Genomic DNA, 72,089 nt, shown 5'->3' with positions numbered 1-72,089 from the left:
GAGAAAAACCCATCTTCACATCCACTATGACCTAACTAAGCCAATAAAATCAGGGAGGGCAGGGCCAGTAACGACGTCTTTCCAAGTCTCCATTTGGTCTCACACTCACGGAACTTCCACCCTGATGTTCTTCCCGAGGACAGTACTTCCTCAAAGTGTGCCTCTAGAACCATCTGCCTCAGAATTACCCGGTCCCAGAGCTCATAGATGACCATCTCTGGAGGAGAAGCTTCAATCTGCATCTCTAACAAGCTCCCCAGGTGATGATGCCAAACATCAAAGTTTAGGGACCACTGCCCCAAGGCATCTGTCCCAGAGGGAGTAAGAAGGAAACTGAGCAATTAATACCTGTTTAGTGCACGTCTCTAACCAAGAGCTTGGTGCCCTGTTCCCTTGGCTCCTTTCTCGGGTGGATAGAGTAGCGTCTTCATGTCACCATTTCTGAAGCTGGTGAACTGAGAAGAGTAAACTCCAGGTTTGTGGCTGTTCTCTCTGATGTCAGTGAGAGGGTCAGGACCCAGAAACCTCCAGGTGTCCTAAAGAAAAGCTGAGAAACCAGTCCATACTCCTGGAGGCCAGATGACTTCAGCACAAGTTCAGAGCAGACTGGGTATCTGTTGTCAGCAGCAGGTGTGCGTGTGCGTGTGCATGTGCGTGTGCGTACAGGTGCTCATCACTTCTCTGTGCTCTTGCTGAACTCACTTCTTATTACTAATTCCTTAAGACAGGGACCACACAATCACCTCTGGGCAGTGGCTCTCATAACGTTAACCATGAGCCTGGGGGAGATGAGGAATAGAGCCAACTGCCTGCTCGAGGATGCCCTGCCTTTATCCCTAGTAGAGCTGCATACCTTTATCAAGGGCATCAAACCTTGGACGCAGGAAATACCTACTCCCTCAGTTACATTTGCCTGAGATCCACTAAAGACAAGGCGCTGAGTTTCTTCACCGGAGGACTTTGCATTTTATATTTAAGGGCATCAATGTCACCTACTGTAGGACATCTCCCAGGATCAACATTTGTTGATTATGCTTCTGGTCACTGTCCTTTCATCTCCAGCAGACGGGGAGCAGCATGGGGCCCGAGAACCAGAGCAGCGTGTCCGAGTTCCTCCTTCTGGGGCTCCCCATGCAGCCAGGGCAGCAGCGCGGGTTCTTCACCCTGTTCCTGGGCATGTACCTGACCACGGTGCTGGGCAACCTGCTCATCATCCTGCTCATCAGCCTGGACTCCCGCCTGCACACGCCCATGTACTTCTTCCTCAGCCACCTGGCCCTCACTGACATCTCTTTCTCATCTGTCACTGTCCCAAAGATGTTAATGAGCATGCAGACTCAGGATCAATCCATCCTTTATGCAGAGTGCATAGCACAAATGTATTTTTTCATATTTTTTACTGATCTGGACAATTTCCTTCTTACTTCAATGGCATATGATCGGTATGTAGCTATCTGTCATCCCCTCCAATACATGACCATCATGAGAGAGAGTCTGTGTTCCTTACTCATAGCCATATCCTGGATCCTCTCCTGTGCCAGTGCCCTGTCCCACACCCTTCTCCTGGCTCAGCTGTCCTTTTGTGCTGGCAACACCGTCCACCATTTCTTTTGTGACCTTGGTGCCCTTCTCAAGCTCTCCTGCTCAGACACATTTCTCAATGAGCTGGTCATTTTCACAGTAGGAGTGGCTGTCATTACTCTCCCACTAATATGCATCTTGATCTCTTACTGCCGCATTGGGGCCACCATCCTGAAGGTGCCATCCTCAAAGGGCATCTGCAAAGCCCTGTCCACATGTGGCTCTCACCTCTTGGTGGTGTCTCTGTATTATGGAACAATTATTGGGATCTATTTTTTTCCCTCATCTAGCACCTCCAGTAACAAGAACATAATTGCCTCAGTGATGTACACAGTGGTCACTCCATTGCTTAACCCTTTCATTTACAGCCTAAGGAACAGGGATATGAAAGGGGCCTTAGAGAAACTCCTCAATAGGGTCACCATCTTGTTCCAATGACATCTGCTCATCTTTATAACAGACACGTTTCCCTGGCTGACAGCCCCTAATCTGGAGCCCAGCATGGAGTAAGTGCTCAGTGTATTACTGATAACTTGAATAAAACTCTGCTACAGTCATTCTCTCTTTCCCTTACAATTCTTTAGTATAAATTGTGAAATCTGACTTGATATTATTAATTATTGCTTTTGTCTATTAGATCAAGAAACTCCTGAACTAGTCAAATTTGTGTCTCTTATTTCCTGGAAATGTATTAGTTATTTTTAAAACAGGTTTATTGAGGTAAAATTGACATATATACATTGCATATCTCTGAAGTATACAACTGGATGCGTTGATATGTATACACTGTGAAATACCTCCACAATCAGGCTAATTAATGTATCCATCAGCTCCACATAGTCTCCTTTTATTTTACTTTTGTATGTGATGAGAACGCCTAATTTAAGATCCACCCTCTTAGTAAATATCAAGCGTACAATACAGTCTTGTTAACTATAGTCATCATGCTGTAATTAGACCTCAAAAATTATTCCTGTAACTGAAACTTTGTACATTATGCTAAGCAAAACAATCAGACTCAACAAGACAAGTGCACCATCTCACCTATATGAAATAAAAAATAGTCAAATTCATAGAAGCGGAGAAGAGAATGGTGGTTTCCAGGAAATTGGGGGGGGGGGTAAATGATGCTGGGAATTTATTAGTGTTTATGAATTGTTAGAAGACATTAGCTACAGGATTCCCTTGGCATACAAACTTTGCAAACTTGGGGATTTGTAAAGTATCTCCTTTCCTTTCCTCACTTCCCATTCAATGCTCTTTCCATATTTTTTGCTATTGTTCATGATGATGGTGGAACAGGAAAAGAAACTGTATAGAACCCTTTATAGCTCCAGGAAATTGCCCACTGTTATGAGTGTAGCTGCTCCACTTCAGAACTCACGGCTCCCTCTGGATTTCAGGGGCATTGATCACTCTAATGGACTATAAAATAACCTTTATTCAGCAGTTCCCCCTCAAACCCATTGTCTATGCAGCTTCCCGACTGCATGTTGAGTTTCCATCAAGACACAGGCTCATCCAGTTCAGGGAGGACAAAGACAAAGAAAGCATCTATAGTCTGGAGCCTTTTGTTACCCCCACTGAATTTGATGACTTTCTTATTCAACCTCTTCATTATCTGTCTCACTAAAAAGTCATTTCTACTCAACTTGATGACCCTAGGTTTGTATTATGAGCCCAAGCAATCTAACCTCTTTGACACCCAGTGAAGGACCACACAGTTCTCCCTCCTCAGACTGTATTTAGTTAAGAATAAACACGATCACGAATACCTGTGAGACTCAGCACCAGGTAGGTGTCAGAGAGGAGTATTTGGGAAAGACAGATCCCAGTTTGTAAGCTGTTACCTATCAGAGTGTGTGGCCTCAGGCAATTTACTTAACTCCCCAGAACCTCAATTTTTTCTTCTGTATAAATTGAAAAACTATAAGACATCTACTATATTTTTTATTTGAAAAAAAATAAAATGCTAAATTTGGATTAACAATACAGCTGACCAAAAATAATGAGTATTAGCTCTCCCTATCTATGCATCAGAGGTGAATTTCAGAGCAGAACTTGCAAAAATAGATAACTCCTGAGTTATGGCAACCGTGGGAGCATGGCATGTAAATGATATCCCAATTCAAGGGCAATCAGCTGTCCTAGGATATAGCAACACCTCTTCCCTGGTTTGAACTACCTAGATCCAGATGACTAAGGAGCAGTGGAAGAGTGAGTTGGCAAGTATGTAGAGGAAGAAAGACACATCAGAAGAACATCTTACTCTCTACTCTTAACATTCGCTCAGAGAGCTGCCCTTGACCTGGAGCTCATGAAGCTTCCTTTTAGCATCCCAGCTTATTTTGTGGAAAAGCAAAGAGTCTAATTTCCACTCTCTCCTGTTAAGCTACTGGCATGGAGTCCCTTTGTCTTCAGCCTCAGTCTCAACCAGTTCCAGAGCCAATACAAAATGAATATGCATGTTTTTTGGTTGGCCTGATGCCAACCAAATACTCTGGGATTGGGGTTGAGTGCAATTAAATGTACTAAGGGAGGAATACATTTGAGACTTGAAATACAGAGTAACTATTCTGGCTGGGTGGGGCCTAAGAATGTCACACTACTGAATAATGTAGGCAACAGTGTCCCCTGGTGGATCTGTGTATGCTCTGTGCTGACCTAATTGCTAACTACCACAGAATAATACTGGGGTGACCAAAATGGACACCCAGTCACATCCATTTTGCTTGGGGCCTGTGAGAAAGAACTTAAATCCAGCCCCAAAGGGGGTTAAAACATGTACTTTACTGTCAATGACTTGAGATTCCCTGCGGGCAGAATGGAGAAACTAGTGAGCCACCTGGAGAAAGTGGTGGGCAGGGCTGACTGAGCCTGTGTGAGCAGCAGGTTCAGGACATCAGGGGGTCTGGGCTGCAGGGATAGTGGGAGGCTGTGTCCAGTGATCCATCTCACACCTCAGCCTCCCGCATGTTCGCAAACTGCCATCAGGAGGCTTAGGACTCTGCCAGGGACCTCTCCTGAAAGAGCTGATCAAGGAAGTGGAGGTTTTCTTGCCAATTTAAAGGACGGACACAAGCTGGAGGTCATAGGCTTGGAGGAGACTATTGGTGGCCCACAGCCTGTAGAACAATGGATACCAATAGAATGAAGGGAGAGGACACCAGAGAAATGGCGCCGTAAGGAGCTATACTGATAAATCTCCCCAAAAATTCAACAAGATCTTCATCCAGAGACAGAAAAATCTATCCTTGGAGCCTCCAGAAGTTCCACACTAAACGCGAAAGTATGATTGAGCGAAAAATTGACTAAATATATAATCAACCCTAAAGGAAATAAGGAGGAAGAAACACTCCACCTTCCTCACTAACCTGAATAAGGGCTGCTTTCATTGAGAACTGAGAGTATAGGAACTAAGGCGGGCATAGGGTGTGAATAGAACCAGACTGTGGCACAAACATCCAAACCAGGCTGTGGCACGGACATCCAAGCTGAGGAAAAACTGTGCTTGTGGCAACCCAGTCAACACAAGCTAATGCTCACACCAAACCCAGACAAAGAAAGGCACTTGGGACAGCCATCCGCCCCATCTCCTGGTCAGCACGCGCAGATAGTGGATGAGAGATTCCTCCTAGAGCCCCAGGAGTGGGCGCCCATGTTCCCGGACAGAGGGGCAGGATCAGAGGCCTTTGTGTGAGCCAAAAGCAGAATCTCAGGGTTGCCCCTGTGCCCCAAAAAGCAGTGCATGGGGAGTGAGCGGGAGTGAAATTCCCTACACTCAAACTTTTCCATGCAGGCGGGGCGCCTCACTCTGAGTGAGAGGCAGCTAGCCTGATATCCTGGTCAGCAAGCACAGATAGTGGGCGAGAGATTCATCTGAGCACCCCGGGAGTGGGCGCCCATGTTCCTGGACAGAGGGGCAGAGTCAGAGGTCTTTGTGTGGGCCGAAGCCCCAGCTGATTATACTAGCGGCTCTGACTGATTGAGCCTTACCCAGAGACCTGCACTGAGTGGGAATAGAGTGGGGATTTGTCAGCTCTTTGAGCCTCTTACTTTCCAGGCAGAGGCAGCAGCAACCCCATAGCTGGATCATCAGGCTACTAATTCAGTAAGGAAAGACTAGGAGAGAGGCTCCGAAAATATGGACTCTCTCATTGGTGGAGCCTGCAAATGCTAATGAGCCTCGACTGCCAACGAGACTGAAGCCCAATATATGACATCTCCATAGAGACTTATCAACTGCAAACCTCTACCTAAGCGTGCTACAGGGGGAGAACCTCGGGTACAGAGTCACCGACCAGGAAGAGGAAGAAAAAAGAAAAAGCAAGAAGATAACCTCTAAAAATCAAAAATAATCCACAGACTTTATAACCTATCCCATTTTATTATATTTATTCGTTTGCTTCTCTTATCTTCTTGTCTTGATTATTTTCTTCCTCTTTCAATTTGGTCATTTAATTCTTTGCTGGTCTTACTCTCTCCTCTCCTTGAACTACACTACCCATAAGAGTTACATCTCCAGTTATCTTTTCTTTCTTCTTCCTTTCTCTCTATGAGGGTTGCACTCCAAAACCCTTAACATCTCTCTCTCTCTCTTTCCTTTTATTCTTTTTTTTCTTTTTGTGTTTTCCTCTTTCTTTTTTTTTTCTCCCTCTATATTAGTTTCTTCTTTTCTCCTTTACATTTCCTCTCATTCAATCCTCAATCACAAACAAATTACTTTATCAGGGACTCAAATTTTTCTTTGTGGTGCTTTGGGGGTTTTTTGCTTCGATTTTTTAACTCACTAGCAGTGTCCCCAACCCTGGCTCTCCATTTTATCTAGTTCTTGTTCCACTAAATACAACAGTAATTTTTAAATTTTTTCCCCTTTTTCCTGTTTCCCTCTTATTCCTCTCATCATATCTCTTAGTCAACCATCATCTAAAAGCAAATCATTTGATTCTTGAAGCAAATGTTTTCCTTTTTTGCATTTTGTGGGTGCATACCCCATTTTTTGCCCCTTTATCACTTTTCCCCAACTCAGGCCCTCCATTATAGGTAGATTTTGTTCTATTTAGCACAATATAATTCACAGTTCACCACAAGATTTCCTCAAGAAGGAGGGGAGAGGAGAGAGTAGGGGAAAAAAGGGAGGGAACAATATTTTTTTTTATTTATTATTTTTTATTTTTATTTTTTTAACTTATCATTCTTTATTAATTCTCATCAATACTATCAACAAAACCACCCTCAGATACTATTAAGGAAAAAACAATTGAATATCATGGATACAAAAGACAGAGAGGTAACACAGCTAGATGAGGAAAAATCTATGGAGAAAAAATTTAATATATTGGAAACCTTGAAGCTAAATGACAAAGAATTTAAAATAGAAATCCTAAAAATACTCAGAGATATACAAGAAAACAAAAAGGCAATTTAGGGAGCTCAGAAAACAACTCAATGAACACAAAGAATATATTACCAAGGAAATTGAAACTATAAAAACAAATCAAACAGAGATGAAAAACTCAATACACAAGCTGAAAAACAAGGTAACAAGCTTAGCTAATAGAACAGGCCAGATAGAAGGTAGGATTAGTGACATAGTAGACAAGCAACTTGAGGCACAACAGAAAGAAGAAGAAAGAGACTCAAAAATTTAAAAAAATGAGAAAGCCCTACAGGAATTGTCTGAATCCATCAAAAAGAATAAAATAAGAATAATAGATATATGAGAAGGAGAAGAGAGAGAGAATGGAATGGAGAACATACACAAACAAATAATAGATGAGAACTTCCCAAACCTGTGGAAAGAACTAAAGCCTCAAATTCAAGAAGCAAAAAGAACTCCGAGTTTTCTTCACCCCAACAAACCTACTCCGAGGTACATCATAATGAAATTGGCACAAACCAACGACAAAGAAAAAATCTCAAGGCAGCCAGGGAAAAGAAGAATACAACATATAAAGGAAGGCCCATTAGATTATCATCACATTTCTCAACAGAAACTCTACAAGCTAGAAGAGAGTGGACCCCAATATTTAAAGTCCTAAAAGAGAGGAACTTTCAGCCACAAATACTATACCTATCAAAACTATCCTTCAAATATGAAGGAGAAATAAAATCATTCACAGATACAGAAAAGATGAGGGAATTTATCATCAGAAAATCCCCACTCCAAGAATTACTAAAGGGGGTTTTCCAACCAGATACAAAGAACAAAAGAAAATAAAAACCACAAGTAAAAGCTCCACCAAGAACACAATAAAACCAAATTTAAACTGTGACAACAAAAAAAAAAGGGGGGGGGAGAGGATGGAGATTAACAGTAGCAAAGGACGATGGAGTGCAAAAGTACTCACGAGATAGTGCACTACAATGCACAGTGTAGGAACCCTTTTCATTACTTAATACTAACCACCATTGAAAAAACCACCACAGAAGCACATGATTTAAAAAAGATAGCAACAGATGAAAAATGTATGGAATACAACCGAACAAAAACAAAAGATAGAAAAAGGAAAGAGAAGAATCAAACAAGACACAAAACTAACAGAAAGCAAAGTATAAAATGGCAATAGGAAACTCACAAGTGTCAATAATTACACTAAATGTAAATGGATTAAACTCACCAATAAAAAGGCACAGAGTAGCAGAATGGCTTAAAAAAGAAAATCCAACTGTATACTGCCTACAAGAAACTCATCTAAGCAACAAGGATAAAAACAAATTCAAAGTGAAAGGCTGGAAAACAATACTCAAGCAAATAACATCCAAAAAAAAGCAGGCGTAGCAATACTCATATCTGATAATGCTGACTACAAGACAGCAAAAGTACTCAAGAGACAAAAATGGACATTTCATAATGATTAAGGGGATGCTGAATCAAGAAGACCATAACAATATTTAATACATATGCACCAAACCAAGGAGCACCAAAATATATAAGACAGCTACTTATTGACCTTAAAACAAAAACTGACAAAAATACAATCATACTTGGAGACCTCAATACACCACTGATGGCTCTAGATCAGTCATCCAAACAGAGAATCAATATAGATATATTGGCCTTAAATAAAACACTAGAGCACCTGGATATGATAGACATCTATAGGACATTTCATCCCAAAGTGACAGAGTATATATTTTTCTCCAGTGTACATAGATCATTCTCAAGAGTTGATCATAAGTTGGGCCACAAAAACAACATCAGCAAATTCAAAAAAATCGAAGTTGTACCAAGTATATTTTCTGATCATAAAGCCTTGAAACTAGAATTCAACTGCAAAAAAGAGGGAAAAAATCCCACAAAAATGTGGAAACTAAACAACATACTTTTAAAAAATGAATGGGTCAAAGAAGAAATAAGCGCAGAGATCAAAAGATATATACAGACAAATGAAAATGACAATATGACATATCAGAATCTCTGGGATGCAGCAAAAGCAGTGATAAGAGGGAAGTTCATATCACTTCAGGCCTATATGAACAAAAAAGAGAGAGCCCAAGTGCACCACTTAACTTCACACCTTAAGGAACTGGAAAAAGAAGAACAAAGAAAACTCAAAACCAGCCAAAAAAAGGAGATAATAAAAATCAGAGCAGAAATAAATGAAATAGAGAACAGAAAAACTATAGAAAAATTAATAGAACAAGGAGCTGGTTCTTTGAAAAGATCAACAAAATTGACAAACCCTTGGCAAGACTCACCAAGGAAAAAAGAGAAAGGACTCATATAAACAAAATTCAAAATGAAAGAGGAGAAATCACCACGGAAATCATAGATATACAAAGAATTATTGTAGAATACTATGAAAAACTTTATGCCACTAAATTCAACAATCTAGAAGAAATGGATAAATTCCTAGAACAATACAACCTTCCTAGACTGAGTCAAAAAGAAGCAGAAAGCCTAAATAGACAAATTAGTAGGGAAGAAATAGAGAAAACTATTAAAAACCTCCCCAAAAATAAAAGTCCAGGCCCAGACGGTTATACTAGCGAATTCTATCAAACATTCAAAGATGACTAAGTTCCTATTCTACTCAAAGTCTTCCAAAAAATTGAAGAAGCAATACTTCCAAACACATTCTATGAGGTCAACATAACCCTCATACCAAAACCAGGCAAGGACAGCACAAAAAAAGAAAACTACAGCCCAATATCACTAATAAATACAGATGCTAATATACTAAACAAAATACTACCAAACCAAACACAACAACATATTAAAAAAATAATACATCATGATCAAGTGGGATTCATCCCAGAATCTCAAGGATGGTTCAACATACGTAAAACGGTTAATGTAATACACCATATCAACAAAACAAAGAACAAAAACCACATGATCTTATCAATAGATGCAGAAAAGACATTTGATAAAATACAACACAATTTTATGTTTAAGACTCTCAAGAAAATGAATATAGAAGAAAATATCTCAACATGATAAAGGCCACATGTAATAAATCATCAGCTAACATCATATTAAATGGCACAAAACAGAAGACTTTCTCCCTTAAATCAGGAACAAGACAGGGTTGTCCACTCTCTCCACTTCTATTTAATGTGGTACTAGAGGTTCTAGCCAGAGCAATCAGACAAGACAAAGAAATAAAAGGCATCCATATCGGAAAAGAAGAAGTAAAGGTGTCACTTTTTGCAGATGATATGATCCTATACATCGAAAAACCCAAAGAATCTACAAAAAGACTACTAGAAACAATAAGCCAATATAGTAAGGTCGCAGGATACAAAATTAACATACAAAAGTTCATAGCCTTTCCATATACCAACAATGAAACATTTGAGAACTCAAAAAAATAATCCCCTTCACGATTGCAACAACAACAACAAAAAAAACCTAGGAATAAACATAACAAAGAATGTAAAAGACTTATATAATGAAAACTACAAACCATTGTTAAGGGAAATCGAAAAAGATACAGAGATGGAAGAATATTCCTTGTTCTTAGAGAGGAAGAATAAATATAATCAAGATTGCCATATTACCCAAAGCAATATACAAATTTAATGCAATTCCCATCAAAATTCCAATGACATTTCTTTAAAAATGGAACAAAACCTCATCAGATTTATATGTAACTACAAAAAACCCCAAATAGACAAAGCAATCCTAAAGAAAAAGAACAAAGCTGGGGGCATTACAATACCTGGCTTCAAACTATATTATAGAGCCACGACAATCAAAACAGCATGGTATTGGCAGAAAAATAGACACACAGACCATGATTCAGAATAGAAAGTCCAGAAATAAAACCACATATATATGATCAAATAATTTTTGAAAAAGGGGCCAACAATACACAATGGAGAAAAGAAAGCCTCTTCAACAAATGGTGCTGGGAAAACTGGAAAGCCACATGCAAAAGAATGAAACTCGACTACAGCTTGTCTCTTTGTACTAAAATTAATTCACTCATGGACCTTGGTTTTAAAGAGCATTTTATGAATTTGACTCCAAAGGCAAGAGAAGTGAAGACAAAGATAAATGAATGGGACTACATCAGACTAAGGAGTTCTTGCTCAGCAAGAAAAATTGACAACAAAATAAACAACAGCCAACTAAATGGGAAATGATATTTTCAAACAACAGCTCAGATAAGGGCCTAATATCCAAAATATATGAAGAACTCATAAAACTCAACAACAAACAAACAATCCAATAAAAAAAAAGTGGGACGAGGACATGAACAGACACTTCTCCTAAGAAGAAATACAAAGGCCAACAGATATGTGAAAATATGTTCATTTTCATTAGTTATTAGAGAAATGCAAATCAAAACTACAATGAGATACCACCTCACACCTCTTAGATTAGCTATTATTAACAACACAGGTAATAGCAAATGTTGGAGAGGCTGTGGAGAAAAAGGAACCCTCCTTCACTGTTGGTGGGAATTTAAAGTAGTACAACCATTATGGAAGAAAGTATGGTGGTTCCTCAAAAAACTGAAAATAGAACTACCTTATGACCCAGCAATCCCTCTACTGGGTATATACCCCCAAAACTCAGAAACATTGATGCGTAAAGACACATGCAGCCCCATGTTCATTGCAGCAATGTTCACAGTGGCCAAGACATGGAAACAACGAAAAAGTCCTTCAATAGAAGACTGGATAAAGAAGATGTGGCACATACACACTATGGAATACACTCAGCCATAAGAAATGATGACATCGGATCATTTACAACAAAATGGTGGGATCTTGATAACATGATATGAAGTGAAATAAGTAAATTAGAAAAAAAGCAAGAACTGTATTATTCCATACGTAGGTGGGACATAAAAACGAGACTAAGAGACATTGATAAGAGTGTGGTGGTTACGGGGGGGGGGGGGCACAGAGAAAACTAGATAGAAGGTAATGGAGGACAATCTGATTTTGGGTAATGAGTATGCAACATAATTGAATGACAAGGTAACCTGGACATATTTTCCTTGAACATATGTACCCTGATTTATTGATGTCACCCTAGTAAAATTAAAAAGAAAGAAAAAAAAGAATGAAGAGAGAGTTGTAGACTGAGATGAGAGGGGAAGGACCCCAGGGTTGTGACCACTCCAGCACTGGTTACATGAAGCCCCCCTCACCCCATTTGAGGACTCCAAGAAAGATTATCTGGAAAGGAGATCCAGAGAGAACAGAAGTACTGTTTCAGGTCATCCAACTAATGAAATCCCCCAGTACTAAGATGTGCCATGCTGCTCTAAACAATTCACATTCATGCTTGCCATCTCCTGACTCCATGGAAGAATACAGGAGCCTGACCAGGCAATGGTGCATTGGATAGAGCATCAAACTGGGATGCAGAGAACCCAGGTTCAAAACTCTGAGGTCGCCGGCTTGAGCACAGGCTTATCCGGCTTGAGCGCAAGGTCGCTGGTTTGAGCATGGGATCACAGACATGACACCATGGTTGCTGGCTTGAGCCTAAGGTCATTGGCTTGAGCAAGGTGTCACTCGCTTTGCTGTAGCCTCTGGTCAAGGCACATATGATAAAGCAATCAATGAACAACTAAGGGGACACAACAAAGAATTTATGCTTTTCATCTCTCTCCCTTTCTGTCTATCTGTTCCTATCATACAGAAATGGAGAGAGATGAGAAGCATCAATCATCAGTTTTTCGTTGCGACACCTCAGATGTTCATTGATTGCTTTCTCATATGTACCTTGACCGTAGGCCTCCAGCAGACCGAGTAACCCCTTGCCCAAGCCAGCAACCTTGGGTCCAAGCTGGTGAGCTTTGCTCAAACCAGATAAGCCCGCACTCAAGCTGGCGACCTCGGGGTCTCGAACCTGTGTCCTCTGCATCCCAGTATGACGCTCTATCCACTACGCCACCGCCTGGTCAGGCAAGAATGTATTTTAAATAGTCCTAAGATTCTTGGAGGTAGCAGAACACTTATCTGCCTAGAAACATACTTTTGTCTATCTCTGCAATGACTTTAAGTTGCTGGAGCCCCTTTAGATCTGCAGGCAAACCTGAAGGCAAAGAAGAAAAGAGGGTTGCAGGGTTCATACCTAGTCGCAAAAGGATGTCAGCTTCATCGAACATTTCTGACCAGCAGGGGGAAGAGGCAGTGCGGGAGTCGTAGATGCTTCACAGTGAAATCTTGGCCAACAAGGGAAGGGGGGCCACTAACATGGAAATCTAAACAAGTAGGTGGTGACAGAGAGTGATGGACTTTGGGTGATGGGTACACAACACAATCAACAGTTTGAATGCTACAGAGATGTTTACCTGAAACCTATATACCCTTAATGATCAATGTCACGCCATTATATTTAATTTTCTAAACTGAAAGAAAAGAATTTTAACCTTCTGGTGTGAATTCTTGACTTCTTCTTCATCTCCTAGCCTCTGTTCTTTATTTCTTTTGTCTGAGCTTCCATTTCATTGCTATAAATAAGACATATGCTTGCCCCAATATTTTATAATTGACAAATTAATAATCCAGAATAAGAGTGTCACAGAAGCAAGGACTTTGTGGTGTATAGTGCTACATCCTTAACATTTATAACAGCTCCCAGCACTAAGTTGGTGTCTGGTATATATTTAATGAATGAATGAATTTCAGAGGAAAGGTTTTTATTACTTTTTCAGTGGGGGAGGGATGAAGAGTGACAACAGTAATAATAACAGCTATCATTTATTGAAAACCTACTATTACTAGCCACTATACTAGGGCATTTCCTAGTTTATCTCAAGTCACCTTATTAGATAGAGATTATAACCTCCATTCACATGAGAAGGCTAAGGCTCAGAGAGATTAGGTAATGATACTACAATCTTCTGGCAAGTGTGTGGCAGACCCAAAGCTGAAGCCTAGTTTGTCAGACTCCAAGCCCACAGCTTTACTTTAAAGGTTACCTCCACTACATCTAAGAGGAAAAAACTCTCCTGCTACTGAGCAGCCGCTTAAGGGCCCCCTTCATGTCCTTGTTCCTTAGGCTGTAGATGAAGGGGTTCAGCATGGGGATCACCACGGTGTACACTGCAGCTATTGCAATGTTCTTCTCTTCAGAGGCGAGAGAGGTGGGGCCCAGGTGGGCACTAAAGAGGGTCCCATAGAACACACAGACAGCACAGAGATGAGAACTGCAGGTGGAGAAGGCCTTTCCCGCCCCACCGGGAGTCCGGATCCTGAGGATGGCCAACACAATGTGGATGTAGGAGATAACAATGAAAATAAACGGGATGATGAGTGCTGGGCTTGATAAGGCCAAAACCATCAACTTGTTGACGTGGGTGTCAGAACACGACAGACGCAGGACAGGAATTATGTCACAGTAAAAGTGCGCTATTTCCCCAACAGCACAGAAGGACAGCCGAACCATGAGGAGCGTGTGAGTCAGGGCAATGGCGTGGGTGAGGACCCAGCACAACACGAGCAGCAGGGCACAGACACGGGGGTTCATGATGGCAGAATAGTGGAGAGGGCGGCAAATGGCCACATAGCGGTCATAGGCCATTACTGCTAGGAAGAAGTTGTCCAGATCACCAAACATCAGTAAGAAATACATTTGTGTGAGGCAACCAGCATAGGAGATGGTGTGATGCTGAGTCTGAGTATTCACCAGCATTTTGGTAACTGAGGAAGATGTTAAACCCATGTCAACAAAAGACAGATTGGCCAGGAAGAAGTACATGGGCGTGTGGAGGTGTGGGTCAGAGCTGATGGCCAGGATGATGAGCAGGTTCCCAGTCAAGTTGATAACATACATACTCAGGAAAAGACCAAAGAATAATTGTTGTTGCTCTGCTGACCCAGATAATCCCCGGAGGAAAAATTCAGAGATGCAGGACTGGTTTTCCATGACTCTACAGCATCTAGAAGCTGGGAAGGACAGAGAGAATGCTAGCTTTCTTCTAGGACCCTCTGTGTTGCTGACTTCCCAATCTTCTAACTCCCAAATCTCCCTTTAAATTCATTATCCTCCCCAATCCTGACTTAACCTCTGATCTGACCCTACTTTCTTCTGTTCTCTTCTCTCATCATTTTTTGTTTTGTTTTGTTTTTTCCTTTCCTTTTCTCTCTTTTCCTCTGGTCAAACTTTTATAAAGAGGACACTCCACTAAGGAGGCACTGGGCATGTTCAATCCTGGGGATTATTGAGCCTTGAACTAGGTCAACAGCCCCATGTCAATTTCATCATTGTGGTAACATGAATATTTAAGTAGATGGAGGTGAGCTGACTCTTACATTCTCATGGTAGCCTCTAAATCCATAAAGAATTCTTTATAAACAGACATTTCTCCAAGGAAGAAATACAAATGGCCAACAGATATATGAAAAGATGCTCATCTTCTTTAGTTATTAGAGAAATGCAAATCAAAACTACAATGAGATACCACCTCACACCTCTTAGATTAGCTATTATTAACAACACAGGTAATAGCAAATGTTGGAGAGGCTGTGGAGAAAAAGGAACCCTCATCTACTGTTGGTGGGAATGTAAAGTAGTACAACCATTATGGAAGAAAGTATAGTGGTTTCTCAAAAAACTGAAAATAGAACTACCTTATGACCCAGCAATCCCTCTACTGGGTATATACCCCAAAAAATCAGAAACAGTGATACGTAAAGACACATGTAGCCCCATGTTCATTGCAGCATTGTTCACAGTGGCCAGGACATGGAAACAACCAAAAAGCCCGGCAATAGATGACTGGATAAAGAAGATGTGGCACATATACACTATGGAATACTACTCAGCCATAAGAAATGATGAGATCGGATCATTTACAGCAAAATGGTGGGATCTTGATAACATTATACGAAGTGAATTAAGTAAATCAGAAAAAAACAGGAACTGCATTATTCCATACGTAGGTGGGACATAAAAGTGAGACTAAGAGACATTGATAAGAGTGTGGTGGTTATGGGGGGAGGGGAGAGAGGGAGATGGAGAGGGGGAGGGGCACAAAGAAAACTAGATAGAAGGTGACAGAGGACAATCTGACTTTGGGTGATGGGTATGCAACATAAGTGAACAATAAGATAACCTGGACATGTTATTTTGAATATATGTATCCTGACTTATTGATGTCACCCCATTAAAAAATAAAATTATTAAAAGAAAAAAAAATTCTTTATAAAATCCATCACATTTTAGTGTGCATGTCCCTTTATTTCCTTATTATTTCTCCCAAAATAGAAAATACAGAGGTCTGTATTTGTTCCCTGTGTTTGAATATTTGTCCCTGGCATTCCCATTATCTGGTGGCTAACATTTACTAGCCACTTGTTATGTGTCAGGCACTCTAACTAAGCAATTCATACAGACTGCTTCCTTTAAGCCTTAAACACTGGGAAGCAGAGATCACTCTTCTTACCATTGTATAGAGAAGAAAACAGGATACACAGCTTGTAAATATTTGAGACAGAATTCAAACTCATAGCACTGGAAACCAGAGACTGTATCATCAATCAACACAGATAGATAGCGATATTCTACCATCCCATATATAATCAACCCCTCAATAATCCTAGTTTAATATCTTAAGCCTCACTTGCCCTTATAATCTTGTATACTGGTATTTTACAGTACAACAATAAAGTTAAAGAACTAGTACAACATACAGGATTTAGTCCAGAAGTCCCCAAACATCGGTCTGCGAGGTAGTTTATCATAAACAAGTAAGATACTTATTAAAAATACAGAATCCTCAGACCTAATGAGTTAAATTCTCTAGACTACAGTCTGGATATTTGTATCTAAAAATGGAAAATGGAAACTAAACCTTCCTTAGGTATTTTAATGCTTGATAAGGATTAAGAAAAATTCACTTGTTTCAGCTCTTCAGTTTGATTCACAGATGAATAAGCTGAGGTTCAGAAAAGTAAAGTAATTGTAAAATCAAAAAGTAAGGTTCATAAAAGTAAAGTTTACACTGTGCCTTAGAAAAGGATATGATACAAGGATCAGGGTACCCAGTTTCTCAGACCTGGGCCCTTTCTGTTAAGTCAGATGTCTTTTCATTTTTCATTATGTTTTGTAGTCAATATCTTATAGATCTAAATATGTTCCCATTCCCAATTTCTATTCAAAGTCCACACCTGCCCTGGCCGGTTGGCTCAGCGGTAGAGCGTCAGCCTAGCGTGCGGAGGACCCGGGTTCGATTCCCGGCCAGGGCACATAGGAGAAGCGCCCATTTGCTTCTCCACCCCTCCGCCGCACTTTCCTCTCTGTCTCTCTCTTCCCCTCCTGCAGCCAAGGCTCCATTGGAGCAAAGATGGCCCGGGCACTGGGGATGGCTCTGTGGCCTCTGCCTCAGGCGCTAGAGTGGCTCTGGTCGCAACATGGCGACACCCAGGATGGGCAGAGCATCGCCCCCTGGTGGGCAGAGCGTCGCCCCTGGTGGGCGTGCCGGGTGGATCCCGGTCGGGCGCATGCGGGAGTCTGTCTGACTGTCTCTCCCCGTTTCCAGCTTCAGAAAAATGCGGGAAAAAAACAAAACAAAACAAAGTCCACACCTACAGAAAAACTTATCTCCAAACTGATAAGAGATTTACTGACACACTGTTCATATTTTGAAGTTAATAGTTCAAATTTTAGCAAAAACAACATCTGTGACCTAAAAATTGTGTATTTATCTACCCCTGAAACTCACACTAATTCAGAATCATATCTCTGCACTTTATAAAGTTTCCATGAGATTGGAAAGCTAAAGGCTGTTATTTTCTCCCCTGCTCCATCTCTTGATGTAGAATATGATGCTTCACAAAGATTAGACTCCTCTGGCTGGGTGCATCCTAAAAACCACATCCTGAAATCCAAGAGACTCTCTTAAGACACAAGCGGTTGTGTGCCTTTTATGAGAGGAGGGTGATACAGGCTGGCAGAAAACAACATGCCTTCTTGACATCTATAATAGATCCTGCCTTTAGCAAGTATGTCTACTCAATTCCATGGAGCTGCTCAAAATATTGCAGTTATTTTAGGGCAGAGATGTGTCTCTTTCATTATCTCTGCCAGCATATGATGCCTTGATCAGACTACGTCTATAGAAGTCCCAGAGTCTCTGGCACCAAGCAATTCACAGCAGAAAATTCTTGAAATCCTCTAAAAAGGGTCCAAAACTCTCCATTGTAAGCCCAGCTTTTTACTTTTTGTTCTTTTTTTGTCTCTACTCAGGGAGCTCGTGCTAATGTCTCTTGCCCATTCCTTTGGCTCTTCCTTTCCCTAAAAGGTTTCTTATCCTTCATCCTGTCTGTAGCCCCAAAACTATTTAGATCCTAGGGACAACGAGGTGCTTCCAGGAACATGGGGCAACCTCTGCCTCTGTTATCCCAGGGTGATGAGGTCCCTTAACATACCTCTGCTGCTTCTGCACTACTGTGTGTGCAACAGGTGAGAGCTGGCTGGGACAGGATGGAGGGATTATTCCAAACGCGGACCACCCAGCCGACAACTGTTTGTCCCAAGTTTCTCTGTTTCACTGCTACCCTGGTTAGTGAGAAGGCATTGCAGATGTCCTTGATTTTGGACAAAGGAGAGAAGAGCTGAGATTCTTCTTGACAATCTTTGTGATGGGATTCACTGAAATCACAGTTCGGGTCAAGGATAAATAAACACAGATGGTAAGTAGCCAGCAGCAGAAGTGAGATTGGTAAACTGAAGTTAAAAAGTAAAGGGAGAAAAAAAGAGACTAGGATTCCAGATTAGGAGCCCAAGAGATCAACAAAGGGTTGCAAGCCAAGCCACACCATGGCAGATCTGAAGGGGAGGTTGGAGGAACGATAGCTACATTTTCAGAGGCTGGAACAGAGAAAAACAGGCAGAACAGGGTCTGTGGTGAGTACTGAATGGTACTCTGACCTCACTTAGCCCAGGTCTTCAGAGATTGTGGAGTATTTTATATTTGTATGTTGAAACTGAACTGAAAGACTCAGACACAGGGGGCTGTAAGGTCTCAGGCTAATACCAGGAGGAGGGTGAACATACCCTATTTTGGGCATCTACTGATGGAGTCATGGGACAGAGTTCCCTAGAGCCTTGTTAGAACTGATACTCATAATCACCCAATTTCCTCTCTGTGGCTCTCAGAGACCAAATTAGTAGTGTCAGCTTCATTTAAAAAGTTTTTAAAGCTGTACTCTTTCCATATGTTAAGAGCCAAGGCAATCTTGAAAGGAAATAAATTTAGTGGACTTACACAGACATCAAGGCTTACTATAATGTGGTAATGGGCAAGAACAGGCATATTGGCCAATGGAAGAGAACAGAGTCCAGAAACAAGACTCATACTTAAATGATCACCTGAATAAATAAATAAATGTGACACTTTAACACAGCAAGGAATAAATGATCTTTTCAACAAAGCATTTGAATCAATTGGATATCTTCATGCTACATGTAAAAATCAACTCTAAATGGATTGATATATCAATAAAAGATAAAATAATAAAGATTTTAGATGACAACATAGGAGGGAATCTTCATAATCAAGAACTATGTTAACTATCTCTTAGGAGATAAACAGTATAACCATAAAGGAAAAGTAAAGTAGACTATAATAAAAAGAGGAAATAATATTTATCAAAAGATACTGATGAAAGAGTACAACATCACCTCTCAGAGAAGGAAAATATATTTGCCCTGTATACACATCACAAAATATTTATATACGGTGTAATGAGACATTTTCCAAAATAAAAAAGGAAAATAACCTAATAGACTTAAAAAAGTATGTCACAAAATATAGTACCATATATTTTCATAAATATATGAAAGTTTTTAACTTCATTAGTCACTAGGACAATATAACTTTGTGTGTGTGTGTGTGTGTGTGTGTGTGTGTGTGTGTGACAAAGACAGAGAGCGAGATAAAGAGAGAGACAGGGACAGACAGGAAGGGAGAGAGATGAAAAGCATCAATTCTTCATTGCAGCTCCTTAGTCTCCTTAGTTGTTCATTGATTATATTCTCATATGTGCCTTGACCAGGGGTCCACAGCAGAGCAAGTGACCCCTTGCTCAAGCCGGACAAGCCCGTGCTCAAGCCAGCAACCTTGGGGCTTTGAACCTGGGCCCTCTGCATTTCACTCTGATGCTCCATCCACTGTGCCACTGCCCAGTCAGGCAGGACAATATAAATTTAACAAACAATATGCTCCTACTATACACCTACCAGAATTGTTAAAATGAAATAAAAGAGACTATACCAAGTGTTTGTGGGAGAGGAACAGGAAGTCTCATATCCACTATTGTCACCACATTGCAATCATTCTGGAAAACTAAAGCTGAACACATGCAAAACCTAGAATTCCAAAATTCTACTACTAAGCACATAATCACCACAATGAGTATATATATATATATATATATATATATATATATATATATATATATACTAGAAAGCCCAGCGGTCATACGAAATGGCCACTGTTCTAGATATTATAAATTGTAATTAAAATGATTTGTGCAAAGATGTCTGCTAATTCAAACTGAATTACCCAGGGCAGGCAGCAAGGATGCCCCTTTGCTTAGTGCCCCATGGGGTTTCCCCCTTCTACTTGCTTAATTGCTTAAAGTAGAGTGCAATGAAGGAAAACTTGACCATGAAGTCGAAAGCAATAAAGTTCTGGTCCAGGCAAGTCAATTGGTTTCTTTCCCATGGACGCAAAAGCAAACGAACTATTAATGGATCGAATGCTATCCATGTACTGCTTGCTATTTGGATGCTGATTAGTCAATAATTTATTCAAGAGTGGTGGATAATTCTCAATTAGTGGAACTACAATGTTTCCATACTTGCAACATTAAGAAAATCCTTTCTTGCCATGGTCAAATCGATTAGTTTCTAACTTGAAGTTTAAGGACTGACAGTGTTCACATTTAACATTCATGTCACCAGAGGAATGCTCAAAAATTAAAGTTTCTCCGTTTGAAACTGTTTTAATCCTTTTTGCGTTTCAGTCAGCATTACTCTGTCGTTTTTTTTTGCATTTCTCTCCTGCCTTTGTTCAAGGGACTCATTTTGTCGAGACAGGCTTTTTTGTCTTGCATCTGAGGCAAGCCTTGTTTCTCTATGCTCATCAGTCTCATTTTACCAAGAAAGATGCATTTGCTCTGCGACTGAAGCAAGCCTAGTCTTTCTTTGCTCAGTGGTTTCTTTTTGTCAAGAAAGCCGTTTTTGTGCAGCTTTAGCTCCTTTTCTCTCTTCTTCAGTGCTGTATTTTCTAGGAGGCATTCTTAAAAGAAATTATGTTAAGACGTAGTTTTTATGTACAACAGATGATTGCCAATGCAAACAAATGTTCACCTTCCCCCTGACACGCACAATTAGCCAAACAAATGTTCACCTTCCCCCTGACCTGCTCAATTTGTGTTCAGCTGTGGCAACTTCACCCCATTGGCTAGTACAGTTACACAAGCAACCAATAAGCTATCGGCAAAAAACAGACACTTAAACCGCATATAATAAAGATTCCTGAAGAGGCTGTATAAGAATGTTTGAATCTGCACTATTGGTAAATACCAAACTGGAAATCATAAATGGCTATCAACAGTAGAACAGATGAATTGTCGTACATCCCTCAGTGGAATATTAGCAGCAAAAACAACAAATGAAACATCTATGTGCTCCTGTCCACTTTGCCACCCTGCCCTCCTTCATGGAGGATTTGGAGTGTGGACTGCAGTTATGACTTGTCTATATCACCACTGTGCATGGAGAGGAGAGAAGAGAAGTTGTCTCTCATAGTCCTAGGTCTTCAGATTGAGGGGAACAATGCACAGGGCAGTGTATCTAAGGAAATTTATTTTCACCTGGGCCTTATTTAGATGACAAGATCTTGAACACTAACCTGGTGTTGCAATGGGATAAGATTCGGAGGCTCTTGGCAAGGAGTGAGTCTATTTGGGGTGTGTGTAAATAATTTGTGGTAAATTAAAAAGGGCCAGAAATTCTTTGCTTTTCTTCCTATGGAGAGATGAGCTTAACTTCCTTCCATTAGTTACTGGCCTGGCCTCAGGGACTTGTTTGGCCTACAAAAGACAGGGAAAGTGAGATTCCAGGATTTCTGAAGCTAAGTTATAAAGACCAGGCAGCTTCCACTTTGGCCTCCTGACCCTCAAGATGCCCCCATCAGAACCTACTACTGTGCTGGGAGCAGCCCAGATGATACGGAAGGCCAGGCCTGTGTGCTCAGAGATAACAATCAAACGAGAAAGGCATGGGTTATTAAAAAAATGGTACATAGGTGAAACATGAGTTGGTCACAGTGATGGCGTGGTAGGAAGCGATACCGAAAATCTCCCCATAAACTCAACAAGTACTTCAACCAGAAACAGAAAAACCTATCCTTGGAGTCTTCAGATGCTTCACAACACACCCGAAGGTAGGATCAAGCGAAAGATTGGCTAAATATATGGTCAAACTTCGGGGGAAATAAGGAGTAAGAAATGCTCCGCCTTCCTCTCTAATCCAAACAGGATGGCTTTCACTGAGAATTGAGAATATAGAAACTAAGGCGGGAGTAGGGAGTGAATAGTTCCAGGCTGCGGTACAGCCAAATCAGGCGGTGGCACGGAGATCCAAGCCGTGGAAAAACCTGGGCAATTCAAGCTAACACGCGCGCGCCAAACCCAGACAAAGAAAGACAAGTGGGGCAGCCATTTTCCGCATCTCCTGGTTGGCGTGGTTAGTGGGCAAAAGATTCCTACGAACACTTCAGGGGTGGGCGCCGCCCGTGCTAACCCACAGAGAAGCAAAGTCAGAGGCCTCTGTGTGGGCAAAAAGCAGCATCTCCTAGGAGCCCCAGCGCCCTGAGGGGACCGGGCACGGGGAGGGAGCTGGAGCCAACTCCAACGGCGGAACTTTTCTGTGCGGGAGGAGGGCTTTCCCGGAGCGAGAGGTGTCCCGTGTGAACCTCATAATCTGGTCAGTGCGCACGCACGCAAAGGGGGCAGGAGATTCCTCCGAACTCCTCAGGGGTGGGTGCTCGTGTTTTCCCTCAGAGGAGCAGAATCAGAGGCCCGTGAGCAAGCCAGGAGCGGAAGCCCCAGCGCCCTGGGAAAGCCGCACGGGGACAGAGCAAAAGCCAATTCCAACCCAGTAACTTTTCCGTGTGGGCAGAGGGCTTTCTTGGAGTGAGAGGCGTCCCGGACGCCTGAGCCTCAAAATCTGGTCAGTGCGCACGCAGGAAGAGTGAACAGGAGATTCCTCTGAACTCCTCAGAGGTGGGCGCCCGTGTTTTTCCCACAGAGGAGCAGGTCTGTGAGCGGGCCAGGAGCGGAATCTCAGGCAGCCCTAGCCCCTTGGGAAAGCCGCACGAGGATAGAGCGAAAGCCAATTCCAAAGCTCGATCTTTTCCGTGTGGGTAGGGATTTCACTCAAAGTGTGACCTGTCTGGCTAGAGATTCCTCCAAACGCCTCAGGAGTGGGCACTCGAGTTATCCCACAGAGGGGCAGAGCCAGAGATCTTTGAGTGAGAGGAAGCCACGCCTGATTATGCTGGCAGGTCTGACTGACTGAGCCTTACTCAGAGCCCTGTGCTGAGTGGGAACAGAGTGGGGAGTTGCCAGCTCTTTGAGACTCTTACTATCCAGGCAGAGGCAGCAGCAACCCCATAACTGGATTATCAGGCTTCTAATTGTGGAAGGAAAGACTAGGAGAGAGGCTCCAGGAACACTCTCACAGTGAGAGATCCTCTCTGTTGGAGCCTATAAACACTAATGAACCTTGGCTGCCAACGAGACTGAAGCCCAATACATGACATTGCCATAGAGAATTATCAACTGCAAACCTCTTCCAGAGCGTGCCACAGGGGCAGAACCCGGGGTACAAAGTCACCGACCAGAAAGACAGAAAAGAAAAAGCAAGACGACAACCTCTCAAAATCAAGAATAATCTGCAGATTTTATAACCTATCCCATCTTATTATATTTGTTCGTCTGTGTCTCTTTTCTTCATTCTTGATTTTTTTTTCTACTCCAATTTGGTCATTTAATTCTCTCTCAGTCTTACTCTCGCCTCTCTTTGAACTACACTACCCATAAGTGTTACATCTCACATTATCTTTTCTTTCCTCCTCCTTTCTCTCTTTGAGGGTTGCAATCCAAAACCCTAACTCTCTCTTTCTCTCTCCTCCTTTTTCTCTTTTCTTCTTTAAGTGGTTCCATCTTTTCTCTCTCTCTCTCTCTCTCTTTTCTACCTCTATATTAGTCTCTTCCTCTCTCCTTTACGTCTTCTCTCATTCAAACTTCAATAACGAACAAATTATCTTATCTGGGACTCAAACTTAAGTTTGTGGCATTTTGGAGGGTTTTTACTTCACCTTTTTAACACATTAGCAGTGCTCCCATCCCTGGCTCTCCATTTTATCTAGTTCTTGTTCCACTAAATACAATAGTAATTTTTTAATTTTCCACCCTTTTTTCCTGTTTCCCTCTTATTCCTCTCATCATATCTCTGAGTCAGCCAACACCTAAAAGCAAAACATTTTATTCTTGACCCAAATTTTTTTCCTAATTTGCTTTCTGTGGGTCTATACTGCTCCCCCCTTTTTTATATATAAATATTTTTTCTTGTATTTTTTTTTCTTTTTTTTTTTTTTCCTTTACCCCTATATTACTTCTCCCCAATTCAGGCCCTCCACTACAGGTATTGTTTGTTCTATTTAGTACAATATAATTCACAGTTCATCACAAGATTTTCTCAAAAAAGAGGGGAGAGGAGAGGAGAGGAAAAAAGGAGGGGAAGGAATTATTCCCTTTTTTCCCCTCAAAGTTTTATCTTATTTTATTTTTCTTTATTTAATGATTAATTTTTTTAAAAAACCGTGCAATTTTTTATTTTTATTTTTATTTTTTTATCCTTTTATTCCTTATAAAATCTCATTAATACTATGAAGAAAATCACCATCAGATGCCATTAAAGAAGAGAAAATCGAATATCATGGATACAAAAGATAGAGAGGTAACACAGAGAGATGAGGAAAAATCTATGGAGAAAAAATTTAAGATATTGGAAACCTTGGAGTTAAACGACAGAGAATTTAAAATAGAAATTCTAAAAATACTCAGAGATATACAAGAAAACACAGAAAGGCAATTTAGGGAGCTCAGAAAACAACTCGATGAACACAAAGAGTATATCTCCAAGGAAATTGAAACTATAAAAACAAATCAAACAGAGATGAAAAACTCAATTCATGAGCTGAAAAATGAGGTAACAAGCTTAGCTAATAGAACAGGCCAGATAGAAGAGAGGATCAGCGAAATAGAAGACAAGCAACTTGAGGCTCAACAAAGAGAAGAAGAAAGAGATTCAAAAATTAAAAAAAATGAAATAGCCCTACAGGAATTATCTGACTCCATCAAAAAGAATAACATAAGAATAATAGGTATATCAGAGGGAGAAGAGAGAGAAAATGGAATGGAGAACATACTCAAACAAATAATAGATGAGAACTTCCCAAGCCTCTGGAAAGAACTAAAACCTCAAATTCTAGAAGCAAACAGAACTCCAAGTTTTCTTAACCCAAACAAACCTACTTCAAGGCACATCATAATAAAAATGGCACAAACCAACTGCAAAGAAAAAATTCTCAAGGCAGCCAGGGAAAACAAGAATACAACATATAAAGGAAGGCCCATTAGATTATCATCAGATTTCTCAACAGAAACTCTACAAGCTAGAAGAGAGTGGACCCCAATATTTAAAGTCTTGAAAGAGAGGAACTTTCAGCCATGAATACTATACCCATCAAAGCTAACCTTCAATATGAAGGAGAAATAAAAACATTCACAGATACAGAAAAGATGAGAGAATTTATCACCAGAAAACCCCCCACTCCAGGAAATACTAAAGGGGGTTCTCCAATCAGATACAAAGAATAAAAAACAACAACAACAAAGCCACAAGTAAAAGCTCCAAGAAGAACATAACAAAACCAACTTTAAACTGTGACAACAATAAGAAAGGGGGGGAGAGGATGAAGATTAACAGTAGCAAAGGGCGATGGAGGGCAAAAGTACTCACAAAATAGTGCACTACAATGAACAGGGTAGGAACCCTTTTCATTACTTAATGGTAACCACCATTGAAAAAACCACCACAGAAGCACATGATTTAAAAAAGATAGCAATAGAGGAAAGTTGTATGGAACACAACCAAATAAAAACAAAAGATAGAAAAACGAAAGAGAAGAATCAAACAAGGCACAAAACTAACAGAAAGCAATCTATAAAATGGCAATGAGGAACTCACAAGTGTCAATAATTACACTAAATGTAAACGGATTAAACTCACCAATAAAAAGGCACAGAGTAGCCGAATGGATCAAAAAAGAAAATCCAACTGTATGCTGCCTACAAGAAACTCATCTAAGCAACAAGGATAAAAACAAATTCAAAGTGAAAGGCTGGAAAACAATACTCCAAGCAAATAACATCCAAAAAAAAGCAGGCGTAGCAATACTCATATCTGATAATGCTGACTACAAGACAGGAAAAGTACTCAGAGACAAAAATGGCCATTTCATAATGGCTAAGGGGACACTGAATCAAGAAGACATAACAATTCTTAATATATATGCACCAAACCAAGGAGCACCAAAATATATAAGACAGCTACTTATTGACCTAAAAACAAAAACTGACAAAAATACAATCATACTTGGAGACCTCAATACACCGCTGACGGCTCTAGAGCGTCATCCAAACAGAGAATCAACAAAGACATAGTGGCCTTAAACAAAACACTAGAGCACCTGGATATGATAGACATCTACAGGACATTTCATCCCAAAGTGACTGAGTATACATTTTTCTCCAGTGTACATGGATCATTCTCAAGAATTGACCATATGCTGGGCCACAAAAAAACATCAGCAAATTCAGAAAAATTGAAGTTGTACCAAGCATATATTTTCTGATCATAAGCCTTGAAACTAGACTTCAACATGCAAAAAGAGGGAAAAATCCCACAAAAATGTGGAAACTAAACAACATACTTTTAAAGAATGAATGGGTCAAAGAAGAAATAAGTGTCAGAGATCAAAAGATATATACAGACAAATGAAAATGACAATACGACATATCAGATCTATGGGATGCAGCAAAAGCAGTGATAAGAGGAAGTTCATATCACTTCAGGCATATATGACAAACAAGAGAGAGAGCCCAGTGAACCACTTAACTTCACACCTTAAGGAACTAGAAAATGAAGAACAAAGACAACCCAAACCAGGCGAAGAAAAGAGATAATAAAAATCAGAGCAGAATAAATGAAATAGAGAACAGAAAAACTATAGAAAAAATTAATAAAACAAGGAGCTGGTTCTTTGAAAAAATCAACAAAATTGACAAACCCTTGGCAAGACTTACCAAGGAAAAAAGAGAAAGAACTCATATAAACAAAATCCAAAATGAAAGAGGAGAAATCACCACGGACATCGTAGATATACAAAGAATTATTGTAGAATACTATGAAAAACTTTATGCCACTAAATTCAACAACCTAGAAGAAATGGATAAATTCCTAGAACAATACAACCTTCCTAGACTGAGTCAAGAAGAAGCAGAAAGCCTAAACAGACCTATTAGTAGGGAAGAAATAGAAAAAACCATTAAAAACCTCCCCAAAAATAAAAGTCCAGGCCCAGACGGCTATACCAGCGAATTTTATCAAACCTTCAAAGAAGACTTGGTTCCTATTCTACAGAGAGTCTTCCAAAAAATTGAAGAAGAAGCAATACTTCCAAACACATTTTATGAGGCAAACATAACCCTTATACCAAAACCAGGCAAGGATGGCACAAAAAAAGAAAACTACAGACCAATATCTCTAATGAATACAGATGCTAAAATACTAAACAAAATACTAGCAAATCGAATACAACAACATATTAAAAAAATAATACATCATGATCAAGTGGGATTCATCCCAGAATCTCAAGGATGGTTCAACATACGTAAAACGGTTAACGTAATACACCATATCAACAAAACAAAGAACAAGAACCACATGATATTATCAATAGATGCAGAAAAGGCTTTTGATAAAATACAACACAATTTTATGTTTAAGACTCTCAACAAAATGGGTATAGAAGGAAAATATCTCAACATGATAAAGGCCATATATGATAAACCATCAGCTAACATCATACTAAATGGCACAAAACTGAAGGCTTTCCCCCTTAAATCAGGAACAAGACAGGGTTGTCCACTCTCTCCACTCTTATTTAATGTGGTACTAGAGGTTCTTGCCACAGCAATCAGACAAGACAAAGAAATAAAAGGCATCCATATCGGAAAAGAAGAAGTAAAGGTATCACTTTTTGCAGATGATATGATCCTATACATCGAAAACCCCAAAGAATCCACAAAAAGACTTCTAGAAAAAATAAGCCAATACAGTAAGGTCGCAGGATACAAAATTAACATACAGAAGTCAATAGCCTTTCTATATGCCAACAATGAAACATTTGAGAATGAACTCAAAAGAATAATCCCCTTCACGATTGCAACAAAAAAAAAATACCTAGGAATAAACATAACAAAGAATGTAAAGGACTTATACAATGAAAACTATAAACCATTGTTAAGGGAAATTGAAAAAGACATTATGAGATGGAAGAATATTCCTTGTTCTTGGTTAGGTAGAATAAATATAATCTAGATGGCCATATTACCCAAAGCTATATACAAATTTAATGCAATTCCCATCAAAATTCCAATGACATTTTTTAAAGAAATGGAGCAAAACATAATCATATTTATATGAAACTATAAAAAGCCCCGAATAGCCAAAGCAATCCTAAAGAAAAGGAATGAAGCTGGGGGCATTACAATACCTGACTTCAAACTCTATTATAGGGCCACGACAATCAAAACAACATGGTATTGGAAGAAAAATAGACACTCAGACCAATGGAACAGAATAGAAAGTCCAGAAATAAAACCACATATATATAGTCAAATAATTTTTGATAAAGGGGCCAACAACACTCAATGGAGAAAAGAAAGCCTCTTCAACAAATGGTGCTGGGAAAACTGGAAAGCCACATGCAAAAGAATGAAGCTGGACTACAGTTTGTCCCTGTACTAAAATTAACTCAAAATGGATCAAAGATCTAAACATAAGACCTGAAACAAATAAAAGTACATAGAAGAAGACACTAGGTACTAAAACTCATGGACCATGGTTTTAAAGAAGCATTTTATGAATTTGACATCCAAAGGCAAGAGAAGTGAAGCAAAAAATTAATTAAGTGGGACTACATCAGACTAAGAAGTTTTTGCTCAGCAAGAGAAACTGATAACCAAAATAAACAGACAGCCAACTAAATGGAAAATGATATTTATCAAACAACAGCTCAGATAAGGGCCCCTTAATAATCCAAAATATACAAAGAACTCATAAAACTCAACAACAAACAAACAAACAATCCAATAAAAAAATGGAATGAGGAACATGAACAGACACCTTCTCCCAGGAAGAAATACAAATGGCCAACAGATATACTGAAAAGATGCTCCATCTTCTTTAGTTATTAGAGAAATGCAAATCAAAACTGCAATGAGATACACACTCACCACGCTGTTAGATTAGCTATTATTAACAAGACAGGTAATAGCAAATGTTGGAGAGGTTGTGGAGAAAAAGGAACCCTCATCCACTGTTGGTGGGAATGTAAAGTAGTACAACCATTATGGAAGAAAGTATGGTGGTTCCTCAAAAAACTGAAAATAGAACTACCTTATGACCCAGCAATCCCTCTACTGGGTATATACCCCAAAAACTCAGAAACATTGACTTGTAAAGACACATGCAGCCCCATGTTCATTGCAGCATTGTTCACAGTGGCCAGGACATGGAAACAACCAAAAAGCCCATCAATAGATGACTGGATAAAGAAGATGTGGCACATATACACTATGGAATACTACTCAGCCATAAGAAATGATGACATCGGATCATTTATAGCAAAATGGTGGGATCTTGACAACATTATACGGAGTGAAATAAGTAAATCAGAAAAAACCAGGAACTGCATTTTTCCATACGTAGATGGGACATAAAACTGAGACCAAGAGACATTGACAAGAGTGTGGTGGTTACGGGGGGAGGGGGGAGAGGGAGAGGGAAGGGGGAGGGGGAGGGGCACAAAGAGAACTAGATAGAGGGTGACAGGACAATCTGACTTTGGGTGATGGGTATGCAACATAATTGAACTTTAAGATAACCTGGACATATTACCTTTGAATATATGTATCTTGATTTACTGATGTCACCCCATTAAAAATAAAAATAAAAAAAAATAAAAAAAAATGGTACAGTGGTCCCTCGTCTATCACAGGAGTTAGGCTCCAGAATCCCCCGCAATAGGCAAAAATCTGCAAAGTAGCAACCTTATATTTATTTTATTATTTGTATATGTATTAAGGCTTTATAACCCTCCAAACACTCTTATAAACCTTTCTCACACTGTTATTAACCTTTCCCCCACTCTTATAAACACTTCCTATGCTCTTAAACACTTTCTATAGACTTAAACCTACGTAATTTTACCAATATATAAAATTTTATATGGGTACTCACCAGTGAATATACTACAACTTGGATGATGAAGATGATGATGATTTAATATTCTTTGAATATATTTTAATTAATATTTTTCTATTGTTTTTAATTTTTAGGCTAGGAAATGCTTATTTTACCACAAAATTAATTGAAAGTATAAATATATAAAAATACCTATATACCACAAAATCCCACAATATAATGAAAAATCCACAATATAAAATTAGAAATATACAATTTTAAAAATCCACAATACAGTGAGATTACAAAAAGTGAACCGCAATATGACGAGGGATGACTGTACTGATAAAACTAGCAATGTGTGAAATTTTTAAATTAAGGGTAGATCCTGTCCTCTCACTGTATCACATCATAATATGCAAGTATATTTAAATGTGAAATATAGTATTCAAAATTTAGAAAAAACTACATGAATTTCCCTGATCTATGAGATAGAAAGGACTTTTCAGTAGAAAAGTAACTTAAGAAGTCACAAAACCAAATACATGTCAATTTTGACTACAAAAATAATTTTTCAAAACTTCTATACATATTAGAATGTCAAGGACAGAAATAGAATCCAAAATAAAATGTTTTTATTATGTTTTATTGTCTTTAATGTCCATTTTTTTATTTTATTTTTTTTATTATTAAATGTAATGCACTGACATTGATAAGTCAGGGTAAATATGTTGAGAGAAAACATCTCCAGATTATCTTGACATTTGATTGTGCTGTATACCCCTTCTCCAAAGTCAAATTGTCTTCTGTCACCTTCTATCTGGTTTTCTTTGTGCCCCTCCCGTCCCCCACCCCCTCTCTCCTTCCTCGCCCAATCCTTCCTCCCCCCACACCCCACTCCTGTTGCCATCACATTCTTGCTCATGTCTCTGAGTCTCATTTTTATGTCCCATCTATGTATGGATTCATACAGTTCTTAGTTTTTTCTGATTTACTTATTTCACTCAGTATAATGTTATCAAGGTCCATCCATGTTGTTGTAAATGATTCGATGTCATCACTTCTTATGGCTGAGTAGTATTCCACAGTATATATGTACCAAAGCTTTTTAATCCACCCGTCCTCTGACAGACACTTGGGCTGTTTCCAGCTCGTCGCTATTGTGAACAATGCTGCCACAAACATGGGGGTGCATTTCTCCTTTTCGAGCCATTCTATGGTGTTCTTGGGGTATATTCCTAAAAGTGGGATAGCTGGGTCAAAAGGCAGTTCGATTTTCAGTTTTTTGAGGAATCTCCATACTGTTTTCCACAGTGGCTGCACCAGTCTGCATTCCCACCAGCAGTGCAGGAGGGTTCCCTTTTCTCCACATCCTCGCCAGCACTTATTCTGTGTTGTTTTGTTGATGAGCGCCATTCTGGCTGGTGTGAGGTGATATCTCATTGTGGTTTTAATTTGCATTTCTCTAATGATTAGTGATGTTGAGCATTTTTTCATATGCCTATTGGCCATCTGTATGTCCTCTTTGGAGAAGTGTCTATTCATTTCTTTTGCCCATTTTTGGATTGAATTGTTTGTCTTCCTGGTGTTGAGATTTACAAGTTCTTTATAAATTTTGGTTATTAGCCCCTTATCAGACATACTGTCAAATATGTTCTCCCATTGTGTAGTTTGTCTTTTTATTCTGTTCTTGTTGTCTTTAGCTGTGAAAAAGCTTTTAAGTTTGATATAGTCCCATTTGTTTATCCTGTCTTTTATTTCACTTCCTCGTGGAGATAAATCAGCAAATATATTGCTCCGAGAGATGTCGGAGAGCTTACTGCCTATGTTTTCTTCTAAGATGCTTATGGTTTCACGGCCTACATTTAAATCTTTTATCCATTTTGAGTTTATTTTTGTGAGTGGTGTAAGCTGGTGATCTAGTTTCATTTTTTTGCAGGTAGCTGTCCAATTTTCCCAACACCATTTGTTAAAGAGGCTGTCTTTACTCCATTGTATTTCCTTACCTCCTTTGTCAAATATCAATTGTTCATAAAGCTGTGGGTTTATTTCTGGGTTCCCTGTTCTGTTCCATTGATCTATATGCCTGTTGTTATGCCAGTACCAGGCTGTTTTGAGTACAATGGCCTTGTAGTATAACTTGATATCAGGAAGTGTGATATCTCCTACTTTATTCTTCTTTTCTAAGATTGCTGAGTCTATTCGTGTTCTTTTTTGGTTCCATATAAATTTTTTGAATATGTGATCTCTGTCTTTGAAGTCAGTCATTGGTATTTTAATTGGTATTGCATTGAATTTATAGATTGCTTTGGGTAATATAGACATTTTAATGATATTTATTCTTCCTAACCATGAGCACGGTATATGCTTCCACTTGTTTGTATCTTCCTTGATTTCTTTTATCAATGCTTTGTAATTTTCCGAGTACAACATTTTCAGATCCTTGGTTAAGTTTACTCCAAGGTACTTTACTTTTTTGGTTGTAATAGTGAAGGGGATTGTTTCTTTAATTTCTCTTTCTGACTGTTCATTGTTGGCGTATAAAAATGCCTCTGATTTCTGAGTATTGATTTTATACCCTGCCACTTTGCTGAATTCATTTATCAGGTCCAGTAGCTTTTTGACAGAGACTTTAGGGTTTTCTATATACAATATCATATCATCTGCAAATAATGATAGTTTTACTTCTTCTTTTCCAACTTGAATGCCTTTTATTTCTTCTTCTTGTCTGATTGCTGTGGCTAGGACTTCCAGGACTATGTTAAATAAGAGTGGTGAAAGGGGGCACCTCTGCCTTGTTCCTGATCTTAAGGGGATTGCTTTTAATTTTTGCCCATTAAGTATGATGTTGGCTGTGGGTTTCTCATAGATGGCTTTTATCATGTTGAGGTATGTTCTCTGTATTCCCACTTTGCTGAGAGTTTTGATCATGAATGTGTGCTGGATTTTATCAAATGCTTTTTCTGCATCTATTGAAATTATCATATGGTTTTTCTCCTTTTTTTGGTTTAACTGATGAATCACATTGATTGATTAATGAATATTGTACCAGCCTTGCCTCCCCAGAATAAACCCCACTTGATCATGGTGTATGATTTTTTTCCATATATTGTTGGATCCGGTTTGCTAATATTTTGTTGAGGATTTTAGCATCTATATTCATTAGAGATATTGGCCTATAATTTTCTTTCTTTGTGTTGTCTTTGCCTGGTTTTGGAATCAGAATTATGCTCGCCTCATAAAAAAAAGCTTGGAAGTCTTCCTTCCTATTGAATTTTTTGAAATAGTTTGAGAAAAATAGGAGTTAGTTCTTCTTTGAATATTTGGTAGAATTCAGTTGTGAAGCCATCAGGCACAAGACTTTTCTTTGTTGGGAGTATTTTGATAACTTTTTCTATCTCATTTGGTGTAATCAGTCTCTTTAGGTTTTCTGATTCTTCCAGATTGATTTTTGGAAGATTGTATGTTTCAAGGAATTTGTCCATTTCATCTAGGTTCTCTAGTTTTTTGGCATACAGTTCTTCATAGTACTTTCTTACAATATTTTGTATTTCTGTTGTGTCAGTTGTTATTTCTCTACTCTCATTTCTAATTTTATTTATTTGAGTCCTCTCTCTCTTTTTCTTGATGAGTCTAGTTAAAGGTTCATCAATCTTATTTACCTTTTCAAAGAACCAGCTCCTAGTTTCATTGATTCTCTGTATTGTTTCTTTAGCCTCTATGTCATTTATTTCTGCTCTGATCTTTATTATCTCCTTCCTTCTACTAGCTCTGGGCTTTACTTGAAGTTCTTTTTCTAGTTCTTTTAGATGCAGGGTTAAGTTGTGTATTTGAGCCTTTTCTAGCTTCTTAAAGTGTGCCTGTAGTGCTATGAACTTTCCTCTCAGCACTGCTTTTGTTGTGTCCCATAAATTTTGAGTTGTTGTATGCTCATTGTCATTCGTTTCTAGGAATATTTTTATTTCTTATTTGATCTCATTCTTAATCCATTTGTTATTTAACAACCTGCTATTTAGTTTCTATGTGTTTGAGAATTTTTGAGCTTTTCTGTTGTGGTTCATTTTGTTTCATGTCGTTGTGATCAGAGAAAGTGCTTGATATGATTTCAATCTTCTTAAATTTGTTAAGACCGCTTTTGTGCCCTATCATGTGGTCTATCCTAGAGAATATACCATAAGCATTTGAAAAGAATGTATATTCTGCTGCTTTAGAGTGAAAGGTTCTGAAGATATCTATTAAATCGAGTTGATCTAGTGTGTCCAATAAGTCTGCTGTTTCTTTGTTAATTTTCTTTCTTGAGGATCTATCTAGTGATGTTAGTGGGGTATTGAAATCTCCTACTATTAAAGTATTGCTATTGATCTCACCCTTTAAATCCATCAAAGTCTGCTTTATATATTTAGGTGCATAGATATTTATTATAGTTATATCTTCCTGTTGGATTACTCCCTTTATCATTATGTAGTGGCCTTCTTTATCTCTTACTATATCCTTTGTTTTAAAGTCCAATTTGTCTGATATAAGTATTGCTACTCCAGCTTTTTTTCATTTCCATTTGCATGAAATGTTTTTTTTCCATTCTTTTACCTTCAATCTATGAGCATATTTTGTTTTAAGGTGTGTCTCTTTAGACAGCATATGTACGGGTCCTGTTTTCTTATCCACGCAGCTACCCTATGTCTTTTGATTGGATCATTTAATCCATTTACATTTATGGTTATTATTGATATGTAGTTGTTTATTGCCATTTTATTCTTTAAAGCTCTAATCTTTTTTTGCTATATTCTTTTCCCACTTTGATCTGTTTACAACAGGCCCATTAATATTTCCTGCAGCATTGGTTTGGTTGTAATGAATTCCTTGAGTTGTTTTTTGTCTGGAAAGCTTTTTATTTCTCCTTTAAAACAATAGCTTTGCTGGATAAAGTAGTCTTGGTTGTAGGTTCTTGTTCTGCATTACTTTGAATATTTCTTGCCATTCCCTTCTGACCTCAAGTGTTTCTGTTGAGAAGTCAGATGTCATCCTTATAGGGGCTCCTTTGTACGTGATAGCTTTTCTGTCTCTTGCAGATTTACTATTTTCTCTCTATCGCTTAGCTTTGGTATTTTAATTATGATGTGTTTTGGTGTAGATTTCTTTGGGTTTCTCTTTAATGGAGTCCTCTGTGCTTCTTGAACTTGTGAGAGTTTCTCCTGCATTAAATTAGGGAAGTTTTCAGCTATGATATGATTGAACAAAGTCTCTATCCTTTGTTCTTTTTCTTCTTCTTCAGGAACCCCTATGATGCGGATGTTATTTCTCTTCATGTTGTCACACAGCTCTCTAAGAGTTTTCTCAGATTTTTTGAGTCTCTTTTCTTTTTACTTCTCTGCTTTCATGCCTTCATTCCAGTTGTCCTCAAACTCACTGATTTGATCCTTAGCTCTATCTATCCTGTTTTTAATTCCTTCCATTGTGGTCTTTATTTCTGATATTGTATTTGTCATCTCTGACTGATTCTTTTTTATACTCACTATTTCTTTATTTAGGAGTTCATAATGACCATCAACTGTTGTTCTAAGATCCCTAAGCATTCTTACAATCATTATTTTGAACTCCGCATCTGGAAGTTTGATTATTTTCATATCACTCATTTTATCTCCTGAAGCTTTCTCTTGTGGTTTCATTTGGATTGCACTTTTTTGTCTTCTCATTGTCTGTGTTTGGGTGTTTTGTTTGTAGCGTTGGTTGAGTCTAGGCTTGGTGATGTCTGCCTCCAGGTTTCAGTTGTGTTATTTCTAGTTCTTCTTGGGTTGGTATCAGCTATTATTTGTAATCCACTTTCAGATTTGGGCAGCTTTGAAGTCTTGATTTGTTTGTTTTCTTAACAGGTGATAGTCTTGTTTACTGAGCTCAGCAGATGGCTTCCTTGAAACTGTATCCAGGAATGTGATGGGTGTAACTTGAGACTCTGAAGGTTGCTTCCACCAACTAATCTCTCTGGGGGCAGGGTGTTTTTTCAGCTTCAGTAGGGGGAGGTGTATCTCAGGTCACCATGGAGACCTGAATTACTGCCCATCCTCCCCACTTCTTGTTTTCAGCTGTGTCTTGTTGCGCTGATTGGAGCTGGAGAGATGTCTGGAGATCTCTGATCTGGAAGCAATTCAGTACTGTTTTGTGGAAGGATCAGTCCCTCCCCCAGCCATAGCCACCTCCAGCACAGATGAGTCAGCTTTTTTAGGTCATCTCCTGCATTCCTTAGCCCCTCTCAGTCTGTCCCTCTCTCTCTCCTTTCCACATGGGAGATAAGCTAGTCTTTTCAACACAACTCTCTCCCTAGTCACCAGGCAAGTGGCTGTGAGCAGTATTTTCTGCTCTTTTCCCTGGAGTGAGATCCCCTCTGGGCTCTCAGGCTCACCCCCACCCTTCGTTCCTGTAAGCAGGGGAGATTCAGGCACTCCCTACTAGGTTTGATGTGGCTTCTTCTTTTCTCCTTTGTTTTTGAGAGCTGCTCTTGTAGTCCAGAGTTAGTTTTTCAGGTTGATTTTTCCTAAATTGATTTGTATTCCAGTTTGGTGGTGAAAGCTGGGTGTCTGTACATCCGCCACTCCGCTGCCATCTTCAGGTCCCTTTAATGCCCTTTTTTTTTTCTGAAGCTGGAAACGGGGAGTGACAGTCAGACAGACTCCTGCATGTGCCCAACCGGGATCCACCCGGCACGCCCACCAGGGGGCGACGCTCTATCCACCAGGGGCCAATGCTCTACCCCTCCGGGGCATCGCTCTGTTGTGACCAGAGCCACTCCAGCGCCTTGGGCAGAGGCCAAGGAGCCATCCCCAGCACCCGGGCCATCTTTGCTCCAGTGGAGCCTCGCTGCGGGAGGGGAAGAAAGAGACAGAGAGGAAGGAGAGAAGGAGGGGTGGAGGAGCAGATGGGCGCTTCTCCTGTGTGCCCTGGCAGGGAATCAAACCCGGGACCTCTGCATGCCAGGCCGACACTCTATCACTGAGCCAACCAGCCAGGGCTAATGTCCATTTTTAAAGATACAAACACCCCAATCGAAAAAAGGGCCAATGAATTAACAGAATAATTTGAGGAATAATTAGCCACAGTGATAAATCAAATAAAACATTATTCACTCTCTCCAGTAACCAAAGATGTGCAATTTAGAACAAGGAGATTATTTTGTACCTATGAAATTGTTAATAAAGCCAGCTATAGTGATTAAAAACATGGGTTCTAGTGTCATACAGGCCTAGATTGGAATTGCCATCCTTACATTTAGTAGTTATATGAGCTTGGTCAAGTCACTTTCCTCACTGGGCCTCAGCTTTCTCATCTGTAAAATGGGGACAATAACAGCTCGTTCCTCCTAAGCCCACTGCATTACATGAGACTATAATGAAAGTGTTCAGCAAGTAGTAGGTAGTATCAATAGAATTAAAAGTAAGGTTCCTTTTAAAGGAGATACAACATTCTCAGCATCATATCTGCCATTATGGCTAGTGTGCTTGATGTAGGATGCCTCATTTAATTGAGAGTCAGGACTTCAAGGGAGTGCTTCATATTAGAATTACTCTGTTTAGGGAAATCCCTAGCAGAAATAGTCATGTTATAATTTATGTTCCTGATGTCTCCCTCAACCCAGTCTTCCCCAGGGCACAGGACTGGCATTAAATTGTCCAGGGCATAGACAGGAGTTACCAAGAGTGCACTGCATCCCAGCCAGAGGCTTCAGATCACACTCCTGAGACCGACTTCTGAGACTTTAACCCTTGGGAAGAAGACACACTGGTTCCCCCAGGACCCAGCCAGAGTTGGCTGGAGAAGAGACTGCGCATAACACAAGGATGGGTTGAAGGAGCACTTGGGGGGATGGTATTCCATGAGCCTTTAAAACCCTAAGGAAGACTCCTGTCTTCTCAGGTCTAGGGAAGCTGGAAATGAGTCATACACTCTAAGTGGTCCTATGGCACTCAACTCTACTGACTGAGTCAGAAAGGTCCCAGGCAGTTCCTCACTGTGAACTTTCCAGCCAGAAGAGGAAACTGGAGAATCCAAAGATACCTGAACCCAGTCTATACTTTAACAGGTGAGAATCTGGAAGGGGTAGGGTAGAACACACACACACACACACACACACACACACCTCCTTTCTGAGCCTCACAACTAGGCAGGTTGCTTGGGAAGATGATCTGAGTCTCTGCCTCAAATCAGAAGCCTCTTTATAAACAAAAGACCAAAGGGAATGCTAACATATTCACAAAAGCGTCCAAAGTCACCCTTCCTACAGACAAGTACAAAACGACCTCTCATGCCAGCTTGCCCTGAACGCTGGGAGAGCAGAAGAGTGGCTACTTTCAAGCCTGGTTCCTTGCCCTTCTCCTTCCTCTGATGAAAAGTAAAGATCAGAGGGGGATAGTGTAAGTGTGGGGGTGAGAGCACAGGCTGTGGGGGTCAGACACACCTGCCATTTGATTCTCATTTTCTAGCTATCTGATCTTGAGTATGTCAAATATCTCTGAGACTCAGTCACCATATGCAGAGTTTTTGAGTAAAATAATACCTATTTCATGCCTTGTGAAGAATGAAGCACCATCAAGGTGTCTACACTTTGCAATCCTCTGCAAATAGGTACTTACCATGTTGATGTCCCTGAGAACAGAGAAAGAGAAATGTCAGTTCCCAGAGAGAGGACAGGTGCTGTGAAGCAAATGGGGAACTGGACAGGGATGAAGGAGAGAGTGATGGAGGAGTGGGGTAGCCCCTGTCCTGTTTGTGGAGGGAGGTCCTAACAGTGGATGGGGAGAATGGAACATCACTGATACCAACTGCCTCATCCCACATATCCTCTGCTCCCAGCTTGGGAAGAGTACAGGGACTGTAGCTGAATGGGGAAAGGCAAGTTCTAGGACAGGGAAGGCAAGCAACAAGGAGGTTATCTTGCCCTATCATGTGTTGGGAGGGGCTGTGATGGAGACCATACATCTCTTTTTCAATTGGTAAGCACAAATGGCTTTTTCCAATCTTGCCTCAAGGATATGCTCACATCTCATCTCCCCCAATAACTAGCCCACACTCACTTAGCCAATAAACTGATCTCTTTTCTCTGGACCCTACTTAAACTTCTGGTCATTGTCTTGACTCTTCTCCAAAGGCCTCATAGGCATTTTCTTTTCTTTTTTTTTTCTGAAGCTGGAAACGGGGAGAGACAGTCAGACAGAATCCAGCATGCGCCTGACCGGGATCCACCCGGCATGCCCACCAGGGGGCGACGCTCTGCCCACCAGGGGGCGATGCTCTGCCCCTCCGGGGCGTCGCTCCCTTGCGACCAGAGCCACTCTAGCGCCTGGGGCAGAGGCCAAGGAGCCATCCCCAGCACCCAGGCCATCTTTGCTCCAATGGAGCCTCGCTGCGGAAGGGGAAGAGAGAGACAGAGAGGAAGGAGAGGGGGAGGGGCGGAGAAGCAAATGGGCGCTTCTCCTGTGTGCCCTGGCCAGGAATCAAACCCAGGACTTCTGCACGCCAGGCCAACGCTCCACCACTGAGCAAACCGGCCAGGGCCGGCATTTTCTTATATCACCAATAAGATCCAGAGACGAAGCCCACTTATTCTCTTTTTCTCCCAGCATATTTTGGGCTACAGAGAAACATGTCTGTAAACTGTTTTAATAATTAAATACTGACAGGGTTTAATCTGAATGGATAGCAGAAACTTCAAGGGATGGGAAAGTCAAGCAGAGTGAACCAAACTGCTGTTTCAGACTTCCTCCTGCTCGGACTCTCTGAACAGCTGAAGCAGCAGCCTCTCCTATTTGGCATCTTTCTGGGCATGTACCTGATCACCATGGTGGGGAGCCTGCTCATCATCCTGGCCATCAGCTTGGACCCTCACCTCCACACCCCCATGTACTTCTTCCTGGCCAACCTGTCACTAACTGATGCCTGTTTCACTTCTGCCTCAATCCCCAAAATGCTGACCAACATTCATACCCGGATTAGAACCATCTCTTATTCTGAGTGCCTTGTACAGGTATATTTTCTCATTGTGTTTGGTGGTCTTGACAACTTCCTTTTGTCTGTGATGGCATATGACCGCTATGTGGCCATCTGCCAGCCACTCCATTACAGCACAGTTCTGAGTCCCCAACTCTGCGCACTAGTGCTGGGTGACAACCAATATCCCTGCCCTGATAAATACGCTGTTGCTGACCCAGGTGGCATTCTGCACCCACAAGGTCATCCCCCACTTCTACTGTGATAACAGAGCTCTGCTAAGGCTTGCCTGCTCAGATACCCACATCAACCAGCTGATGATGATCACCATGAGCCTGATGTTCCTCGCCACTCCTCTCATGCTGACCGTCCTCTCTTATGTCCGCATTTCCTGCACTGTGCTTGGCATCTCATCTTCTGGAGGGCGGTGGAAGGCCTTCTCTACCTGTGGTTCTCACCTCACTGTGGTCCTGCTCTTCTATGGGTCTCTCCTGGGCGTGTATTTACCTCCTCCATCAACACACTCTGCAGAAAGGGAAAGTAGGGCTGCCATCCTCTATATGGTGATTATTCCCATGCTAAACCCATTCATCTACAGCTTGAGGAACCGAAACATGAAGAAGACATTGGGTAAACTTTTGGGCTGTAGGAAAAGATTCTTCTTACCATGACAGTGATGCCTGATCCTTTTATCCTCACCCATCCCTGCCCTGTCATTTCAATGACTCCACCACTCTCAGACTGATTTTCAGGGAGGGTTTTCAGGTAAATCTGTGTTAGAGATTTAATCAAAAGGGTATTTCCACTCCTTTACTTGGCTGTGGAATGAAGTGTTCTGCCTCAGTCTCTCTTCTGATCCCAGTGAAGCAACCATGACTCAGAGCAGGGTATCCTTCCTCACTCTTCACCTCTAAATCCAGCATATTAGCCCAAGTGAACCAAGCAATTCTGCCTTTGGGGGCCTGGGATGAGGCGAAGGGATGAAAATACAAACATTACTGAGCATCAACAGTGTTTCTCATTGTTGCTCACGTCGGTACTTGGAGGTAGAACTGTGGAAACAATGATCAGAATGAAATATAACTTCCTCAAACCAGGTAAGTGTGATTCTATACCCACCCTCTTTCTACTGTACTTGTGGGGACCATGACAAATACTGATTGATGATAATAGAAGATAAAGAATTAAATCAATATGTATTTTATGGTGCTTTCTTAATATTTTATTTCTTTAGACAGAAAGCACGTCTTTCTGTTATTGTTATGGATCAATGAAAAGGAGTCAATATTTGTTATGTGCACACTGTGTGCACACTTTGTACTGAGTACATGATTCATCCTCTGTTTCTTTCAGAAAATATTAAATAGAACACGATAAATCAAGTGTGGTGGAAATTTTAGGGCAATAATTTAATGAAAAGTAGTCTGGTGTGGTGGAAATTTTAGGGCAATAATTTAATGAAAAGTAGTCTGGTGTGGTGGAAATTTTAGGGCAATAATTTAACAAAAAGTAGTCTGGTAGAAACGGGCATTCTAGAAGTCATGGAGCTGTAAGTAGTTATCTTTTTGCAGTAGGAGTGCAGGTTACCGCTTCTTTTATTATATGTGTGGGTCTCATTATTCCCACCCCTTCCATCCAAGAGGAAAGGACAAAGGAGAGAAGACAAGTAGCTAAGGGACAGGCAGACAGATGCAATCTTTTTCCTTTTAATATGTTCTTCCTTTAAAACAAGACCTATTATATACAATACATAAAAAAGCCACTGTCCTTTTTTAAAGACTTGGTCCAAGACAAACTTGATCTTGAATCTTTAGAAAACTCTATTTAAGTGCTTCCTTATTTCTCTGGCATGACCTGCTAATCACTGGAACATTTTTGCATGTGTGCCAACCTCCAAATTTGATTTCCTGGTTCGAAAAATACCAAATGGATAGGAAACTTCTGGGGATATTTCTGAGTCCAGAAAATTTTTAGGTGTAGGATTATAGCCTAATATAGTATGGATATACCTCAGCCATTTCTCAACTGCCTCTACTCATTATAAAGCTCAGAAGATAAAGGGACTATTTTTAGGCAGATGGAATAAGTTAGAATAGATGAGCGTATATTCTAAGGAAGGACTCCAGAAATAAAAAAGTCACTGATGTTTTACTTTACTCCAGCAGTTGTATGTGCTTCATTTGACATTTTAAAATATGTGATCAATCTTAAATGTGTTTTAATTAGAAAAGATATTTCTTTGTAAATAAAAATTTAGAAGCTTTATATCATATCCTATCACATCCTGTGCAATATAGATACCTAATTACAACTAATAAAATTCTAAGAATGGAAATAGTCCTTTATATAACACAGAATCATAAAGTAATGACTTTTGGAAATAATAAGATCTCAAACTTAAATATTAAAATACTGTTAAATATTATAATTGGACTTTTAAGTGACAATAATTGATGGTAGATAGAGTGGGAATATAAATTGGCATAGACTTCCAGAAATAAGTTAATATATATTATGAGCACTAAAAATATCTGTATCCTCTGACCTACAGTTGTAATTCTAGGAGTTTGCTCAAGTAAATGTAAAAGAAATATTGCCAAGAATTTATGTATAATAATATTACTCATGAGAGGAAAAAAAACCACTCAAATTTTAATCATTGGGGCTTGATTAATTTATGCTCTGTTGAAATGATAGACTACTGTGTGGCCTTTTCAGTTATTTGCTAATGTATTTTTTTGCGTGTGTGTGACAGAGACAGAGAGAGAGACAGAGAGAGGAACAGATAGGGACAGACAGATAGGAAGGAGAGAGATGAGAAACATCCATTCTTCAATGTGGCTCCTTAGCCTCTTTAGTTCAGGGGTCAGGAACCTTTTTGGCTGAGAGAACCATGAACGCCACATATTTTAAAATGTAATTCCATGAGAGCCATACAATATGTTTAACACTAAATACAAAGTAAATGTGTGCATTTTATGTAAGATCAACAGTTTTAAAGTACAATAAGTCTCTGAATTCTTTTTAATAACGTTGTTATGCTGTTGCTAACCAGTGATGAATAAAGTACTTCTTACCATTAATGCAACTTCTGGTGCTGCATGATTTTGCTGATGGCTTTGTATTCTGGTTGATACGTGGTGAGGTTAAGCTTCATGCAGGCGTTGAGACTTCCATCCATTTAACGTGATCATAGGTTGGTCTTAACGTTCTTTAGATGTGAGAAAGACTGCTCACATGCATACGCAGAGCCAAACATTGTCAGTATAGCAATAATCACATGCTGCAGTGTGTGGTATTGGACGGGAAGCATGTTCCAAGTTTTGACAATCAGTTGGTCTGTGGGTTGAAGATTTTTCATTTCTCCCCATTTGTGTTTGCTTGCCAACTCTGCTTGCTGTCGTGCAAGTCTTTCCAACTGTTCATTCAGTGACTTGAACTTATTCACTCACATGTCTGAGGCCTTCAGGTCAGCAGCTTGTAGCTCAAAATCTCTGACAGAGACAAAGGGGATGTAACTCAGGTCGGCGCTGTCCACTGCACACTCATGTGGATGGGTGATGAACTTAAAAAGACAAGTGTGCTCAAGAAATTCTCCAAAGTGCGCTTTGAATGACTGCAGGAAATTAGATATGAAGTCTGCTAGCTGCTGGAGATCAAGATGTTGAGCAGGGTCACTTGCTGTGCATGCATCTTTAAACTCTCCCAGTTTTTCAAAGTGTAGTAAACGACCTGTTTCAATGTTGGCGATGAAGAGTTCCAGCTTGTTTTCAAATGCAAACACTGCTTGTTGAAGGGATAAAACTGTATTTCCAATGCCTTGCATTTTCACATTGAGCTGGTTCAGATGTTCAGTCACGTCCACGAGATAGTAGAACTTCAGGAGCATCGGTGTTAGCTAACTCAGGATGCTCAATGTTTTTCATTTCAAGAAAAGTCTGAATTTCACTCAGACAAGCCTCAAAAAGGCTGAGCATCTTCCCTCTTGACAACCAACACACATTGCTGTGCAGAAGCAGACCATGATAATTATTCCCAACTTCATCCAGCAGTGTTTTAAACTGGCGATCATTTAAAGCTCGGTCAACAATAAAGTTGACCACCTGAATGACTAGCGACATCACCTCACCAAGCTGCTCGCCACACATCTGAGCACAAAGTGCCTCCTGATGTAGGATGCAGTGAAAACTTAGGGTGGATCTCTTTTCATGTTCACGAAGAAGTGCTACAAATCCTCTGTTTCTCCCCATCATGCATGGAGCACCATCAGTACACACCAAAATAAGTTTATCCATCGGTAGATTTTTTTCTTTAGCGAACTCAATGAAAGACTCAAATCCTCCCCTCTTGTTGTCTCTTTCATAGGCAAAACACCAAGACTTTCCTCGTGTAGTGTGTCACCAACAGCATACCTTGCAATCATGCTGAGCTGGGATAAATGGCTTATGTCTGTTGACTCATCCAAAGCGAGAGAAAAGAATGGTGCTGCATTTATGTTCTTCACTTGTGTTGCCTCAATTTGATTTGCCATCATGATGGTACAATAGTGAACAGTTCTTGCTGACAGAGGCATGTCTTTTATTTGTTTAATTATCTTATCTTTATCCAAAAAGTCATCAAAAAGTTCATTGGCAACATCAAGCATGAATGTTTTGGCATACTCCCCATCTGTGAATAGCTTTCCGTTTCTCACAATTGCTAAAGCACCAGCAAAGCTAGCCAAATTCCAGTCACCTTGTTGGGTCCGAACACGAAGTTGCTGCTGACTAGCTTGCACTCTGCACAGTAGCTCTTGACATGCTTTCTTCCTGTTGTCCTCGGCTAAATATTTCAATGCAAATGTAGTATGGCATGTGTCGAAGTGCCGCTTATATTTGACCATTTCATCGATGCAATTTTATCATTGCATATTAGAAACACTGCAGAACCTGCTCTCTCACAAAGGCAAATTCTTCTGTCCATTCCTGCTGAAAAGTATGATACTCCTCATCTTTTTTTCTTTTAGCCATCTTCTTCATCAAAAGGGTTTCTGCAATTAACTAGCTGACTACTTGATTAAAAGGAGGGAAGTTTACTTCCTGACCTCACAATGACTCATGTACATTATGCATTATCCAATAAAAATTTGGTGTTGTCCCGAAGGACAGCTGTGATTGGCTCCAGCCACCGCAACCATGAACATGAGCGGTAGGAAATGAATGGATTGTAATACATGAGAATTTTTTATATTTTTAACGTTATTTTTTTATTAAAGATTTGTCTATGAGCCAATTGAAACCATCAAAAGAGCCACATCTGGCTTGTGAGCCATAGGTTCCTGACCCCTGCCTTAGTTGTTCATTGATTGCTTTCTCGAATGTGCCTTCACCGGGGAGACTACAGCAGAGTGAGTGACCCTTTGCTCTAGCCAGCAACCTTAAGCTCAAGCCAGTGACCTTGGGCTTCAAGCCAGTGACCATCATGTCATGTCTATGATTCCATGCTCAAGCCAGCAACCCTGTGCTCAAGCTGGTAAGCCCACACTCAAGCCATATGAGCCTGGGCTCAAGCCAGCGACCTCGGGGTTTCAAACCTGAGTCCTCTGTCCCAGTCCAATGCTCTATCTACTGCACCACCACCTGGTCCAGCTGCTAATGTATTTTAAACACAGAATAATGTTAATAGGAAATGATTACTGCATGCATTATAAATCTATTATTCATAATACTTGTCTAAGGAAAACCAACCAAATATTAAGAGCGGCTATCCCAAGATGATGGAATTATACATGATTGCTGTTTTTTTCTTCAACTTATATTATCCACATTTTTTATATTATCCACATCCACTTATATTATCAATTCCAACTTATATTATCCACATTTTCACAATAAAATGTTATTTTAACAATCAAAAATTTAAATATACTTAAAATTTTTATATCAACTTATTTTAGCCAATACCTATACTTCATTATCTGGAATTTGATCTGAAGATAAAACCATCTTTCTCTTCTTAAGAAAGGATTGCTAGAAAATTCTATGCTGTCAACAAACAGATGCTAGATGAGATTATATATTCTGCAACAATGGAGAGAGGCAAAGGGCTTCTTAGAGAAAATTAAGTATTTAAAAATAAACGTAATTCAGCCTGGCTGGATGCTTCAATGGATAGAGCTTCATTCCAGTGCACAGAGGTCACAGGTTCAATCCCTGATCAGGGCACATATGAGAAGTAACCAAATGAGTGCACAGCTAAATGGAACAACTAAGTGAAACAAAGAGTTGATGCTTCTCTCTCTCTCTCTCTCTCTCTCTTTTTCTCAAATCAATGGAAAAAATTTAAAATAAAAGTAATTCTTCCTTCTGTATTAGAAATCAGTTGTGATGTTTTCATTTGGGATTAGAGTTTTTTGTCTATCCACTTGAGCATGAGGAACCTGCTGTCATAACTATTCCAAGATTAAGTCTACATTTTATTATGTATTGTATTGATCAAGGTTCTGGGTAGGGAAAAAGAAACCGCCACTGGTATTTTAAGCAACAAGGAAGTTAATTCAGAAATTTAAGTGCTTACAAAAACATTAAAAGTGTTATAGAACTACAGGCTATAAGATAAGCCTTCAAGAATAACCTTGCCTGACCTGTGGTGGCACAGTGGATAAAGCATCGACCTGGAAATGCTGAGGTCACTGGTTCGAAACCCTGGGCTTGCCTGGTCAAGGCACATATGGGAGTTGATGCTTCCAGCTCCTCCCCCCTTCTCTCTATCTGTCTCTCTCTCCTCTCTCTCTCTCTCTCTCTCTCTCTCTCTGTATCTCTCTCTCCCTCTCTCTCTCCTCTCTAAAAATGAATAAATAAAATTTAAAAAAAATAATAACCTTAAGAAAAATAACAATCTGACTCGTGTGAAGTACTTCCATCTTTACTGCAATCAGGAAGGAGGGTAATTAGAAGGCTACGACTGGCACTATTGAATTCAAGGACATATCACTGCAGCTGCAACCCAAGTATCAGAAATCAGCATCAAAATCACCTCTTGATTCCCACTAACCCAATGACTGGACACAAAAAAGTAGGTTCCAGCTGCCACTCCCAATGCAACTGCCTCTCAGCATCTATGTACCTAGTGACTAAACTCCACAAATACATCTGACAGTAATAAAGGCAAAAAAAAAAAGAAAAAAGAAACAGGATGGCCTCCTTCTCATTTCAATATTCCAAATTTCACATAAGTACATCTATTTGATAGAATCTAATTCACATCCAGAATGTAAACTGCAGAGGAGTCTGGGAAAAATATTCCTTTCTTCTTCCCAGCTTTATAATACAGGAAGGTACACTGCAGTACGGTCAGGATTGATATAGAGTGTCAACTGATTATATCTCCAACAGTTATTAATAAAGCCTTTCCCCTTTTCCTAAGTTAACATGTCTGATCTACAATAATTTAAGTTTGGTAAGTAAACTACCTGAGGCTGAAGAGGAATCATGAGGGCTAAGAGGAACATTCCCTGGTGTTCACAGAGGATTGGAAACAATTTGTGTTCCCAGCAACCAGAGCAGGAAAAGACTTGCACTGAGTCTCCAAAAAGTATTCCCACAGTAATGGAGTCCAGCCGTTCATTCCTAGATGAAAGCCTGATCCACACATTTCCTAACAAAGCTTAAAAGTCAGCCTGAAAAGGTCAAGTACATTCCAGTAAAACTGGCATCTACATCTTCTTTATCCAATCATCTGTCAAGACACACTTCGGTTGTTTCCATGTCTGGTGGTACATACATACAATGGAATACTATTTGGCCATGAGAAAAGGTGAAATACTGCCATTTGTGATGAAATGGATAGATCTTGAGAATATCATATTAAGCAAAATAAATCAGACAGGAAAAGTCAATATGGTTTTGCTCATATGTGGAATATAAAACTGAAAGCAGGGCCTGACCTGTGGTGGCACAGTGGATAAAGCGTCGACCTGGAAATGCTGAGGTCATCGGTTCGAAACCCTGGGCTTGCCTGGTCAAGGCACATATGGGAGTTGATGCTTCCAGCTCCTCACCCCCTGTCTCTCTCTCCTCTCTCTCTGTCTCTCTCTCTCCCTCTCTCTCTCTCCTCTCTAAAGTGAATAAATAAAATAAAATAATTTTTTTTAAAAAACTGAAAGCAATTAATGAGCAAACAGGACAAACAAAAACTCATAGGCACAGTTAACAGTATGGTGTTCTCCAAAGGGAAAGGGAACTTGGGCGTGGGTGGTAAATTGTCAAGTTTATGGTGACCATCTTCATTATCTTTAGCAATATTCAACATATGCTTCTGAGGTAAATGTTTGCATTGTACAGAAGAGAAAACAAAGGCTAAAAAGGTTAAATTACTTGCCTGAAGTGACACAGCTACTAAGAGGCAAGGCTAGAATTTGAACGCAGATCTCTGATTCCAAAATGCATACACTGAACGGTTACTCTTATGCCTAAACAGACATGAATCCACACATCCCTCTCAATTTCTAGCTTTCTCTTTCCCTGCTCCCCTCCCACTGTTCACATGCACAGTTCCAATCAACAGCTTCTTCTAATGACAGCAGAGGACTTGAAGACACGACAAGGCAAACAGGAAGCTAGAGGATGGAGGAGTAAACAGCCTCAGAGATTCTGGTCTCCCCCACAAGCGAGCACACCCCCTGCTTGAGCATAAGTCCCTAGTTAAATATTCTGAAATGACTTGTGAATCAAGCCACGTGATCAGAAAGAAGAGTGGATTTGTGTTTGATAAGTTTTGTGTCCAGGGATGTGTGTGTCTCTGATCTCAGTGTGGAGGTTGCTCTGGGGTGTCCTCTAGGAAAGCTGGAAACTGCGGCAGAAGAAGGTAGAGACAGGAGGCTGGGCACAGCAAACTGACTCCAATCCTGGCCCTGCTACCTTGAGGGGAGGGGGCGTGGTTTGACTTCTGTGAGCCTTTAGATTTCAGGTTATTGCTGAGAGGCTGACTAGCTTAGATTGCTAGTTTCTTCCCACCAAAACAATCCTTGAGAAACAGGTAAACAAAAAAATCTAGGAAATTGTAATAATAATATTAAAACCGAGAAATGCATGCGGACAAGGAAGACAGGAGCTGGACTATAACATGGGGCAGAAAGTGAGGGGGGCAACTGGCCAGGGGAAGCAGTCTGTTGCTGCTCCCTGAGAGTGTTGGGAAGAAAGTTAATGCCAAGACCGTGACTCTGAGGGTTATAAGGGGAAACCCGTGGAGTCTCGTAGCACAAACAATCATGGAAAGTGGTCCTAATGGCTTCTTACCCTAATTCCTCCCCAGGGGTCAGATGACATCATGATCCTGTTGGCTTAGTGTAAAAAAAGACTGGCAGTGTCTGTGGGTCCCCTTAAGTGAGGGGTCTCCAAACTTTTTACACAGGGGGCCAGTTCGCTGTTCCTCAGATCGTTGGAGGGCCGGACTATAAAAAAACTGTGAACAAATCCCTGTGCACACTACACGTATCTTATTTTAAAGTAAAAACACAAAACGGGAACAAATACAATATTTAAAATAAAGAACAAGTAAATTTAAATCAACAAACTGACCAGTATTTCAATGGGAACTATGGGCCTGCTTTTGGCTAATGAGATGGTCAATGTGCTCCTCTCACTGACCACCAATGAAAGAGGTGCCCCTTCCGGAAGTGCGACGAGGGCCAGATAAATGTCCTCCGGGGGCCGCATGCGGCCCGCGGGCCATAGTTTGGGGACCCCTGCCTTAAGTGCTCTGGCATACCAACCAACATGCTAAACGGCTACCCTACTCGCAGCTTATGCCCTGGGCCAGTAAAGCCAATAAGGTAGCAATGATGGGGGCTTCCCTTAATCTGGTGATACAGAGGAGGACAGTGTGGAATAGGAAGCTTATCACCATGAACTTGGTAGAGAAGACCCCCTTTAAAGTATGTCCTATAATGACTCAAAAAATAATACAAAGTAAGAAACTAAATCAGAGGTCCAAGACAGTGTCACCCCAAAAAAACTTAATAAAAAGAAAAAAATAATAAAATAAAACAGAAGTCCAAGTTTTGACTTGATTGGAAATCCAAAATGTATTAAAGATTTTATGCAAGTAGCAGATGAAAAGGTACACTAAATGGCTCTTGCACCTATGTGGTTCTGGCTCAGAATTACCTTTAACTTCTGCCAAGATGTGCCAATTGGCTGGCACATTCGTGATCCTTAAATTAATTTTGAATTCCCATCAGATTCTCAAGTCATAACAGGATCCATTAGATTTAGAGACATGGGAATGCAATGTCCGCCCATCCCCACATTCCCAGGCTCATTTCTAATCTTTCCTCTGCTCCCCTGGGTGTTTGTGCCATGAAAATAGCCCATGCCATGCCCTAGCTGGTTGGCTCAGCAATAGAGTGTCAGCCCGGTGTGTGGAAGTCCCAGGTTCCACTCCCAGGCAGGGCACACAGGAGAAGTACCCATCTGCTTCTCCACTCTCCCCCTCTCCTTTCTCTCTATCTTTCTCTTCCCCTCCTGCAGCCAAGACTCCATTGGAGCAAAGTTGGCCTGGGTGCTGAGGATGGCTCCATGGCCTCCACCTCAGGCGCTAGAATGGCTCCAGCCACAATAGAGCAATGGCCCGGATGGGCAGAGCATCGCCCCCTGGTGGGCATGCTGGTCGGGCACATGCAGGAGTCTGTCTGACTGCCTCCCTGCTTCTCACTTCAGAAAAATACAAAAAAAAAAAAGAAGAAGAAAGAAAGAAAGAAAGAAAGAAAGAAAGAAAGAAAGAAAGAAAGAAAGAAAGAAAGAAAGAAAGAAAGAAAGAAAATAGCCCATGCCACTGCTGCAGTCATTAATGCACATGCCTCACCAAATGGAATAGTTGAGAAGGACTTCAATTACTGCGGGAAAACGGTATGCACAATGGGTATACCACTTGGCTGAGCACTGCAGTAGACAGGAAACCCTAGCCAGTCCTGAGCAGAATACTATTGACAATGACACCTGGCAGGTATTCCCCAGGCAGCACCAGCAAATTCTAACTCTTCTCTGCTCCCTTTACTTAGTCAAGCTCACTGGAGGGCTGCTACTTTTTAATCCTTCAATTTGGACATCTCCGATCAAGGATGAAATACAAGGGTCAGCCTAGTTGGCCAAACCCCAGGCAGTGGTTTTGGCATTGAAAGATGAGCTGGGAAACCTCTGGCCCCAAGTACACATCTTCAGCAACTGGCCACTGTGGTTTGGTCCAGTCAACGGCAACAATAATGTCTCTTTCAGAGTTACCCTCTTTGGGGTAAAGAACTCTGGAAATTCCTTGCTCTCAAATATCTAAGAGAAAGGGAAGTTTGCCTACAAAGGAACAGTAGTCATATGCACATCAAACTTTTTTTTTTCTGAGAAAAAAGAAGCGAAGGGAGAAAAAGATAGAGACAGGGAGACAGATGGGGGAGAGAGAAGCATCAACTGGTTATTCTACTTACTTGTGCCATCTATTGCTTCTCATATGTGCCCTGGCCAGGGCTTGAACTGGTGCCCTCAGGGGTTTGGCTGCCACCCTTGGGTTCAAGCTGGTGAGCCCAGGATTGAACCAGTACCACGACCTTAGTGCTCCAGGATGTGCTCTATCCACTGCGCCACCAGCCAGGGCCACATCAGACTTAATAGCTATACTGAATCTAAAAAGACACTGAAAAACTTTTTTTTATCTTATTTTTATTAATTTTAGTGCAGTGACATTGATAAATCAGGGTACATATGTTCCGAGAAAACATCTCCAGATTATTTTGACATTTGATTATGCTGCACACCCCTCACCCAAAGTCAAATTGTCTTCCGTCACCTTCTATCTGGTTTTCTTTGTGCCCCTCCCCTCCTCCTACCTCATCCTTCTCCTTTCTCGCCCCCTCCCCATCCCTCCACCCCACCCCCTGTAACCATCACATTCTTGTCCATGTCTCTCTGAGTCTCATTTTTATGTCCCATCTATGTATGGGTTCATATAGTTCTTAGTTTTTTCTGATTTACTTATTTCACTCAGTATAATGTTATCAAGGTCTATCCATGTTGTTGTAAATGATCTGATGTCATCATTTCTTATGGCTGAGTAGTATTCCATAGTATATATGTACCAAAGCTTTTTAATCCACTCGTCCTCTGACGGACACTTGGGCTGTTTCCAGCTCGTTGCTATTGTGAACAATGCTGCTATAAACATGGCAGTGCATTTCTCCTTCTGGAACCGTTCTATGGGTATATTCCTAAAAGTGGGATAGCTGGGTCAAAAGGCAGTTCGATTTTTAATTTTGTGCGGAATCTCCATACTATTTTCCACAGAGGCTGTACCAGTCTGCATTTCCACCAGCAGTGCAGGAGGGTTCCCTTTTCTCCACATCCTCGCCAGCACTTATTCTGTGTTGTTTTGTTGATGCGCACCATTCTGGCTGGTGTGAGGTGATATCTCATTGTGGTTTTAATTTGCATTTCTCTAATGATTAGTGATGTTGAGCATTTTTTCATATGCCTATTGGCCATCTGTATGTCCTCTTTGGAGAAGTGTCTATTCATTTCTTTTGCCCATTTTTGGATTGGATTGTCTTTCTAGTGTTGAGATTTATAAGTTCTTTATAAATTTTGGTTATTAACCCCTTATCAGACATACTGTCAAATATGTTCTTCCATTGTGTAGTTTGTCTTTTTATTCTGTTCTTATTCTCTTTGGCTGTGCAAAATCTTTTTAATTTGATATAGTCCCATTTGTTTATCCTGTCTTTTATTTCACTTGCCCGTGGAGATAAATCAGCAAATATATCACTGCGAGAGATGTCGGAGAGCTTACTGCCTGTGTTTTCTTCTAAGATGCTTATGGTTTCATGCCTTACATTTAAGTCTTTTATCCATTTTGAGTTTATTTTTGTGAATGGTGTAAGTTGGTGGTCTAGTTTCGTTTTTTTGCAGGTTGCTGTCCAATTTTCCCAACACCATTTGTTGAAGAGGCTGTCTTTACTCCATTGTATGCTCTTATCTCCTTTTTCAAATGTCAGTTGTCCATAGAGCTGTGGGTTTATTTCTGGGTTCTCTGTTCTGTTCCATTGATCTATATGCCTGTTGTTATGCCAGTACCAGGCTGTTTTGAGTACAATGACCTTGTAGTATAACTTGATATCCGGAAGTGTGATACCTCCCCCTTTATTCTTCTTTTTTAAGATTGCTGAGGCTATTTGTGTTCTCTTTTGGTTCCATATAAATTTTTGGAATATGTGATCTATATCTTTAAAGTATGTCATTGGTATTTTAATTGGTATTGCATTGAATTTATAAATTCTTTGGGTAATATAGACATTTTAATGATGTTTATTCTTCCTAACTATGAGCACAGTATATGCTTCCACTTGTTTGTATCTTCCTTGATTTATTTTATCAATGTTTTATAATTTTCTGAGTACAAGTATTTAATCTCCTTGGTTAAATGTACTCCTAGATACTTTATTTTTTGGTTGTAATAGTGAAGGGGATTGTTTCCTTAATTTCTCTTTCTGACTGTTCATTGTTGGTGTATAAAAATGCCTCTGATTTCTGAGTATTAATTTTATATCCTGCCACTTTGCTGAATTCATTTATCAGGTCCAGTAGTTTTTTGGCTGAGACTTTAGGGTTTTCTATATACAATATCATATCATCTGCAAATAATGATAGCTTTACTTCTTCTTTTCCAACTTGAATGCCTTAAAAAGACACTGAAATACTTTTAATGCAAAAGAGGAATACAGCTTTGAACCCCAAATTTAATATCTAGCAAGTTGCCATTCAAATGTAAAGACATATTACAAATATTCTTAGGTATATAAAGACAGAGGAGGTTTGCCACACAAAGAGACTTGTGGACAAAACACTTAAGTTAAAAGATAAACTGTTGGTGAAACATTGATACGTAAAGACACATGCAGCCCCATGTTTATTGCAGCATTGTTCACAGTGGCCAGGACATGGAAACAACCAAAAAGCCCATCAATAGATGACTGGATAAAGAAGATGTGGCACATATACACTATGGAATACTACTCAGCCATAAGAAATGATGACATCGGAACATTTACAGCAAAATGGTGGGATCTTGATAACATGATACGAAGCGAAATAAGTAAATCAGAAAAAAACAGGAACTGTATTATTCCATACGTAGGTGGGACATAATAGTGAAACTAAGAGACATTGATAAGAGTGTGGTGGTTACGGGGGGGAGGGGGGAATGGGAGAGGGATAGGGGGTGGGAGGGGCACAAAGAAAACAAGATAGAAGGTGACAGAGGACAATCTGACTTTGGGTGGTGGGTATGCAACATAATTGAAAGACAAGATAACCTGGACTTGTTATCTTTGAATATATGTATCCTGATTTATTGATGTCACCCCATTAAAAAAATAAAATTATAAAATAAAATTTAAAAAAAAAAAAAAAAAAAAAGATAAACTGTTGGGTAAACAAGTGGGTTTTTTTAGGTTTACTGCTTATATTGGGGCAGCGCCATGTGTGTCAAGTCTACGGGAGGCTGCAGGTGCTTGGCCTGTAGGCGGCAGACTGCAAATTGCAGGCTGTCTGCCACCATGGGAAGGAGCAATTGTTTGCTCTTATTTGCTGGAAAAGGGGTTTTTTCCCCAACCTGTTTTGCTGGGAGTGCAGAGAGAGAGAGAGAGCTGAGGGGCTTAAGAGCCCTGGTATTTCCACCCGGCATGTTTGGCTAGAGACTGCTGGGGTTTGTGGGGGCCTATGAGTCCGGCTGAGTCCAGAGTGCTGAGAAGCTTGGAGCCCTGGGACAAAGGGCAGCAGTCTTCCCTGCCTATTTGCTTGTCCGCCATTACAAGACTTTAATAAACAGAATGGTCCACCATTTTCTGGCTCCACAGTTCCTTTATCATCTGCTCGAATCCAGTAAAAACCTGCATGGCCACTATGGCAACAGCCAATGGCCTGGCATAAACATTTTTAGGAAATAATGCAAGTTATATGGAAATTGAAGATGGTCCAATATCTTGATAAAATTTTGGGGTTTTTTAAAGGCTTAAACTAAAAGAAAGTGAGAGAGTATATCTATTAAATCAAAATTAACATTTCTATAAATCATCAAAAGACAACCCAATAAAAATGGGCAGACGCTTTCTATAAAGAAGGTATGGGAATGACTAATAGGCACATGAAAATGTGTTCAACGATATTATGAATTGGGGAAGTGTTCATTAAAACCACAATAAGACAACAGTTGATATGCTCTAGAATGCAAAAATGTTAGCTGTAAGATTTCTATTGTGAAAGACTATTTTGTTTTCTGACTTATTTACCTGGGAAAACCAAAGTCCAGAGAGGATAAGTGAAATTTGTAATGTCATAGAGCAGTTTATTTAGAGTGTGAGGACTGGCACTAGGCAATGAACCAAGGCTTTTCCCACAATGGATACTTTTGAGACTGGTATTCCCAGGTGTCTCTGCAACTTCCATCAGAGAGCTCTGGGGATTGTGCCAGAAACTACATGTGGATAACTCTGTTTTTCCTGGGATCCTGAAAGGTTGGCTGACTCAGGATGTAGGATGCTCTGCTCTCATTTCTTCTTCCTTTGAGCAGATGAGGGTTCCATGTCCCAGGGATCCCTTCTGCCTTAAACATAGGGGAAGATGCTGTCTTTCCATTTGGTCATGAAATACGACTTCTTCAGGCTTGGCAAGTGAGAAGTGAGGACAGAATAGTCGAATGTCTACCTTAACATGAAGAAATAAGGAGTTCTTGGACCAACCCAGGACTGACCGTAAGTCATTGGCCATACATCCCCCTTTCCAGGCAGTCAAGAGAAGCAGAATGGTCCACGGGAAATAGTTGCAGGAATCCTGTTTTTGGTATCAGTTGTAGTGCTGAACATGGACCGATGACAGCAGCTCTTTGTGATCTGTTTACTCACTCATAAAATAAGACAGTTGTATTAGACGACTTAATGTCCTTTAGTTTCTAAAGTGTGGGGTGGCTAGGCAGCTTTGATCCAAAGGACTATCTATTCCCCCAGATTATGAATTTAACCCTCAGGTCATGTTGGCTGTTTTCAAATACAAAAGCCAGAGAATTGGGGGACCCTCCTCCACATGGGGAAGGGGCACATGAAGAGACATTCATATTAAATCTGAATTCCAAGCATTAATTTTCTGTGCATTCTTTTTTTTAATTTTTTAAAATTCATTACTGATTTTAGTAGGACAGGAAGGGAAAGAGAGAGAGATACTGGAACACTGATCTATCTGTTCCTGTCTGTGCCCTGACCAGCGATCAAACTGGTAACCTCTGTGCTTCAGGACAGTGCCATAACCAACAGGACAGTGCCATAACCAACAGGACAGTGCCATAACCAACGGAACTATCTGGCCAGGGCTGCATTCTTTTCAAAGTAAAGCAAAACAATATTTAGTTCAAATGTAAGATATAAACAAACCAGGAATTCAGGTCTTGTGAAAATACACAGTTGATGGCTAATTCGACATCCAAAATACATTTTATTTTCATTTTCACAATTTTGAACACTTTCTATGTACAACTAGAACATATGTTAGGCTGCCTAATACCTTCATGTAAGAGTCATCTGCTCTATGAACTATCTCTATAAGTAAAGGCAATGCTGGTAGCTAAACAATAACAGCATGCAGTTCCATTATAGCCTAATATGTCATTTTACTACCCATCCACCCACTGATTCCTTCAGTAGGTGATTACCAAGTACACAGTAAAAAGAAACAAGATGAACAGAAATGAGCCCCCGGCACTGAGGGACATGCATTCTAATGGAGATAAGTAAGTAATTATAAAGCAGTACGCCAAGTGTCCTACCCAAGACCCACATGCAGGACTGTGGGAGCTCAGAGCATAGAGCAATGGACTCCAGCACCCCCAGGTGTTGACACCTGAGCTCTTGCCAGGTGGAGAGGAGGAAGAGACATTCAGGAAGGTGGAACAGCTAGGCAGCAAAGTCAGGCACGCTGGGCATGATGAGGTGTTGGAGGACTGTGAGTGGATTCGCGGGCAAGGGTGTGGAGTGACATGGCATGAGGGTGAAGTGTCATTGGGTGGACAGGTGGAGGCAGAATCACGAAGGGCTGATTATATCAGGATAAGAAATAGAATCGACATTTTCCTTATGTGAGGCAACAAGGAATCTCACCACGGCCTATGACATGGACTCAGTTATCCCTCTTCACAGAGAGAGAAACCGTGCTTCAGAGAAGCTACATGAATCATTCAAAGCATATTACTAGGTTTGATATAGAAGGGCGAATCAAAAGTTTCTTAGTGCAAACTAAATTTTTTTCTTTACTCTATGCAACCTAAATATTCTCCTTGGAAGCACATAAATTAGTCTAATGCAGTAGTTTTAAGTGTATAGCTACAGTAGGAATTCCATTTTGAGGGGGAGCATGGGAAATGCTCCCCATGTGATTGTGATGCACTCTGCCAGCTGAGACCCTGGGCCAGAGTGTTGTTAGACCATCTGTCATAACAGTGAAGTTGAAATCAGCACATGGCCAGGGCTCAGCCAGTGTTATTATTATAATTACTGACATTTTCATTGAACCTGAGCAATGGATATGGATTGGATAAACTTAATGTCCAGTATTTTCTAGTTATGGGATGCCTGATATATTCTCACTGTGGCTGCTATGGAAAATAAAGATATCTGAGTCTCAAATAAAAACATCCTCTTCCCTGAACCAGGGCTAGAAACAAAACTAAGGTGTAGTTTTGGAGTCAAACTAAGGATTTGATACCTATTTGGGTTTGGCAATATATCAACCTAATATCTAAATACACAAAAGCCCTGGGAGAGCAAAGGAGTCAGAACATACTGTCTACAACTTAGGTTTTCCAACCCAGACGAAGGGCTTCCAGCTAGGCAAGGAGCCCAGGGGAGTAGAGAACACCTGATGTCGGAGGATCAGCACAGTTCCCGGCCTTCGGGGAGGAGCTGGAGCATCATTTTATGCACTTCCGACAGCCTTTTATTTCGGGGGGTGGGGGTGGAGCGAGAGGACTGGGCTAGGATGAAAAATTCATGCTCCGTCACTTGTTCTTTTCTTCACAGCAGTCAAAGGCATTCGATTTTTGTTCTTCTACTCACATGCCAGAGCTGCCTTTCAGAGATCACAGCCTGGCCAACTTGTCAGAACTCCCCAGGTCTCCACATTGCCTTCTGGATGGTCACTTGGATCAATTCAGTGAACCACAGTCATCATACTTCTAAGAGCCTCTTTTCTTTACAAAGATAACACGCGCTGGTAACAAACTGAGCGCGCGGAAGGCGCCCCCCCCCACCCCCGCAGCCTCCTGACCCGCACTCAGCTCTCAGAAGTAAACGCTGTCGACGTTCCGAATGTGCCATTCCGCGTCCTTGCTCATAGACAACCACTTATGCTTTGAGGCTACAAAAGTGAAATTGTAAATATACACGCTGTTCTGAAATTTATCTTTCTAAAAGTTATTTTTAAATTATATAGTTATTTTATTTGTAATTATAAATATATACGATCATTTTATATATTAATTTCTCTAATTATAATTAAGTAAAATCTTATTTACTTAATTACATAATTATTCAGTGACGTTATAATTATTCACATATACCGATAGGATGTGTGCAATCCAGGGCACATTGTCTGCAGTGCCTGCCACACGGCATGGGGACAGCTGAGATCATTTAAAGGAGTCTTGGATATCCAGTCAGGTGCTGACACCAACCTATAACTTTACAAATCGTCTGATCCAAACTGCCTTTTCTAACGTGCATAGTTCTAAATGCAAGATTTACCAAACAGAACTGTCTAAACTATGGAATTATTTTAGGGGTTCAAAAATTTTCATCACAGCCATATTTTCCTTTTTGGCTATTTGTATTTAATAAAATTGATGTCATACCGAATTCCAGACATGGACAGAAGAAACCAGACCAGAATCTACAAGTTCCTCCTCCTGGGCCTCTCCGAGCGGCCAGAGCAGCAGCCCCTCCTGTTCGGGCTCTTCCTGGGCATGTACCTGGTCACGGTGCTGGGCAACCTGCTCGTCATCCTGGCCATTGGCTCCGACATGCACCTCCACACCCCCATGTACTTCTTCCTGGCCAACCTGTCCGTCTCTGACATTGGTTTCGTCTCTACAATAATTCCCAAGATGCTAGACAATATTGGCTCAGGCAGTAAACTGATTTCTTATGGTGAGTGTCTTACACAACTCTATTTCTTTGGCCTATTTGCAGATCTGGACAACTTTCTCCTGGCTTTAATGGCACTTGACCGCTATGTGGCCATCAGCCAGCCCCTCCATTATGCCCTGATCATGACCTCCCAACGCTGTGCCCTGTTGGTGGCTGGATCATGGGTGATCACTGCCTTCCATGCCCTCGTGCATACCCTCCTGCTGACCAGGCTTTCCTTCTGTGGCCCCAATATCATCCCCCACTTCTTCTGCGATCTGGTCCCCCTCCTGAAACTGGCCTGCTCTAGTACTTATGTCAATAACCTACTGCTCATCCTTGTGGCAGGAACACTGCTAGTTGGACCCTTTGTCTGCATCTTCACATCTTACTTTTACATTGCATTGGCTGTTCTAAGAATGGACTCCCCACAGGGTAAGCAAAGGGCTTTCTCCAGCTGCACCTCCCACCTCTCTGTGGTCTCCCTGTTTTACAGTTCAGCGATCGGGGTCTATTTATGTCCTCCGTCATCCTTCTCCCCCTCGGGTGGAAAGGACAGGGTCTTCTCAGTCATGTACACAGTGGTCACCCCTATGCTGAACCCCTTCATCTACAGCCTGAGGAACAGGGAGATGAAAGGGGCTCTGGGAAAACTACTCAGAAGAAAAACAGTCTTTTCAGAACCTTAGGGTCCTGACTCCAAGACTCCGAGCTGAGAGTTGAAAAGTGCCCTCCTGAGAGCCCAACCCCTGTAGCTTCTCTGAACCTGAGACTTCTCTTTGTCCCATGTTTATATTTCAAAGTGCAGACTGATATTGGAGACAGAGGAGGGGACCGGTGATACCAGTAACCTCCAGTCATACTTGTGAAGGGCGCATGCTTTGAGTGGGTAGCAGTTTACTACCCACTCCCACAATGTTCTTGTGTATTGTGTATTTTTACTGGCTGACTAAGAGAAGTCCACAGGTAGGGGCTTATATACATATAAAATGAAAATATAAGTCCCAATTTTTGTTTAGCTCGAGTTATAATGGAATATTGTAAGATAATATCTCTAGCCTGAGAATGTATGAGTCATTATGTTTGTTAGAATGAAATACAAGGGAAATGATCTGATACTTCACATGTAAGCAGGCAATGTTCTATCGAAGAATAAGAACGAAGCTTTAATTTCAGCTCTGGGTTCTAGTGCTGGCTTGGCCAATCATGAATCATGTGACCGCTAGATAATCATTTTATGTCTCTGAGCCTTGGTTTCCCCATTTATATATTGAAGTCATTGGACTGTGTTAGTTTAAGCCCCTCTACACATATACTCTAGTTCTAATTATAGTTAGTGTGATACTGACAAGAACTCAAGACCCGAAGTCAGAAGTTACAAGTCAGAACCAAAAATCCGACACTTTCATATTATGTTAACTTGAGAAACTTTGTCTCAGTTCTGGTTTCTTTTTGTGTAAAACTGGAAAAAACAACTACATCATAGGATTTCTCTGAGAAAGAAATAATATGTGAACTAACTTGGATCACAGGAAGTGCTCAATAAACAGCACTTTGGTTGTTTCCCTAGGTCGACTATCACGAATAATGTTGCAGTGAACATGGAGGTTACTCGTGGTTGCTGTGAGGGTTAAATGGCATGAAAGCATTTGAGCATCTTTGCCTGACCCACAGTAAACACGCAGCACATGTAAGCTGTTACTGTTGCCAGCTGTGTGCCTTCAGTGCTGTCTGGGTCCTTGTGTTTTTCAGACTCTTGAACACTGACTGATATGAGATCCGATAAGAAATATCACATTTGAAATAAGCCAGACAGAAAAAGAAAAATGTCATATGAACTCACTCATTTGAGGAATCTAATGAACAATGTGAACTAAGGAACAGAGTAGAGGCAGAGGCTGGATCAAAGGGACCAGAGGGAAAGCGGACAGAGGGAAAGGGGATGAGAGGACAGGATCAGAGAAGAGAAAGAGATTAGTGAAATTATATTGATATATACATAACACAGCATTATAGAGAGCAGAAAAGCAAATCCTGGAGGGAAGGAGGAAAGCATTGGGGGGAGAGGGGGAAGAGGGGGAAGGGGGATGTCAAGAGGAACATGGGGTAGGGGGAATATATTTGGAGGACACTTGAATCTATGTAAACACAATAAATTAAAATCAATAAAATAAAAAAGAAATGTCACAATTTACATTCCAGGGAAACTAATGATTTGTGTTCTTAGAATGAACAAGAGTATAAGTAAAAGAAAAAAATGTCCACCCAAGCTGGATACTGAGAACAATTAGATTTATGAGTCAGATCAAGAAGGGAAAGTATCCTGACTAGGTGGTGGCGCAGTGGATAGAGTGTTGGACTGGGAAAAAGAGGACCCAGGTTCAAAACCCTGAGGTCGCTGGCTTGAGCACAGGCTCATAGGTTTGAGCGTGGAGTCACTGGCTTGAGCGTGGGATCATAGACATGACCCCATGGTCCTGGCTCAAGCCCAAACATCACTGGCTTGAAGCCCAAGGTTGCTGGCTTGGGCAAGGGGTCACTCACTCTGCTGTAGCCCCCCGGGTCAAGGAACATATGAGAAAGCAATCAATGAACAACTAAGGAGGCGCAACAAAGAACTGATGCTTCTCATGTCTCTCCCTTCCTGCCTATACCTATCTGTCCCTCTCTCTGTCTCTCTGTTTCTGTCACAACACACACAAAAGAAGGGAAACATAAGAGAATATTTACCACATTATAACCCTATAAAAACAAAACAACAATAACAAAAAAATATCTGCAACACATAGAAAAAGTGGACAAGGATACAGTTGGGCAATTCAAAGAAGGAAAACTAAAACGGTTGAAAAAATTGCCCCCAGCAATTAGAAAAATGAAAAGTAAAACTCTCCTAAAGTATTGTTTCTTTTTCCCTCATTAAATTGGAAAACAGAAGTTTGCAAGCAGTGCTGTTGGGTCATGTGGGCAAGGGCACTCTCATATGCCCTTGAAGGCTGTAGAAATTGGTTTCAACTTTTTCCAGGACAATCTGGCGGCACCGATGAAATTAAAAATGCACATATACTTCCACCTAGCGCTCCCATTTCTAGAAAAGTTACATGCACACAATGACACCTGTGAAAGAATATCCCTGTGGTGTTGCTTTTGTAACAGCTCCCCCCTAAAAGGAAATAAGTGGTATGAGCAGGGAGATGTTTGTCACAGCCAATAATCTACACAATGCTTTTAGAATAATGAGGTAGGCCTGATGCTGACATGAAAGAAACACAGAAAGCTCCAGAACAAATGGACTCGTTTCTGTAGAAACAAAACTGTACATACACAGACATGCACAGAAAAGCATGTGAATGGGCACACGTCAAAGCAGCAACAAGAATCACCCCTGGAGAGGAATAGGGAGAGTGAGAAACAGACTCCCAGTTCTCAAAATATGTTATAAAATAATATTTTGTAAAACAAGAGTGTATCACTTAAAAGAAGGTGGCATCTTCCAGGAGCCAGACAGGAAGACACCCCATCCAGGCCTTGACCATAACCTGTGTTTTCCTGGGCTTTCTTCTCAGGGCCTGATTTTGGAGCACACAACAGAGAACCCTGTGTCCAGACTGATCTCCCAGGTTCTGGCCGCTCTCCTGGGGTCGGCTTAGCTGCCAAGCCACAGTCATTATACTAACAATAGAAGCACTGGCTCATGGACCCCACTCCCCAGAGAAGGTAGCGAATTTGGCCAATGACACACTCAGGAAGCTGTGCTAAGGGAACCGTGGGATTTGTGCAGGAATACATATGCTCCAACCTCCCAGCACCTTCCTTGGATAGGTTTTCCTGCCCCTGATAAGCAGAAACACCTCCAGGAGTCTGGCTGTTCTGCCCTTTGACCCCTTGCTGATGCCTTTCTTTCTCCGGTCCTGGGAAACTTCCTCTGTCTTCCTCAAGTGGACTGCTCTGGCTGCTGTCAGCAAGACACGATGGCACATGCCTGAGTGAGGATGGGTGTGCCAACCCCAGCGTGTTCCGGTCCAGCCGGGGGTCCACAGTAAGGTGAGTCCTGCACTTAGGGCTGTGTACCCACATAGCAGTTTCTCAGTGCCTTGGACAACTCCTACACAGGCTCCTTGTAATTTCCAGAGGGAAGACTGTCTTTCTCAAATTCGGTCCTGGGCACAATATTGTGCATATTGTGAAGTTTGTCTCTAACTCCCTAAGTCAACTTTTTTCTCATCTTTCCCTTCACGATGACTCTTTCCCACACCATCCTCAGATATGGAGTGTGTTTATGGTCTCTCTATCTCCTCTTATTAAAGCTTACCCACAAAAAAGGAAAGAATAATTTAGATAGTCAAGAGTGTTCCATTCAAGGCAGTCAACCCGATTCAAAGAGAACATATCCAATAGAATTCCAGGGAGCATCAATCATTGGGGAGGTATTATGGGTAATCAGGATTGGATGACCCAAAAATCAGCTCCCGGACATGGTTATCCACTTGTCCTCTCTTAACAAATGACCCGGACTTTTCTTTCCACTTCTAGAAATCTGTGATCAACCAGAGAAACTCAGAGATTAAACTGCTATTCAAGTGCCTCCTGATTTACAAAGGTCACTTGGGAATGAAAGTCAAGTCTATTATCAGATCAGACTGTCAGAAGTTATGGAGACCTACCTGTGACAGGGAACCTAAGTTCCCACAGAAGTCTAATGCAAACAAGTTCTCACTGCTTTGTAAATCTTGTTAAAGAGTTTTTATGTCTATAGTCTCTTCTGTTTTTATACAAAGCCTCTGGATTAAAAGCAAGTACTATTCTTCCCATTCCCCAGATAAAGAAACTGAGGCCCCCAAGAGTAAAGTGATTTTAAGGTCTCAAAGAAAATTCTTATGGCAAACCCAAGACCAAAGCCCAAAACTTCTGATTCCTGAGTCAAAACCCATTCTCACACACCACACTGCTGCTTTTTGCCCTACATTCTTATATAAAGCTAGATTCTGTTCCATAGTTCCCCTCCTCGGCTTCCCACCCCTTGCCTCACATCACATTGTTCTCTGTTGCCCATAAGGAGCTGATATGCTGCTCTATGCGCCAAGCAGGATAATCTGTCAGCTACGAGGCAGACGAGGACTCCAAGGTTCCAGGCAACTCACCCTCCAGCCACTTCTGGGGCTCTTGGGAGCTTAGTCATAGGAGCTACATGGTCATTACCCCAGGTAGCAGTCATAGCCCCAGGTAGAGCCAAGTCCTTTTCTTAGACCTTCCCTAGAACTCATAAGAGACACCCCACGTTTCCTGACCTATCAACTCAGTACCACCTGATCCGATTTGGAGTACCTAATCACAATGACAGACCAGCAAGGGGAACCAAGCACTGGACAAGAATGAAACATGGGTGTTAAATGGGTGAGGTGGGACAGAAAGAGCAATGCTTCTCAGTTAGACAAATCTGTGACCAACCTGGCTCCACTCATCTGCACTGTGACCTGGGGGAAGGTAACACATCCCCCTTAATTTAATGATCTGAGAATAGGAATAATAATACCTACTCTCTAATTCTATATATAATAAAAATTAAACTAGAAAAGCTATGGTAGACATTTCTCACTGACAAAATGGACAAGATAGCACAAAGGAAAGGAAGAAACAAAGAGGAAAGTAGGAACTGGGATGGTCAGGGGAAGCTTCAGAGATGGCAGAGCCCAGTGGTTAAGACCACGGACATTGAGGTCAGATGGTACTGAACTCAAATTCCAGTTCTACCATCTACTAACTCTGTGACTTAGACCTGCTACAGAATCCCTCTGAGCTTCATTTTCCTCATCTACAAATTGAGAAAATAATACCTATGTCTCAGAATTGCTGTGATCACCAAGTAGAAAACACTTGAGTAGTATACAGCTCTCAGAACAATTCCTGGTTTATATTAAGTGCTCAGTAAGCGTGGTTACAACTTTTAGTTCTCATCTGTCACCATACCATACTGAAATAAATTCAGGATGATTCAATGACATGCTGTGAAGGTCTACACTTTTATAATTGAACTGTTCACCCTCTTAAAGTTGGACAATGGTGGCATCCTTTCATTTGAGTTATAAAAGCAGACAGTCCAGGAGTGAGGAATAAATCCATTTTCATAAAGAAGGTGCTAAGGGCCTGACCAGGTGGTGGCACAGTGGATGGAGCGTCGGACTGGGATGCGGAAGGACCCAGGTTCGAGACCCCGAGGTCACCAGCTTGAGCGCGGGCTCATCTGGCTTGAGCAAAAAGCTCACCAGCTTGGACCCAAGGTTGCTGGCTCCAGCAAGGGGTTACTCAGTCTGCTGAAGGCCCCCGGTCAAGGCACGTGCGAGAGAGCAGTCAATGAACAATTAAGAAGTCGCAACGCGCAACAAAAAACTGATGATTGATGCTTCTCATCTCTCTCCATTCCTGTCTGTCTGTCCCTGTCTATCTCTGCCTCAGTAAAAAAAAAAAAAAAAAAAAAAAAAGAAGGTGCTAAGGAAAGCACAGGGGTAGTGTAATACAACCAGACACAAACAGCACTCCAGGTATGCAGCCGTACGTGTGCAGTCCAGCCAGACCACTTAACACTGACTTATGCTGAGTAAAGCCCTTCACACCCCATTCTTTGGTTTCCTCCTCCGTGAAAAGGGGTAAGTGATTGTTGCAGCTAGAAGTATCTTGGGATTGTCATGAGGACTATATGAGACAATGATGAGACAATGCATGTGAAAGGAAGTACCTTACACAGGGGCAGTTCTTAATTATTTGCAACTTTTTTCTCCCAACAACCTGCATATCAAGTTTAAGTATTCTTAGGATAGCCGGGGACACTGCTTACTTATGGACTGCCAACTCTCCACCCAGAAAGCTCTGATCTAGGACCAGACCAAAGCTTCGTGATTACCCTGTGATGACAGAGCACTCATAGACTTTGCTTACTTCTGGGAGCCACATTTTAATGACAGTGACAAAGTGGAGCAATTTCACTGTAGAGAGATCTGGATGTCAAAACATTGTCCTCCCAGAAAAACCGGAAACTCTGTGTAGGGAAGACTGAAAACTTGATAGGCAATGTTGTCAGCATTTACTGAACACCTGCCAAAAACCAGGTACTTTCATTTAATGCTCATAACAATGTCATGAGTAATGTGCTATTAAAATCCCCCCATTTTACAGAGGAGAAAACCTAGGCTTATAGAGGGTAAGTACTTTCCTTAAAGTCATATGGCTGCTAAATAAAAGAGCCGGCGGGGGGAGGTCTAGCCCACTGCACAATGCTGCTTCTGTTGACTGATGTTTAGATTTAATACTGAGAGAGAACAGACTTATTGAGAGTCCAGAGGACCAAAAGCTGTCCAAGAAATACGACAGTAACTAGAGTTACATAATATCAAAAAAATATTTTTAATGATGTGTTAACAACTGAATTAGGTCTCTTTCAATTTTTTTGAGAATGAAAAACTGGAAACCCCTTGATCTAAAAATGAATTTGTTATCTGTTCATTAAAGTCATTCATTTTCTTAATATTTCTAATTGTCCTTTCAATGGGCTCCTTCGAGGTTTTGATATCCTGAGCCAACACATCTAGTAAGACTTGGATAGATTAAAGTATGTCTTTCATTTGTTAAATGGGAGACAGAATAAGGCATAAGGTGACATCTTGAAGACAAAGTGATTTTAGAAAAGACAAACTCTGAGAATCTGGAAACTAATTCTCCTAAGATCACGTCTATGTACTCTTCGAGAAGTCATTGGGCGCCACCCGGGGTATGCGTTCCCCAAAATAGAAATTCTTGGACCAAATAACCTCTGAAATCCCTGTTAGCAGCTGATGCCTTGGTTGTATAGCTCATCAACAGGTCTTATTACCATGAATGAACTGCCTTGGTTTTAATTTGAGGAGTCATGTTATATATATGGTGTCTCTAGCATAACCTTTGGAACCAGATAAACATGACTTTAAGTTCAGATTTTGCCTTTTATGAGCTTAAACTTTTATACCTCAATTTTTTAACTTGTAAAACAACAATAATAATAATGGCCTCTGAGGGGTTATTATAAAAACTAAATGTGACAATGCAGTAAAGTCTCTGGTTCAAGGTAAGTGCTCTGTAAATGTTAGCTGTGATAATAGTGATGACACTACGATAAGGAAAAATTTATACCTCATTATTTTGGAAAATAATTAAGCACTTGATTCCTTTATCAATGCCATGTGTAGTTTACATTGGAGCACAAAAGTGATAGTAATTAAATGACTTGCTCAAATGTCTATATCTATAAAAATAATCTATTTTGGAAAACAGTATAAAGGTTCCTCTAAAAATTAAAAATTAAACTATTATATAATCCAACAAGTCTATTTGTGGGTATTTATTTGAAAAAAACAAACATGCAAATTTGAAAAGATACGTGCAACCCCATGTTCATTGCAGCATTATTTACAATAGCTAAGACAACCTAAGTGTGTGTCCAGCCCTAAAAAGAAATGAAATCCTGCCATTTGCAACAATACGGATGGACTTCGAAGGCATTATGCTAAGTGAAACAAGTCAAGCAGAGAAAGACAAATGCCATATGTTCTTATTAATATATGGATTCTAAAGAGGAAAGTTCATAGATACAGAGAACATACTGGTGGTTTCCAGAGACAAAGGATAAGGGAAATGGGCAAAGTGTGTGAAGGGGGTCTAAAAGTACAAACTTCAGTTATAAAATATGTAAATAAGTCATGGGGGTGTCAGGTACAGCATGGTGACTAGAGTTAATAATACTATATTGCATATTGGAAAGCTGCTAAGAGAGTAGATCTTAAAAGTCCTCATCATAAGAAAAAAATTTGTATTATGTATGCTAGTATATGGATGCTAACTAGACTTATGGTGATTATTTCCACAATGTATACAAATATTGAATCATTATATTATACACCTGAAATAATATAATGTTCTATGTTGATTGTACCTCAATAAAAAATAGTAATAGCCTTTTTGTTCTTATGGCAACAGATGGACAATACCAACCAGACCAGTGTGTCCCATTTCGTTCTCTTGGGCATTTCCACCCACCCAGAAGAACAGATCCCGCTCTTCCTTCTTTTTCTACTCATGTACGCAATCAACATTTCTGGCAACTTTGCCATCATCACACTGATTGTCTGTACGCCACACCTCCACACCCCCATGTACATCTTCCTCAGTAACTTGGCCTTGGTAGACATCTGCTTCACCTCCACCACAGTCCCCAAGATGCTGCAGAACATTTTCTCTTCCACAAAGGCCATTTCCTATATGGGTTGCTTAGCCCAGACTTATTTCTTCATATGCTTTGCAGCCATGGAAAACTTCCTCCTGGCTCTGATGGCCTATGATAGATACATCGCCATCTGCCACCCTTTCCGCTACCCTGTGATTCTGATCAGAATGCTGTGTTTGCAGATGGTGGCTCTGTGCCATATCCTCTCCCATCTTCACGCCCTGCTTCACACCCTTCTCATGGGCCGACTGATCTTCTGTGCAGATAACAGGATCCCTCACTTCTTCTGTGACCTCTACCCTCTGATGAAGCTATCCTGCTCCAGCACCCGCCTCAACACCCTGATGATTCACACAGAAGGTGTCATTGTCATCAATGGTGCTCTGGCCTTCATCATTGCCTCCTATGCCTGCATCACGTCCGTGGTCCTCCGGAGCCCCTCAGCCAAGGGCAAGTGGAGGGCCTTTTCCACCTGTGGCTCCCACCTCACTGTGGTGGCTCTCTTCTACGGCACCCTCACGTGGCTCTACTTCCAGCCTCTCAGCAGCTATTCAGTGGCCCGGGGTCGCATCCTGACAGTCATGCACACCGTGGTGACCCCCATGCTGAACCCCTTCATTTACAGCCTGAGAAATGGGGATGTCAAGGGGGCCTTCAGGAAATGGAGGAGCAAGACATGTATTTCTTTCTTTAGATAAAACCCAAAAATGCAGATCCAAGTTTTATCTATGATTCTAGGGAAAGAGTTTTGCTCCTCACATATCTAAATTAAGTACATATTACAGATTTTCTCATTGGATATTTTCCTGAGATATCCCTTAAACCCAAAGCACATACAACTATGTATTTAGTGTAAAACATTAGCGTGGTTTTGATAATAACTGTGGTTGTTTTCTGGACCTGCCATTAAACAGCATGGTTCTAACTCTCAGATGCAGGCAACAGAAACCAATTCTCATAGATTCGTGAGGGAAATGTGTTTATTGAAAGTATGTGTGGATGTTTCAGCTTAGTAAAATGAAAAAGAACCACGGTCAAATCATACGCCAGAATTGGTCTGATGAGTCACCAAACTCTGTTCACGGCCACTTATATCCTCACCAACAATAGTTACCATCAAGTCACTGGTCATAGCCCTTGGAGGCCTGGAAACCAGGTGTGACCACCTCCAGAAAGAACTGTCCAGTTCTTACTCTTTGCACCAACATATCTAGATTCAAAATAAGGTGGTACATGAGACTAACCACGTCTGGTCACTCACTCACACTCTAGAATAATCACAGGGAAAGTGGGACAGCAACACGGCTGCTTTTATTTCCTATAAGATAGAGGAAGGTACTGTCTCCCACTGAGATAAATGAAATGATGGAACTGTTTCAATATGGGGAAAAGCACACAAGACAAATGTCCATTGACTAAGGGCAGGAGTTACAGATGTTCCACCAGTAAGCACTGTCATAGCTCTCCAACTTGTATTTTCTTCAATTCACTAGCTATACCATTTGGAAATAACTTCCACTCCTTTGTCTCGGCATACTTCCAATCTTTTCTGTAGTTGATATATGGAATTTGTCTATTTACTGGGTGTCTGTCTGCTGACCAGTCAATGCTGGACATGAGGAAAAGGTCCAAGAGCCATGATGTCATTTAAAATGTCAGTTCTTCAGTTTTGCAGGTGTAGGATCAAAAGGAAAAGGTGAGCAGAACCTCCTGGGACAAGGGGCAGAAGGTGAGAATGTGGCTGGTTTGGTCCATTTATCTGATTAAAGTTTCTGTTATAAGATATGAGTGGTTATAGCACTGAGTTGAGAAGGAGCTAAAGTTGTAGTGATTTGGTATAATGTAGAAGAACAGTTTCTTGTTACATATACGTAAGTGTTGGTCAAAATTTATACCACTGAAATTGGTTTGCAAGGCTACACTCCTTAGGTCTTTGACTATACTAAAATAATAAAATCTTCCAAGATATAGGGGGCCCTGGCACTTATGATAATAACAAGGAAATCAAGTCAACTTTTGGTTAGTTAACTCTGGTTCTTTCCATTTGCCAGAAAGTATCTTACATACCCAGTTTTTCCTTCTGGATTCCTCAGTTTCCTCCCATTTTATCCATCCTGCCTCCTTAACTAACCCCCTCCCTTCTCCATCTCCCATGATGGTTCCATTACTGATCCCCTCTAGTCCTTACTAACTGATTACCTTCACCTCTTAGCACTGTAGCCTCTTAAGAATACCCCCAGACCCCACTGAAAGAACTTTCTTAAGGTAAAGAAATAATCAGGCCTGACCAGGCAGTGGCACAGTGGATAGAGCATTGGACTGGGACACAGAGGACCCAGATTCAAAACCCCAAGGTCGCCAACTTGAGCACGGGCTCATTAGGCTTGAGCGTGGGGTCACTGGCTTGAGTGTGGGATCATAGACATGACCCCATGGTCACTGGCTTGAGCCCAAAGGTTGCTGGCTGGAAGCCTAAGGTTGCTGGCTTGAGCCCAAGGTCACTGGCTTGAGCAAGGGGTCACTCACTCTGCTGCACCCCCCCCCATTAAGGCACATATGAGAAAGCAATCAATGAACATCTAAGGAGACTAAGGAGCCGCAACAAAGAAATGATGTTTCTCATACCTCTCCCTTCCTGTCTGTCTGTCCCTATCTGTCCCTCTCTCTGTCTCTGTCACATACACACACACACACACACAAAAGAAATAATCAGGAATGTAAATTGATACAACATTTTTGAAGAGCAGTTAGGCAATTCTATCAAAAAAATCTATATTTAGATATGAGTCCACAAAACACAGAGTTAAAGCCACCATAATAATCATAACCTGCATGTCTTTTTCCATACCAACAACTGCAAACCTCCTTTGCCAACCCCTTATGCCATGAATTAATACATAGTGTATATATGAATATATATATTTTTATGTTAAATACACTATTGTTCATGACAGTGAAAATTTAGAAATAATCTTTATGCATACAAATGGAATTTTGGTTCATTGTGTTGGATAGTCGGATAGATAGTGTTATCTGTTCACAATTCTTCTTTCCTTTCCAGTCCTTGCCATGGCTTCACT

The 72,089-nt window shown here is 40.7% G+C and overlaps 5 protein-coding genes across 5 annotated transcripts; 4 read left to right on the top strand and 1 right to left on the bottom strand.

Annotated features, from left to right (window-relative positions):
- The first annotated feature begins 1,077 nt into the window (after window positions 1-1,077).
- Window positions 1,078-2,019, top strand: LOC136322742 (olfactory receptor 1J4-like). Its single transcript, XM_066254646.1, has one exon. The coding sequence runs from the start codon at window positions 1,078-1,080 to the stop codon at window positions 2,017-2,019; it is 942 nt and encodes a 313-aa protein (XP_066110743.1).
- Window positions 2,020-13,984: 11,965 nt separating this feature from the next.
- OR1N1 (olfactory receptor family 1 subfamily N member 1) lies at window positions 13,985-14,920 on the bottom strand. The gene has a single exon (XM_066254645.1). It carries the CDS (start codon window positions 14,918-14,920, stop codon window positions 13,985-13,987), a length of 936 nt encoding a protein of 311 aa, XP_066110742.1.
- A 25,384-nt stretch (window positions 14,921-40,304) lies between these two features.
- On the top strand, window positions 40,305-41,247 carry LOC136322740 (olfactory receptor 1N2-like). The gene is given in 2 exon segments (XM_066254644.1): window positions 40,305-40,741; window positions 40,743-41,247. Coding segments are annotated over 2 exon segments (942 nt in total).
- Window positions 41,248-59,398: 18,151 nt separating this feature from the next.
- On the top strand, window positions 59,399-60,451 carry LOC136322148 (olfactory receptor 1M1-like). Its single transcript, XM_066254302.1, has one exon. The coding sequence runs from the start codon at window positions 59,480-59,482 to the stop codon at window positions 60,449-60,451; it is 972 nt and encodes a 323-aa protein (XP_066110399.1). The 5' UTR covers window positions 59,399-59,479.
- An 8,311-nt stretch (window positions 60,452-68,762) lies between these two features.
- LOC136322739 (olfactory receptor 1Q1-like) lies at window positions 68,763-69,707 on the top strand. The gene has a single exon (XM_066254643.1). The coding sequence runs from the start codon at window positions 68,763-68,765 to the stop codon at window positions 69,705-69,707; it is 945 nt and encodes a 314-aa protein (XP_066110740.1).
- Window positions 69,708-72,089: the final 2,382 nt, after the last annotated feature.

Source organism: Saccopteryx bilineata, chromosome 2 (genome assembly GCF_036850765.1).
Source record: "Saccopteryx bilineata isolate mSacBil1 chromosome 2, mSacBil1_pri_phased_curated, whole genome shotgun sequence".
NCBI lineage: Eukaryota > Metazoa > Chordata > Mammalia > Chiroptera > Emballonuridae > Saccopteryx > Saccopteryx bilineata.
Note: the sequence above shows the minus strand (reverse complement) of the source record. Positions and strands in the feature narration are given on the sequence as shown.

What these genes read in the sequence shown, in the direction of transcription:
- LOC136322742 (XM_066254646.1), top strand. Translation starts at nt 1,078, where the DNA reads ATGGGGCCCGAGAACCAGAGCAGCGTGTCCGAGTTCCTCCTTCTGGGG.
- OR1N1 (XM_066254645.1), bottom strand. Translation starts at nt 14,920, where the DNA reads ATGGAAAACCAGTCCTGCATCTCTGAATTTTTCCTCCGGGGATTATCT.
- LOC136322148 (XM_066254302.1), top strand. Translation starts at nt 59,480, where the DNA reads ATGTCATACCGAATTCCAGACATGGACAGAAGAAACCAGACCAGAATC.
- LOC136322739 (XM_066254643.1), top strand. Translation starts at nt 68,763, where the DNA reads ATGGACAATACCAACCAGACCAGTGTGTCCCATTTCGTTCTCTTGGGC.